This window comes from Salvelinus alpinus, chromosome 1 (assembly GCF_045679555.1).
Source record: "Salvelinus alpinus chromosome 1, SLU_Salpinus.1, whole genome shotgun sequence".
In the NCBI taxonomy this organism is placed as follows: Eukaryota; Metazoa; Chordata; class Actinopteri; order Salmoniformes; family Salmonidae; genus Salvelinus; species Salvelinus alpinus.
The window spans coordinates 51,818,862-51,890,950 of record NC_092086.1 but is presented as its reverse complement, the minus strand read 5'-3'; the positions used below and the strand labels follow the sequence as shown (position 1 = coordinate 51,890,950).

The 72,089-nt window shown below is 41.3% G+C and overlaps 3 protein-coding genes across 3 annotated transcripts in view; 1 reads left to right on the top strand and 2 right to left on the bottom strand.

The window, feature by feature from the left end:
* hoxb10a (homeobox B10a) overlaps positions 1–1,762 on the bottom strand; it is a 4,442-nt gene extending 2,680 nt beyond the window's left edge. Inside the window, exon 1 of the mRNA XM_071408587.1 lies at positions 871–1,762. Coding sequence (XP_071264688.1) covers positions 871–1,672 — 802 coding nt within the window. The 5' untranslated portion in view covers positions 1,673–1,762. The remainder of the gene's footprint in view (positions 1–870) is intronic.
* Positions 1,763–19,255: 17,493 nt separating this feature from the next.
* Positions 19,256–21,144, bottom strand: LOC139579752 (homeobox protein Hox-B13a). The gene is made up of 2 exons (XM_071408576.1): positions 20,421–21,144; positions 19,256–19,945 (listed from the first exon to the last, which is right to left on the bottom strand). Exons 1-2 carry the CDS (start codon positions 21,085–21,087, stop codon positions 19,698–19,700), a joined length of 915 nt encoding a protein of 304 aa, XP_071264677.1. The 5' UTR covers positions 21,088–21,144; the 3' UTR covers positions 19,256–19,697.
* An 18,543-nt stretch (positions 21,145–39,687) lies between these two features.
* Positions 39,688–46,171, top strand: LOC139562709 (homeobox protein XHOX-3-like). Its single transcript, XM_071380695.1, has 3 exons — positions 39,688–39,877; positions 44,579–44,817; positions 45,255–46,171. Exons 1-3 carry the CDS (start codon positions 39,688–39,690, stop codon positions 45,732–45,734), a joined length of 909 nt encoding a protein of 302 aa, XP_071236796.1. The 3' UTR covers positions 45,735–46,171.
* The last annotated feature ends 25,918 nt before the right edge of the window (positions 46,172–72,089 follow it).

Here is a 72,089-nt window from a genome sequence, read left to right as displayed (position 1 = left end):
ATAGGCTATTGTTTGGCTAAATGATGCTAGCCTACTCCATAAATCATTATATGACAAAGCTCTATTCTGAGTAGGATGTAGAAATCAGAAGATTTCACACAAAAATGAACAAATTCATTGAAAATCTTAAGTAGAAATGGGTTGTTGTTGACCCATTAATCTGTTTCACTAGGCCTATAATGACAATTCATTTTTAATATGCCAAATGCCGTTGGACAACTTATTTCGACATTTACTATTGACAAACATGGTATAGTTGTAAAGAAAAGTATTATTTTGAACAAAATTACGTAATTTTTGGCAAATATTGTCATGCGTGATGACTTTACAACCTGAGTTGAAATATGTAAATATTTGGGTCATTGGTTAACGTCCGTGTTATATGACCCCCTTTTTAAATTGGATATTTTATGGCATCTCTCAGTGCTCATTTTACGAAACTATATACATGTTAGCTATAGCATCTAGCATTGCAACAGGCAAATAGAAGCTAGCATTAGCTTTAGCCTATATGTTATTGTGAGACTGAGTCAGTCGGTTATAGCCTACCCTCACATAAACCTGGGCCCACAGTCAATTGTAGGCTACACCTAGCTAACTGTCCCTAAACACAAAGGAGACTTCCGCTGTTTTGATGTTCAAAGGAGCGCACAGTAAAATTTAGTGCAATTTAGCCTGGCAGGGTAGTTCCGTGCAATAAATTCATTTTGAGCAATGGCTCCCTTTGTCCTCTCCCCTCTCTTCCCTTTAACAGCCTTAGTAAAAAAAATCACCTTGTCTCGATTGACCGGATCATGTTTTCCTGTGGCTATTGCCATGGTCGCGTTCTATCTTTTCAGAGCTTTTTTACTTTTCATTCCATTTACCCACCTTGCGACTCCTGTCTGGGACCTTTATCGCCCTTGGGTAAGTCTGATGGGGGCTTGTCTCGCCGTAAACCTATGACTAAGTCTTCCGTGTTGGTCTGACTGCTGGCCAGGGTGATGCTGCTGCTATCGCTTCTCTGGGCTGGACACTCACTGCTGCCCAGCGCTAAGTCACCAATAACGCGCTTGATGTCCGTGTCTGGATATGGCAGCACCGGGAAGCTCAAGTGGTACAAATGGCTCGAGACTGAGTGGGGAGCGCGCGGTGGATTGGTCGTGGGCAAGCCGTGCACGTTGTTGTTGTACTCCTGGACTTTGAACCCGGAGTATGACTGCTCCGGGCGGAAGTAGCCCTGAATTGGACCAGAACCGCCCGTCATGGAGCCCATCTCTGACATTAGTCTGGTAAAGGCAGACACGTCCGGTGACGGTTTTGAGTGGTTGTCCGGTTCCAGGAGCAAATAGGAGGAGTCGTCTTTTCTGTTTGACGCGCTGTAAGGGCACGCACTGACCTGCGGCACCCGGACCGGGCTCAAGTGTGGCTCGTCCCAGTTCAGTATTCCCTGGTGGTATTGGTATCGAGGCTGAGCCATAGCTTCTTGCGGCTGCAACGGCTGGTGCTGGTTCATTGTCCCGGGTATGGCCGTGTTTGGCACGGAACCCCAGTTATGTTGGACTCTGCAGTCCGGGTCAGAGCGGGCGGCGTGCTGGTGTGGGTGGGCGACAGAGGGGGGCTCCTTTGGACGGCAGTCCACGAAAGAGTTAACCAAGGACGCCGTGAAAACGAATCTCTCAGAGCATGACATTGCTAGGACATATTTTCGCGAAAAGAGTCTGGCGAGCAGCTTCCTGCAAGGGACCCAATAGCGTCTGGGGTTCACGGGCAGGCTCCTCCCCTTGCGGTGCTGGTTAATTCAAGCGCCTAAATCTGCTATTGCCAGAACTTCCTGTTTAATTGATTTCTGTAATAGGTTGCAGATTTCTTATCCATTCTCATATAGCCATAGCTTATCTTTAATTAAATGAAATGCATATCACCAATGTGTCAATGGAAGTAGCAGAGTTGTTTTCAAAATGGCTTTCAAAATGGCAGAGATTGACATGTTGTTCACTGCTAGATGGAATATCTGCATTAAATTATATTTTGGACACAGTGTGTAATTCACTCACTCGGTTTAATAATATATTTACGCCTGGCTTGCATCTATTCCAAGCTGTATGAGCATATTCATATCCGTTCCTAACGTGTATGATTTTATAGGATTAAAGCTTTCAAACCTGTTGTCAAAATTAAGCAGCGTTTCGCTTCGGCTACAATCCTTTGTTAAAATGGCAAATTTATCAGTCAGATTTATGCCTATAAATTCGACGAAATGTGCAGCAATGTCATATACATCGCAAGAGTTATTAGCTCAAATGCACGCCTAGCAATAGCCTATCACTTACATCATTATGCACAGACATTATGACCACATATCTTATTTTAAATGGATGATTACTTCATACTTTGTACAATCACACACTTATTTCTTTTTTAGTACAGGTTATATACAGTACCTTAGCCATGGCTCCTTATAACCTAATGAGTCATTGCTGTTGATTATTTATATTCTGTAAACTTTGTTTATTGTTTGTACATAAACCCCCCAGCTTTACAGACAATCTTGAATTTTTCCAACAATGGATAAAATATATAAGGATTCATCTTGTAAATGTATTTTTAACGCTGTATTGTTTAGTAATAATACAATAATGATAACAATAGTAACAACTAAAGCCGATAGCTATAACAGCAATAGTTATAACGTTCTTACCTTCTTAGCGACACATCGCAAATCTACAGTTGTTGTCATTTTTAAAGAAATGTAAAGTACCCGTCACACACATTCCTAAAAAGTGGTGAAATTGCTTTATTAATTTATGTAAAGGACTATTTCAGTCACACCTATAGACACTACAATATGGCATTAAAACAATAATTTAATGCAGGACTGTCTTTCATATTTGGTTAGAGGATAGGCCTATTCTGGGCACACGAACGAGCTGACGTAAAAACTAATTGTAGAATTTTCGATATAGCCTACCTAGTATTGCATGTTTGAAATTACAAGAAATTAAATGTCATGGCCCATAATCAGGGTTACAACTAAGCCTCAAGTTGTAATAGTCTTGTATTTTTTTAAGCAGCAACATTTGACTGCATTAGGCAATATGGCCAAAAAAAACAGCTGGCATAGCAGGTATGTTTAAAAAAAAATCTAAATCAAATCAAACATTATTTGTCACATGCACCGAATACAACAAGTGCAGACCTTACCGTGAAATGCTTACTTACAAGCCCTTAACCAACAGTGCAGTTCAAGAAGAGTTGAAGAAAATATTTACCAAATAAACTCAAGTAAAACATAAAATAAAAATTATAATAAAAAGTATCACAATAACATAACAATAAAGAGGCTATATACAGGGGGTACCGGTACCGAGTCAGTGTGCCGGGGTACAGATTAGTTGACGTAATTTGTACATGTAGGTAGGAGTGAGGTGACTATGCATAGATAATAAACAGCGAGTAGCAGCAGTGTACAAAACAAATGGAGGGTTTCATTTCGAAACACGTGCGTAAATTCTGAATTTAGAAACAAATGAAAACACCTGTGTGTCTCAACGATAGAATTATATGTGCTCTTTGGTGCCAAGTATGCGCAAAATATGTATCTTAAATAGGCAGGCCCAGTGTTCATTCAACAAGGACCAATCAATGGAGAAGTCTACAGCATTGATGTGAAAGGTTTGATGAAAAAAAAAAGTTAGGGGACAATGTGCATGTGGAAAATTGACAGAGAATACAGATACTGCTGAATGCAAGTAAAGGTTATAGTTAAAAACGAGGTTTACTAAAACAAAGGGAAATTTGAACGTCTTGGAAATCTCCCCGAGTCCACATCCTTTGTGGCCTCCAGATGTCACTGTACAGTTGAATCATTCGAAGGGCTCATGACACGTTGAATGCACACGTTGAATAGTGGGCACAGATATAATATTGTGAATTTGTAGGGCATAGAGGTTTATACACCTTTCTTGATGCATTGCATTTACAGGCTAACTAATACCATATGTTGGCTTTGGACAGACAACAAAGACTGCGTGCAACTAATACATAAATATGTAGCCTACTTCTTACATTTCACTAAATTATAGACTAGCCAACTGATCAAAACTAAAAGGTCCGTATGCTATAACCATATTTCGTACATATGAAACACATAGCTAAGAAACATAACTAGCCTACATTCCAATCGAGTAACAAATCGTTTTCTTTCTCGCAAACCAATAGGCCCTTGCAACTGTCCATCCGATAGAAATGATAGATTCGTTGCAGGTAATCGTTTTGCTAAAAAGCACATTGGTCAACAAAAGCACTATTGCAAACTGATAGCCTAATATTTCACGATAAAGTCTATTAGCCTATACATGTTAAGGTCAGACTTCGACAGAAGAATACATAAGCACCGTGTCTGAGGAAAATATAGCCTATATTAGAAGAAAAACAACGTTAAAACTGAGAAAGATGTAGAAGGTTCTATAAAACGTTTGCATGTGCGCAGAAGGACAATTGCTACTGCTACGGCGTTAGTATTGCATAGGCCTGCACATGTGTCATTAACATAGGTCTATCTATACAACTTTTAAAGCATCACCTATATTTAAATTGTTTATATTCTATATAATTTACCTATTCTACAGTAGGCCTACGCTACGTCATTCAATGTAGCTTTAACTTGGACTGCACACGTAGCCTCGTGGGATGAACTGTTCCCATATTTTTCTGTAAAGCCTGCCCCATGGGATGGTAAATAATAACAACAATAAGCTATGGGAAGACGTATTAGCCTACAGTAAAACTACACTCAAAAAAGTAACCAAAGCTTACCAGACTTCGAGGATATTGACGTATGACAAACATCCTTGGATTAAAGCTATATGCCTCTTGATCCAAAACCAAACGAATTTGTATCTTCCTTTGCAAAAACTAATCCAATCGTTTCCGGCGGGCCTTTGGCCTCGTTTGTATTCCAGACACTGCAGTTTTGACGTTGACAACCCCAGTCTCATGCGGCTGTTTACTTTTTGTCTCGCGGGCTGCACTAAAGCAATTAAACATTTGTGGGGGAACTTGGAATGATGGCCATGTCCTAGGAGCCCAGATAGAAGACTCTCTTATAGCAAAGTACAATTTTCGACCCAACTTTTTTTTGTGCAACCAAGGAACGACAATTTACATATTCCGAACATCCCTTTTTCATAATCACAAAGAATTGCTCTCCAAATGGTGAGACTAACGACCGCCAAACTCGTATAACTGTATCCATGACTACGGAGCCCCCAGATTGCTATAAAGTTTTACAACTGATAAAGGCTCTAAATACTATGCTGCTGCTCTGGAAGGTAATGGAATCGATCTTATGCAGATATTCCCTCTCAAACCTGGAATGCTGTGCTTTTTTTTAAAGACAAACCCACGGGGCTGTCCATGCATGCATGAGTCGTTATCTATATAAAACAAGACTGTTTTTTATGAAAATAGAATTGTGAGTGCATTACTTGCTGAGAATAGTAAAATACTGCATTAGTAGAATTAAACCATATTATAACGAGCTGATTTGCATATCTTATAATCAGCACAATGCAAAAGTCTAACCTTGAGGTTGGAAGGTCGAGCACGTGCACTAAAGAGTTGAGTGCACGGGCCACATTACTGGAAATCGCTATTCATAGGCTATGTGCAACACACTGCTTCCTCAAAGGAAAACGAGTCAATATTTTCCAGCATGGGGCCTTTGCCAAATTACCAACACATGTATTTGTATACCTGTTTGTCTGGTATAGACGAAATCAGTAGCCTATTCGTAGGTCAAGGGTTGAAACAATTCATGTAGCATAGTAGTCTAGGCCCGTGGCCAGACTATGGCAAATAATGACAATAAGAGTTAAAAACATTTTCCAGTGTGCTTACCCACCTCACATTTTTTTTTGCGAATTCAGAATCTCCTCTGTTTATCTTCGTTTCGACTACTCACGCAATAGATACAAAAAAAATGGCTATTAGAACTGAACGTTTACCTTCAATTCTGTAAAAAATCTTCAGCGGTGCACACTTTTGAAAGACTATCTAGAAATCGATCTAGCATCCTCCGTGCAAAAGACAAGAGAAATAACCCACTAGGCAAAAACTGGTAGAATCAACGTTGTTTCACGTCATTAAAAAAAAAAAAAAAATTGTGATGACGTTGAATCAACGTGGAAAACTGATTGGATTTGCAAAAAAATCATCAATGTAAGGAAATGTCATATTTCTTTCACCCAACTTTTAACCAAAATTTAATGACGTGGTGACATGTTTTGTTGATTTCACGTTGAATTCAAGTTAGTTGACAACGAAACCTAATGTAAATGAAAATTACACGTTAAACTGACGTCTGTGCCAGTGGGAACGACAGTAAGTGGTTAACTTTGGGACATACGGACATGGACAAACCCACATGCAAGTTCTGCTATCAATTATACGTTTCCTGTGCCGTAAACCAGAAATGGAATGGCACATTTGAACTTTAACAAGTCTTATCTGGCAGACGACCATTTTGGCATCTAACGCATGAATGGAAGTGCAGAGTAGTCGTTCAATATGAAATCCTCATTTTATATTAAAAAAACTAAACTAGTAGGGGGAAACTAAACAGCACGGAATAGATTGCCTTGTGCGTAATGCAGGCTGTTTCACACATTATGAACATTATATTATATACCATAGTGCTATGTATTTCATCATTTTCAAAAATAACTTTTAAAAAAGTATCAACATTTGGCAAGGACCGAGATACTTCAATATCCTGCGTCTAGTCACCACTAGGTTTTAGAGCATGAAGCAGGCGTGTAGATACCTTTACATTTCACCTATCTCTACTACCAGATACCCATTAGTATTGTTATCACTTGTATTGTTGTGATAAATATTACAATTTGAAAACAACAATAATAGCATTGTTGTTGTTGTTAGTAGTATTGCTGGCTGTTTTTTTAAGGTTCATCTTTATTGTTGTTATCGTCATTATTCTTTTCTATTATTATCATAATTACTATTGTCATAACTCGAAAACGAGGAGAGTCGAGAAAAAGAAGACGGGTAAATTGACAGTTATTTTGTTTTTGTTATTTATTTATTATTAAGTTGCTTGCTTCTTGGTAATGGGGTGTTATAAGACTGATTTTGTTTCTTTTAATCGCATGTTTATAAGTAGATTTCAGAACAGCATGCTTTAAATCATTTGTATCGCATGATGAGTTATCCTTTCAAAAGTCAATGGATTAATTCTAGAACATTTGCATTGAAGACATCCGTTAGCACCATCAAAATGAGACGCTCTCGATCTAAAAGTCTTGTATTTCAAAATCGCTCTGTATTTTAGATTTTGTTGAAACCATCTTATTTATCCCACGAATATATGGACAAAGAGCAAAGAGCTATGCCTTTGAATTAATAGTTTGAGTTGAAATACTGTTTACCAAGCAAACTGAATGAGACGTGACAGTTGGAGAAAACGTCTGCCTTCGGTGTGCAGTACTATCCTATGACCAGAAGGTGACACTGTTGCCTAACTTTGACTCCTGTATTTATTTTTTATTTAACCTTCATCTTATCAGGGAGTCAAACTGAGACCAAGGTCTCTTTTACAAATGAGTCCTGAATGACATAAATGACAGAAAATACACAAATCAATATAAATACAAAAATGCAAGCAGAAAAACACGGTCATAAAAAACAAACACATTCAACAGTAATATGGTCCTCAATCAGTTTTCTGAATTGCCAGAGGCACCAGAACATCACCTGTAAGAAAATGTTGAAGACTGTTCCACAAATAAGGTGCAAGACAACTAAAAGCTGATTTATGTATGCAAAGGTCTGCAGTGGAGAGTACTGGTGTCTCCCCCAAAACAATAAGGCAGTGAGAATCTACTCTTTTCATTGCATCATTGTCTTTTCATTGCGACATTACTGATACATTTGTCACCATTTAAAGTTAATTGAAACAATTAAAAAAAAGCTGTTACCCTGCCTCTGTTTTAGTTTTAAAAAACTTAGGGATGTGCCTGGAGAAATGTAACCACTATCAAATTCATAGACAGAGCTATGGATGCAAGGACTGACCATCCATAATATCAAAATGATTGTTGTAACCATGTTTTAAAGCTATACAGTGTTTATTTACATTGTTTACAAACGTTGGAGTAAAACAAGCTCATATTTTGGGTTCTGGTGGGATACAACTGTTGAACAAAGCTCATGAGGCATTTAAGTTATATTCTTCAAGAATCAATGGGTATATATCCTCAATTTCCTCAAACCTCAAAAAGTCCAAAAATGGACGTAGCAACTAAGGATACTAGCTTTAATCACAAATGCCCAGATATAGACATTTACGTTTCACTGCAGCATCTGTCTATAATGGGACCAATGATGGACACAGTGCACAGACTGTCCATGGAGAATAACAACCAAACATTGTTTTACACAAGAAGAAATGTGAAAAGCAGACTCATCACAGAATGTGTTTGTCTACTCCATCCAGGGCCGACTCTAGCCTTTTGGGGGCCCTAACCCAATTCTACACCTTTTGCCATGACTTATGCCATGAGTGAGAGTGACTAACAAAATCAATGGGGCCCCCTGGAGGTAAGGGCCCTTGGGCACGTGCCCTGCATGTCCAGTTGGTACTCAGCTATGATTACTACAACTTCAGATAACTGGCTAGACTAACTTATCAATCTAAAATGTGTAAGCTGAAAGCTAATTGAGTGACTGTCAGTGACTGACAAAAGAGAAAAACTGCTGATGCACAACCAAATTGACTAGCTTACACACTTTTGGCCCAAACACTGATGATTTGGATGGTCTGCTTGCAATTAGCATATTAATCCCATTAATATGGTCAAAATCTGGCTTAACAATGACAACCTGTACAGAGTCCCTCTTCCAACATGTTGATATATCAGACCACAATAGACATGGTTTTATCAAGAGCACTTTCAATGTCATCCAAAAAATCTTCCTCTTTCCATCATTGTTCCATTCTCTATACCAGTCCACGGCCGTTAGATGTATTGTTCTGCTGTGCCCCTCTGCAGTGGGAGAGAAAGATGCAATGATGGGTCCGCTATGAACCCTTATTCACGATCCCTCTGGAATCCGGGATACGGAGACGTTGATTGGTTATTACTTCAGCCTGAAAAAGCCTGTGATGAAATAAACATGCCGATAAGAGCATATTCATAAAGTATTTTCCTTGGTTTCCACATTGCCTACTTGTCATGCATGCAGTATGGACATGGACATGCTTTTCATTTTAACAAAGGCCCAATATCAATTAAACTGCTTTCTGAATGGATACTGTGTTTTAGTCATGTTTAACCTGTTGTGCAGTGTTGTCTCACACGTAAACATCAATGAAAAATGATTGAAGAACTACACACTGTATAGTCTACTGTACGTGGCCTACAGTAGGCCCTACCAGCACCTGTGTTAAGCAATCAAACATCGATATGTAAAGATGGTCGATAGGCAACCCGTGATCTCATGATGGATGAATTAAAAACTACTAGGACTGACTAACATTGATATTTAAAACGAAGCCACTAAGCCAGTTGATTAATTCAAAATCATGCAAAACGCATGTAGGCCTACTTCTCAAAATGGAACCAAAACTGCACAATGCGAATAAGTATTTTCCAATAGCTCCTGAGTTTTATTTTTTATTCATATATATTTGGTGACAGCCAATCTAGATCATTGGACAAGGGTGAAGTATTTTATAGATATGTATTTCAGTGACTGTATTGCCTCCGACAGACAATTAAGATGGGGAACACACGCTCAATGTCGCGGGTGCCTATCAGAGCGAGAACAATTCAATAAAGAGCCTTCCTGTAAAACGAGCAGCCTATGTCGTCACTGGGAAGGACCGGCGGGTTTTTCGGAATCGTAAAACACGAGGCCGTTCTCTAATCAGAAGCTCTCGCTTCAAGATCGCGTTTGACCTTGAGTGACCGTGAAAGAGGACAAAACCAAGACATTCGCTTCTGTCTGTGTAAAGTATCGTTTCTATAACTCTCTTTATTCTATTTGATGTCAAATCCCGATCTAAAGATTTGTATATTTGGTTTGTGAGTGCGGTCTCTGCACAATCCCCCTTGAAGGAGAATTCTTCCACCGACCTCATGGGTAGCCTACTAGTGGACGTTTAATGCAACTAGCTGGTTGCATGTCACTCAAAACGACGCAAGATGGCAGAAGAGAGCCGACCTACTTGAAGACAAGGACGTTGCACAAACGTGCCTGTCTCTTTGACTATGCATACGAATTCATATCAAATGTACCAATCATATTTTAACACAACTATATTCTACAAGTTTACAGTGCAGCCTAGAAGTGAATAAACAATTTTAAATACTTAGGCTACCCCAACAAGAAGTCCAAATTATGCCTTCCTGCTTTACTAAGTCATGGGAAATAGGCTATTAACCAAATATGAATACAATTTGAACACATTATTTACTTTTTCATGTCAATCATCAAGCATCACATTGTACAACATCATGAGTAGGCTAACTCATAGCAAGGCTAGTAAAAATCTGTCGTTCTGCCCCTGAACAAGGCAGTTAACCCACTGTTCCTAGGCCGTCATTGAAAATACGAATTTGTTCTTAACTGACTTGCCTAGTTAAATAAAGGTAAAATAAAAAATAAATAAAAATGATTCATGAAGATTAATCGGTACGTGCGTGAAGCTAATGATAACTTGTTGAATGTCAGAAAATATAGGCCTAAACTCTGTGTCTGGGAGCACGAAATATACTCATATGATTTGAGTATTCAATTGCAAAATCATATTTCAAAAAAGGACAATTAAACATCCATAAAATAAGAACGCTTCTGTTGTATACTTTTTCGATAGTATTATTGCTGGAAAGTACTTTTTACAAGGTGAACATGGTAGAGAGAAATTCAGCTCGAGGTAGGTCGACTCAAGAACATCTCAGACCACACATATATACGTTTTTACCATTCTCATCTGATCCTCTTGTATTGTTCCGAATAGATTACGTAGGACCAGATAAAAATCCAACATTTTAATCAAGATTTGAAAAGATAAGGCATAGATGAATAGCAAAAATCTAAATCGGAATTGTATACAATGCATATTATTGTCTTGGTTAAAAAGTAATAGGATCTATTGTCTTTGAACGGCTATCAAGGCCTCTAGAGATACTTCATGCGACAAAAAGAGCAAATATTTTTTATAACACAAAATTACAACTCAGTATTGACATGTTTTCTAACGAAATCTAAGGTATTGACATGACACAGCATATGCCTATGCATAAGAATAAATTGCTAATTTCGACGGATACACAGGGACCCGCATTGCAGTATTTAGGCAGTAGCTCTTTCAGTAGCCTAGATTTCATTATAAGAAGTGTGTGCGTAGTAGTTATTCATAATTCGTCATTTTATTGCTCACTGTAGCCTATCGTTTTCTACATTCAGGCTAAATGTATAAACAGTTCAACAACTTTCAATTGTAATCGATTGGTCATATTGAAGCATGCATTTGCGAGACTCTCTCTCTAGAACTAATAGGTTTAAATTAGTATTTCTTTACGCACTTATCGAAATAAATAAATTGGTAGCATATGACGTTTAGAATTTATATCACAGAACCACTAAACGTTTTGAATATTGTCAGAGGACAAACACAGCAGGTCTGATTCATATATCCAAATGGGTATGCAATAGACTTGTATCAAACATGTAACACAATTCGGATTACAAAGATTGCATTCGTTTATCCATATCCGTTTACTTTGTTCACCAGATGTTACTTAGGCTATATGTACCAATACAGGTTACAACATTATATATAACGTTGTCTATATATTTTAAACCGGCACAATTCTGAAGTCCCACAACAATTTGCATCCCAATTTAGGCAAATTTAAGGACTTTTAAACCGGGAAGCTATTGCCTACCGAAAACAAATGTGATCAATTGTGGCTGTAGAGAGTTAATTAACCGAATTACAGGTTATTGACGATTTTGTGTTATTGTTTTGGAAAAACGTTAAAATATACAATGGCCTGCAAAAAACACGATAAATAAATCAGGCTATTTTGTGAACTGCGGTTTCGCTGACACCTGGCATCAACACTTGTCCATTATAGGCTACGCCTACACCACTACCCCCGAGAGCAATGTCTGGCGTGAGGTGTTGACAAACCACCCACGTCATGATACAAAATGCCCTTTTTACTGGCCCTCAAAATATGGAATCGGCGACCAGAAAATGCGAGTGAGGTCAATTGGGCCTCGGCTTCTAACACGCTGCTGATTCGTGTAGGGCACCTCTGCTCTCTGGCGCGGCCCAACACATCTGGACCACATCCACGCGGTGCCAGCGGGTTAGTGCACTGGGCTGCTAAAAACATCCACGCCTTTCATTACGATTCTAGCTACACAACTCATCCAGATGTACTGAGTCCGATTTTAATGCTTGTGCAAGGCATGGAGCAAGGTTAAAGCGATAGTTTACTCAAATTACAAAATGACACATTGGTTTCCTTACCCTGTAAGCAGTCAATGGATACGTAATAACAACAATCCATGCTTCGGTGTAGTTTCCCTGCCACTGTTTCCACATGCTAATGTCTTTTAATTTGTTTCATGGGACCGATATTAGCATATCTCGCGCATCATGTCCAAATCATCCAAAGTATCTTAAATTATTTGTGAAGATCAACAAAGTCACATTTAGATGTTTTGAACAAAATCAGTCCCATGAATTGAATGGGATTTGTGTCACAAATGCTAAAACATTCGCACGTAGAAAGGGAAACTAAACCAAAGCATGGCTTGCTGTCATATGTAAGGAAACCAATATGTAATTTTGTAATTGTGCTGAACTATTCCTTTAAGGAGATCTCCACGCAACAGGTCAAGGTGAAAGATGAAGGTTGTTGCTTACCTAATTAAACATGGTGGATATAGCAATGTTTGTGTTATTCGGTCCGATACTGAGGAATTGGGACATTTTTACAATTATTTTTGTAATTGTAGGCCATGAGTTAACCTGTAAAGCCATATATGATTATTGACAATATATTCAGCATAATGTTATTGAAATGAATTATTGGTGGGCTAAATAAATCCAAATGTAGCTAACAGTTCTAATATAACTAGACTCTACAACTGGAGGTCAGTGCGTAAATGATTTCAATGACAGGGAAAATAATGGAACCAATAGTTAGCCCAGCACAATGAAGAACATTGCCTCACTTTTTTCCAAAACCAACTCCAATTTATAAGGTCAACATAATTGTAGTGCCCCGTAAAATTTCACAGATGAGTTGTGTGTTGCATGCCAATACATTTGGTCATTTTACAGCGTAGTCTTAAAGTTATGTTGATCTCGGTTTAAGTAGGCGGGCTTTTCCTCTCAATCAGAACGATGCTATGATGTGGTTTCATTGTGCGCGGATGGGCTGGTGATCATTAGCGCGCTCAAGAGTTCCAACTCGTGTTCCTGTTTGTCAACACCAACACCTCTCCCGCTTCTCCCAGTTCCCCTGGCGACATAAGAAAAGAAAGCACAAACCTAACCGGATTCAAGATATACACTGAGTAGCCTAGCGCATGGCCAAAAGGCAGGCCAAGTCCATGCTGTCACCCTTTAGTATAATTTCCTCTCATATTATTTTCAGTATAGTCTTTATTCATCTTAAATATTGTTCATTTCTATCCCTGTAAGTAGCCTAGCCTTGTCTTCCAGAGCCCCATTTATTCAGCCATATCCGGTAGCTGAAAATACAATAGTCTAGGCCTGGTTGAATGCGTCTATCCAAAAGTCCCTTTGCTGGCGTATGGGCCTATCAATAACTTTTGGCATGACACTATACAAGGAAGGTAAATAACGGCATACGAATACATACCAAACATGATGAGAGCCTTATCAATTAATCTTAATGACTCTCCTTTCTCAATGTAATGTCAGTAAGTATCCAGCTATTGGCTATAAGTTTAGTAGCTTAATGGTAATATGTACATTCGAAAAGTTTGTAGACATAAATATTGGATACCTAACTGTGCAATGTTGTGGAGGGCGTATGTGACATAAAACAAATATATAAAACAGTTTTAAAGCAGGGTTCTTGGTAGCGTTTATATTGGACACCTAACCGTGACAAAAAAAAAATATATATATATATATAAAAATTAAAATACATTTTCAAGATTCAGACATACAATACACATTAGAATAGCCTACAGTTTTTAGGTTTTTATTTTTAAATAGTTATTACAGAGCTAGCATGCCTAATAATAATAATAATAGTATGTTGGATACATATAGGGTAAACAGATAAAAGTTGTTGAAAACGATAGGCCTATGTGACTTTTGAGCATCTACACAGTGCAAGGCCAACAATTTGTTTTGCTCAACAACAACAAAAGACATTTCAGTTATTTCCTCCGAGTTTTCAATCCTAAAATGTGGTGTAGCCATATTATAGTGAGCCGTTCAAAATAACAAATTTGACCACTTGTATGGGCAGTAAGCTTTAGCACGTGCACCGCCAGAAAATATTTACAGTTGAGCTCATGACCTATTGGAATAGTGTTGGCACCAGCTGATGTGGTTGTAAGAAACATCATTTGTTTCTACAATCTATATGCTCTTTATAAAAGCACACATTTTGGGAAATTCTAGCTCAGCTACAGTTTAGCTAGGCTATTAGTGTTGTGCCTTTTTAAATGTGTCTTTAGGTGCGGATTTTCATCCATGATCTTTTCCCACAATATCTTCTTACATGTGTCTACTGTTCATCTTTGTAAATATTGTATATAGATATCGTCTATGTTTTCATGTGATTTTGACCTTGTCCCCATATATACTATATGGGAAAGCAGGTCTTATTCTCATTTCATTAATCCATTTAGGCCTATGTGTCACCTTGCAGCTCAGGGAGCTCAGACTGAGCTGACTACTAATTCTAGGTGCATCGTTGGAGGCCTGGTGTGTATAGTAATTTCCTCTTCCTCCTGCATGCAGCGAATACGTTTTGAGCCTCAGGTCTATTGACCACCTCTGTCCAGACAAGGGCCAGACTACTTATTGTTTACAAGATGTCTCAAGTTCAACTGCAAAGTCCACCGTGTAACAAAAGACTGTCCGCAATGCAGACTAGGGGGAGGGGGAGTCTGCAAAGGGAAAGAGTGTAATAAACGGTGGAATGGGGACGGGGGACTGGACGTGAACTTGAGAGAGAAGAGTTTGGCATTCTTGAAATGAAGCATGCTCTTGGAACCGGCCAGTTGAAGAGATATTGACATGGAAGATATCGCGGGATAGATCTTGGACTCTCCTGCTTGTCTTCAAGCAAGCCACCAAAAGCACTGTCAAAATATTCCTATTTTAACATCGACAGATTGACATATTAATTATAAATCTGCCTTGTTTAAAGAAAAAAAATACATATTTTAAAGCACACTCAGGAGTTTCAATGATTAGCCTGAGTGTCCCAATGTCTCAAATCTAGAACATGCCTAAAGTTACCATGTCCAAAACATTTTATAGAATTAAGCCTATTCAATAGGTTAACAATTATTAAACTGCTTTACCCCATTTAATTTTGTGTAACTTTCCTATTACAGTAGGTCATGTTTTAATTTTCTGAGAAAATACTCAAATTGAAAATAGGCCTACTAAAATATATATTTTAAATTTGCTTCCATATACCCGTCAAGTTTCACAGACATAAACATTGTCCCTGTCAAATATATCGAATAAAGTAAAGTAGGCCAAACTATGATATTAAAGCATAAATGTATAGCCAATATGTGGCATAGCCTGTCCTATCAATAAATTCGTTTTGAGCGTCACACTTTGAAATGGCACTTTATTTCTTCAGAGTTGGAATGCTGTGTGATGACGATAAGATCTGTTGCCTACTTCAAAAAGCCACGACATGCTATGCTTTGTGGTTATGTTACAAGTTACACCTCCGTGAATCTTGAGCAAAGCTATAGGCTATACTCCTAACCCTGATATTGTATTGGTAGTTGGGTATCAAGCACACTCAAGTCCCTGAGCGTTTGAGTTATGAGAATATCTTAAATTGACTAAAGAAAAAATGTCGATCACAGTGAAGACAACTTTCAACAAAAGCCAAAATATTGCTTCAGTACTGCGGCACTATAGGCTACAGCGTCAATCTTCCGTCACTCCAGAGTCGGATAGGCCCAGATGCACGTAAAAGGCCTTGAAGTGGCTATATAGGCCATACGAAATGGGAAATGGCTATATTTCCTTTACATTGATAAAATATCGACCAATTACAATTTACTATTCAAGAGTAAAACAATTAATTATAGGGTCTGATATTTCAACTAAGGGAAAATTGCAGCTTTATTGTATTGCTGGTGGAAAGCTACTTCCGTGCCTGACGCTCATATTGTGCGTTTTCTAAAGGAGGAGAAGGAACTACCATTAAACCACAACGTAAACACAAAGCAGACGCGCCGTTTGTTAGAATGCTTTTGTCAAGTTCAATGTTAACCAGCGGTGGAAGGAAGGGTATTCCGAATGTATTGCCTAGCACAGTTAGGTGCAAGGCACGTCTAGCCTACGCTGTGTTGGTCTGAAAAGCAGCACTGCACATGTCGTGTAATCTGGACTGAGAAATGACTAGTCCGTTCAAAATCTCCATGAATTGGCTATTATAGGCCATGTTTATAATCATTTAGTCTAATGCACAAACTTAATCAATAAGATATACTGGGGGGGAAATACATCATTCAATTGTATTTAAAACAATGAAACTGAAATAACAACATGACAAATTAGGTTTCAAATGGCAGGCAGGGCTATTTACTGAGGCTTACCTGAATAGAAATGCTACGGGGCATAAAAAGCTGCACACTCCAGCCCATGTGTTTCTTTGCCAGCAAAAAGTGATACAAGCGCCTTAGGCTGTGTTGAAATAGGCCTATGAGGTCTAATAGCTGTTTTTATCGTCTTATTTTGGTATCGTATGTCAAATTATGTCTGGTCTGAGAGTAGCACCAGGATAATATCATAAAATATATGGGTTTGGGTTGGAATACTAAAAAACTCCAAAAGTCTCTCGCAATGCGCAAAGCTGGAGAAAAAGTGTACAGTGTTGAACGGGCTTTGATATCGTTCCTCTCAAATTCTGTCAGAATCCATACCAAGCACAAACCTCCCCAATCAAGGTTGGCGCATTAGATTAGTGTTTCAGCTCGTCTTTGTAGTTGTTGCATTTATCAATGGTAAAGGGAAATAACCTGTATTATTATACATGACTATGCTGGCTGTCTGAGCGTTGCCTAGGCTACAAATGGCACACATTATGGTACGCCTATGTCTTAATCAATGCGTCGGGTAGTGTATGTTTTAATCTGAAATGTCGCTCCGCATAACGTTTCCATTGGCAACATTCCCCAAAAGTGTCTATATTTCACCAACGAGCGAAATACATGCCTATGTGGTGTGTCGACTGCCTTTAAAACAGAGCACAGCAAAAAGGAAGCAACAGGACGATGCAAAGGTGATGATGCAAAGCCTTTGAATAACGACGCACCTTCTACACCCTGACTAATCTAGACCGGCGTTAAGTGCAGTATGCAGCCGGGGCGCGCCTTAGCTCTGCTCACTATCCAACAATTAAACTGTTCGGAACCGGACAGATGCGTAAATCACGTCTCAGAAGACTGTTAAACAGATTATAGTGCGTAAATCTGCTTATCCAAACGAGCGAACATTCGGATAATAATATTTCATACAGTTACGCAGGAGGATAGCCACTATGAGATCCTCTGAACACGAAGGGAAGCATGTGTGGGGGCACCAAGGCTAGAAGCTACTTTGAGGGCCTTTTCCATAACAAGAGTGACACAAAATAATGTTTATGTTGTGAGATTTACTGTATATCCGAGATATGGACACCTGGAGATAATCAGATGTGGCATAACGGTGGCTATAGGCTATTCATAGGGACATAGAAACACCCCGTTCCCCGTATACATATTCATGATTAGCGTTATTGCTGATCTGGTGAGCACGTGACCCTCAAGGTCAAGGTCAAGGACGGATTAAGGAATTCTGCAGTTGCCTCGTGCTCTTTTTTCTTCTTGAACATAAACATTCCTCGTATCCACCTAGAACAGGATATATAGACTAACAGCCAATATTGAATATGCAACTCATTTCTTGACGCTTGAAGTGAATTTCATTTGTTTTAGTTTGCATATAAAGGCCGACATCTGAAGTCAGTTTAATCTTTGTAGCCGTATTTGACTGATTTCGTATTGAATAGGCTAGTAATTATGTTAATTTAGGTCTACCAATTAACAAAATCCTGGCTAAACCATTCATATATATTTTGAAGTAGCCCATTGGCCTAGGCCTGCGTAAACGTCCAAGGGTTCCAAGAGTATTAATGAAGCAGTAATAAGAGCATCAATAGCTGATACAAGTAAGGCTAAGTATTAACATACAACACGTTATATAGCTAGCCATTTCAAATATGGCTGTGTTTGCAGGCCTTCAACTTTCAAAGTGTATTTAAGCAATAAGGCCACAGGAGGTGTGGTATATGGCCAATATACCACGGCTAAAGGCTGTTCTTATTCACGACACATTGCGGAGTGTCTGGACACAGCCCTTAGATGTGGTATATTGACCATATACTTTGAACCCCAGAGGTGCCTTATTGCTATTATAAACTGGTTACCAAAGTAATTAGAACAGTAAAGATAAATGTTTTGTCATACTGTCTGGTACACCACGGCTGTCAGCCAATCAGCATTCAGGGCTCGAACCACCCAGTTTATAATAAATTATATATTTGGCACAATTGGCACAGTAGCTTTTACCCATCACCAAAATCATTAGCCCCAGAAAGACTGTTATTTGGCACGAAAAGCATGATATTATTTGAAAAGGGTATGGATACTTTAAAATTAATATTTTTTCAAGTTTTGATGCAGCTTTCATGATGGAGCATAATATGTGAAATTAATCACCAACTTAATGCGTAAAACTCATATTTCAAATATATGATAAACGGTTTGAATGTAACTTTACTGGAATTTCTGAACTCCGTTTCTTGGTCTTAGACCATCCCTATTTCAATGTGTACATTTACCAATCATTATTCTAGTTCATCTTTAACTATCCCTATATAAACAGGGTTTGCAAACATAATCACATACATAACACATATATTCCACGGAGTAACATTTAATGTATACAACATACTGGGATTAAAACAATTTATTAAGCATTACGCTATATTTTTAAAAGTACTGTTTTACAAGCGTTATAAACAGTACAGATTGGGAATATGATTGCATAATACGTTTCCTATTCTACTGCAGTAACAACATTGACATACCTAGCATATAGCCTATATATACCCCCATGTATAGCACGAGTTAAACAGTTAAGCAGATTTAAGTGTTACATTAAAGCAGGCAAGTGCTGTATTTACAGGCCTCTAAAACATTGTCTTTAGAGGGCTTGGTTCTTGTTTTATTTCTTCTTTTCAAAAGACGAATTGGCGATGCAATTGCGCAAGCAAAATAGCACACCAAATCCCAATCCAAAAAGGTACCACATCGACGTTTTCTTTCCTTCATTTTTTGTTCATACAGCAAAAACAATGTCCCTCGTCCAAATCGTCTAGGTCAAGCCTGACTGGCTACGGCGTACTGGTCTTGACTTTGGCCACGAACTTCTTCTCTTTAACTCTCCTGTTTTGAAACCAGATCGTAATCTGCCTTTCCGACAAGTTGGTTCCTGCTGAAATCTTTCTCCTCTTATCTTTCGTGATGAATTTGTTGGCGGCATACTCTTTCTCCAGTTCCTTTAGCTGCACCTTGGTGTACGGAATCCTTTTCTTTCTACCGCGACGAAAGGAGTTGCCATCGTGTTGGTGGGCCACTACATCTGCAATGGACAACAAAGAGAAACTGGAGTCTGAAAAATTTGCATTTAATTCTATAATTCAGTCTTTCTCATTGCAAGGGATAACCCATGCTGCGTTTTTGAGAAACGGACGTGTATAACTGCCTACATATTGATGAATTAACACTACAATGAGGTATTCAGAAACTCAGAAAACCAGGAAGACTACAACGACCAAAATGGTCGCTCATATGAACGTGCGTGCCTATACCGAGACACATATTACAATTCAATACTCAGGCCAAACATGCGATATAATAAGGGATTGAAAATTATAATGCATTCGATGGCTTGCGATTAATGCACAGAATGAAAGGTAATTATATTGCGTAATCATGCATGAGAAAAAAACTTGAATTAATTTGCCTCAAATAGGCTATCCAACCCATGTCACAATGTGTCCCATTACAGTCATCTAATAATGTACTAAGACAGTGTGCAGAGCATATGTTTTTACCTGCCAACGCAGATTTCCAAAGGTGTCCGGCTTGACTCTGGTCCTTTGAGCAGTACATCTGGCCGCCCCATCCATTCGTCAGTGCCCACGGCTGATAGCTGTCCATTGGAAGCAGCGTGTCGTGACGGGGCTCTCCTGCCCCGAGAGTCTGCACCACCGACACGTCCAGGTAGCTCGCCATGGACTGGTAGGGGCTTGGGTACCCGTGGTAGAACGCAAATTCTTTAGCCCGGCTCGGGTATTCTTCAGATGTCACCGGGGTGTCCATGTATTTTTCCGCAGAGTAGCTGAGCGCGCTGGGCTGGGTGCAGGACTTGAGCGAACCCCGCCCCATTCTGCAGGGATAATAGCCGTTGCCAAAGTACCCATAGGGTAAGGGACCTGTGGAGGAGCCTTGAGGGACCGCGGGGCATGGTGTGCACTGTTTGCCTGGTTCCCCGGAGCTTGAGCCCGATACATCCACCGCGGAGTAGCCGGAGCTGTGCACCAGGCTAGAGGGGTGACCCCCCAGAGCGGAGTGGGCCATCAGATTCCTGCACTGGTTGGCCGCGAAATTGCCGCTACCAACCAGACCCTCCATGTTCTTGTTCAGCTCATCCAAGTTGTTGTCATACACAAACATAACCGTGTCCGCCCAGCGAGGATTCAGGACCAAGGAGGTGGTCATATCACGCTCAACATTCGGACGGAGAGTTCTGTTTCAAAGACCCAAGTCCAGAGTAGGACACCAGGTTACATCCACAGCTGGATTGACGCAACGGACCAAGACATGGAATGGCGCGTCTCCATTGGATGAAAAGCTTACCACGTGATAAGTACAACAAACCCTTGTTGGGGATGTCAGTCAAATATATTATTTCTATTGCTTTGGAGAAATGGCAGGAGATAATCTTCAGCGTATTGTTTTGTAATTTTCTATTCCCCAATTGTTGTGTTTTCTGCGGTTTCCATAAACACACTGTCTGGAATAAATAATACAATTCAACCTCTGACTACAATTCTGAAGCACAGCATTTCAATAAAAACGGTGTACAAATCCTTTCTACATGCATTTCGTACTGGATTTGTAGGGTGAAAAAAGCTTCCCAAAGCTCAATGCGCCTAGCTCTCCAAAGGCCAATGGAAGCAGACCAACTAGCATGTAGCCCCTAAGATAACCATGCAAAGGACTACCACGTCAAACAATGATGGCATGAGGACTATTTTACCCATGACATCTATTGACATCTATTGACATCTATTGACATCTATTGAATGCGCAGAAAATCTGGGAATGGATCACTTTGGCAATCACTCCAACAAAAGTCTAGTAATAATGTAACCTACTTTGAAAAATGCTGTTTGCTTGTTTTGTTAAATGATTGCATAAAAATCATATTGGCTTCACATGGGGAAATGATCATTCAAAATGAACACTGTTAAAACATTTTTTTTTTTTTTTACTTTAACACAAAATGACTATTAATGTAGATTTTACCACAAAACCCAACAGATTAGGTTACACTGTTTGCCTTTTTGGTTCGGCTTTAATTAGATCATGTAAAATGCTGAAAATTTCCCATTGGTTATGGACATATTTAAAGACGTATAATCGTCCTTGCCAAATGCATGAAGACAGTTTATCGTTGTCATAAAAGTATTCTTTAAGCATAACATGAGATTGCATACCTGGCACATTTTTGGGGGGGGATTTATAAATTAACTGCTTTGGACGTTTAATAGTAAATTATGTGAGCTTTTAGAATATAATGCTCAATGTTCATGGCTAAAAACATATTACTGAAGGAATCGTAAATATAATTTATTAACGGGATTGGAGGTCTTAAGATTTCTAAAATACGGGTGAAGTTCAAATAGATTTAGTGGGGTTTTGAGGCACTTCAGAGTAATATTCTTTGTGTAATCATTATTTCTGTGGTTATGACTGTAGTTATGAATTTTAGTATTTTATGCTCAAATGCTCAAATAGGCCTATTGCCATTATTCCAGATATAGCTAAACGTGTCTAAAGTATGTTGGCGCTTCGGAGTGGCGCAGCGCTCTAAGGCTCTGCATCTCAGTGCTAGAGACGTCAATACAGACCCTGGTTCGATTCCAGAATGTATCACAACTGGCGTGATTGGGAGTCCAATTGGGCGGTGCCCAATTAGGGTTTGGCCGGGGTAGGCCGTCATTGTAAATAAGAATTTGTTCTTAACTGACTTGCCTAGTTAAATAAAGGTACAATATAAATAAATACATGTTATACCTCAAACCGCTTTCATTCTGCCATGAAGTGGGTATTGGTTCGGAAAATCTGTGTATGCTATGCCCCTACGTAAAATGATACACATAGTATCACAGTTGTAGAGGACGACATGAAAAACACAATTGATAAATACATTGTTACAGGTTTCTCGTATAGCTTTTTCAAATCTCTCTCGTGTTCACGAATGTGTTGAGCGAGATAGGATTTGGGGCGGCAGGTAGCATAGTGGTTGCTGGTTCGAATCCCCGAGCTGACAAGGTAAAAATCTATCGTTCTGCCCCTATAATGTTCACTGGCCGTCATTGTAAATGAGAATTAACTGACTGAATAAAATGAGTGGGCAAATACTCATGTGCGTAAAAATTGTGTTTTATCTGAAAAGTAGCCTATATGCTGCAAATAAAAATCCTTTACCTCTCCGACTCTGCTATTTTGAAGGTAGGCTTGATGTTATCTAGTGTTATGAAAACACATGTCAATCTTCTTCTGGAATTGCTATCAGGTAACGAAATGTACATTTTAGCTCAAAGGCGCAATTATGCATCTTATGGTTGATTTGCGTCAGCGAGAGACGCAAAAGGGCCAGCGATATGGACAATGTTTCAAACAATATAACTATAATGAAAACGTTTCAAGCAATAAAAATAGGTTAAACTAGTGGCTGATTCTTCTCATTAGTCAGGATTTGTACATTGTGTTTAAATGGGATAGGCAGAAAGACTCGCTCTCCATCTTTAGCCTCTACCAGATTATCCCCTCACTCTTTCCAACCCTCACCACACACACACGCGCGCGCGCACACAACCCCCAGACAGTAGTCTTTACATAGGGATCAGAATAGGCCCTCAAGGTCAAGGCCAAGTTTAAAGTGAGTCTGGCCCTCCCTGAAGGCTCTGTTTAGGCCGCCACCGACCAGACCAGACCCGCCCCTGCCTGAGTAAATGCTCAAGTTCAAGGCTGCCTCTGTCTGTGTGTCATCATCACAAACACACAAGGCACACAAATACCATATACCGTTTGTAACCAGCACCTTCCTTTCATTTCAATCAAAGATAGTCCTACAGACCACAGGGCAAGTGACTAGGCTAGCCTATATACGCTCAATTAATACATGATTTATAGAATCATTTATTAAGAATTCAATCTACAGTTTCCAAACGTATATTGAGATTAGTCTTGAATAATTGTGCAATAGTGCAGTATGTTATGCTGTATTTGGCGCGTTTGTCTGCTATGTCATGTCTCATGCGTACCGCGTCGATGCCACGCGCCTTGGCTCCTGGAGGTGCAAAGCCTCCGCCTAATGGCACATGTTGTACTTGCGCACAGAGCTACTGTACGCAGGAAATGCCTTAATAACCCTTATTGTCAAACTTCCTGCCCAGTTGTCGAGGCTCATAATGACTTCACAAAGGGTTCGGTGCATTTCACGGTTGTCTCGCTCTCCACGAAAATAAAAGGCATTTTCCTATACCCAAATCCAGGAATAAGGAATGGTAAGTTTCAAAACGGATTTGTAACCTAAGTAATATTAACTGTGCGTAATTGTGCAACTAACAAGGGGAGTGACTCGGAGGGAAGACAATAGAAAGAGTGGTGTACACGTGCAAATAAACTCAGGTTAAATATTTCCTAGGGGGGTAAATAAAATGTACTACCAATGCTTTGAAAACGGTAATATATTCAATTTCAAACGACTTGTCCATAAAACATATTCAAACCCAAAATCTATACAATAACTAGCGTTATTTGGTATGAGTTACTTGCGAATACAGTAGGCTATACAGTTTGGAAATAATAAATTAGACTATTAGGCTATATCGTGGAATAAGTATGATATCATGCAGTTACTAACACTTTTGAGGAGAACGTGTCGTGCGTAATTATAATGCATCACCAAACACGAATAGGCCTCAACAACATTTTTTTGCACAAAAATAGGTGCATGTAGAATAGGCAAAAAAATCGGACTTGTGCGTGTGGATTCGAAATGTAGATACTAAACATGCCAATAACTATTAGGGTAAAACCCTGTGCGTTTTGAAATGTGTAACATTTTTTTTATTTTTTTTTACCAAAACCATATCTTGGAATTTAAGTGCTCTCTGCAATTTAAGAGTTCTGTATTCAATATTTGAGAATGATAAGGTCTTAAAAGTGTGATGAAACTAGTAGCCAACAGCCCAACACAATATGGTTGTGTGCTATTTATTTGTTATGGCAATTCATTATTTACATCCAAGAACTGTCTGATTAGCTATGCTACAAATGTTTAAAAACAACAAATAATTCAAATTATTCAGCATACTAACCCTTTGCAAATGTCATGTCATTTCCCATTGCACCCCTGAGCATTTGGCAGATATGGCGTGTTGCCATGGCCTCCCATTTAGCCCCTTGTGTGTTTCTACGCCTGCCCCATTTGGCTTGATTCTGAAATATGTCCAACCCTCTGTATTAAGAAGACATGTAGGCTATAACTTTTCTTCCTGATGGAAATGCTGGATCCCGAAATGTTGATTTAATTTATGTGAACAATGGACATAAATATGGCATCAACATTCTGAAAACAAGACCCTAACAACGAACCATTGGGTGAATTATCGACGAATACTTTCCATATAGTAACAGTTTCTTTAAATATGAACCAGATGTCAAAGCAGCCTTTTACAGTATTTGCAATCTCTAAAGAACCACCATTTGGTGCAGAGGACAGGTTGGGCGTTTCACCTCAAGTCACTACCGCAGGCCTGAGTCTGAACAGTTTTATGAGAGGGGCCACTCTTTCGCCATGAGGTCTAAGTCCTCAATGAGACTTTCGGGATACATTCAATTACCTAATAGTAGGCTATTTATGTTTTCTAACGTGGATTCGTGGAGCACAATACATACTAATCAAAGTAACCTATTCCATTGTTATAAAGTTGTTCTAGGTCTACATTTTGTCAACTGAATATTTGCAAAAATGCAAATGCAAGCAACATGCTTTAACTTACAGCAGACGTGGTTGCAGTATTGTAATAGCCTAAGGTTGTTGGACACTAGGCATTTTCACGTTATTTTCTATTTTCCGTGTAAATATATCTTCACCATACTGATCTACCGCGCACGGAAGATTAAACGTTTGCCTAAATTGAACGTCATATAATATTATGCACCATTTTAAAGTATGGTAGAGCCTGTCTATTCAGTTGAAACCCTAAATAAAAAGATATTGACGACTGAGAAAACATCGACATAGCTCTATAGACTGGCCTATAGTTTAATTATTTTGATCATTTTTCTGCCCATGAAACATTGTCCATATATGAACCTTGCATGCTGAGTCGCCATTATAGAGGAGTGAGTATAATAGGGAGGCAAAAATACATTTTCCTGTATAGTAAATTAGTCGAAAATCTATATTTTTTAAAGCAGATTTTGGTTGAGCTTTTAAATGACATTTTCAAAGAGCTGGTTTGACAGCCTGACATGCGTGAAAAAATAAATGTTTTTATTTGTTTGTACTAAAAAGCGTGAGCTACAGCCGTGTAACTTCCATTTTCACGCTTCACAGCCATTAACATCAATACTTAAGGCTTAAATTCTAATCTAGAGTTTTACGCAAGGGAAAAAAAGCATGTTTAATCCTATTTGATCTGCAGCATAATTCATTTCACTGCTCTATCGAAACTACTATCACATTTGACGCTTGCTATTAATGAGAATCAACACCATTCAGCCATTTTGCTATAATTTCCGACAGAATGTTAAGCAGCATGTGGTTACTATATAACAGTTGTCAAAAGGTCAAATTGACAGACCAGATCAAGGTCATTTCAATGAACATGAAGTCAGGCTATTTTTCAGGCTCAGAATAATGCAATATTATAACTGCAGTGTGGTAATTAATGTAGCTAGATGAGGTTGTTAATTAAACCACCAAAGGTATCAACCAAGTATCAGCAGCAGCAGCAGCCCCAGCATCACCCCTATAGTCAAAGTGTAGCTAGAATAAATAGTGTGAAAAGTTTGAGGAAACGAAACCATGTTTCAGCACTGAAGTAAAAAGCTTATTGGTGCTGCTTACTAATGGCCTTTATAACTAGTATCCCTACATAATCATCCTCAACAACAACAAATCACCATCATCCTAATCATTATAGCCACAATGGTAACACAAAATACAAAAATCTAAACGACTTAATTACTGTTACGGAGCTTGTTAAACTGGGTGAGTAAACAGTGGCAGTATTTAAAATGAAATCAAGTTGTGAAATATACGATATTGAAGTAGCCTGATGGCTATTTATTCCAAATGTCCTTTATGTCCGCCAGCACCAAAGAAAAGAGTGTTGGGTGTTACAATACTTTAGTAAGATAGAGAGGCTATTATGTGGTTATATAAATGTCTCTAACTGCTTCCAAATGCACCGCCATTAAATGGTTGGAATAATGGTAAACGAGTGCATGCTTTCTTGAGCTTTAGCCTAGATACAAAGTCGGGAAGAATCTTCAGATTCCTTAACAAATTGTTTTACCATTTGGAACTATTTGAAGAACTTTCAAATATATTCCAAATGATGTTCCCTGTCTCAGATACATACTCAACAATGATGAAAACGACGAGGGTAGTGTGACGCATCACACACAGGCAGCCTGTCATTGTATTCACATAAAGATGTTATGAAAATGACCATGCTCCTTCGAAGGGAATCATAACGGATCGTTAGCACCAACCCTATAACTCTGACTATCATAAAGCCACAATAGAGATCATTTCAATGTCCAGTTGTCACTGTTCTGTGGCGTGTTATTGCAGTGTGGTGTCAGTTCATTTCATTTCAACCAGTTCACATCAACATGGGTATTGTTGAATACCAATTTAAGTCCTTCTTTGCTATTTATAATGGAACTGTTATAACAAGTGGATATAGTTGACATATGACTGGTAACATAAGATGTACGGTAGTAAGTGTGTAATTTGAATGGCATTCTGTAAGAACAAACTAGCAGATGAAAAACTGTCCACTAAAGAAGATTGACTCATTCTAACTGGAATAATTGTCCTACTAACTGGAATAATTGTCCTACAAGACAATACACAGTATGACTTCTTTCAGAAAAGCTTTGATCGTACAGGAAGGAGCATAACTGCGTAGAACAGGACACTACACTAAAAGCACATGTTTAGAATTAAGATAAGGCATAGACCCCTCATTATGAGTGGATGTCCTTTACTCTGTCAGGGAATCCTAACCCAACAAACATGCATGTGTAACTAGCAGTGATGTCTGCGGGAGAGTTGGGAGGAAATTTTAGTTACACATCTAAAGTTAGGACTCAGACTTTAGATAGTGTGTGTGTGTGTGTGTGTGTGTGTGTGTGTGTGTGTGTGTGTGTGTGTGTGTGTGTGTGTGTGTGTGTGTGTGTGTGTGTGTGTGTGTGTGTGTGTGTGGCATTATCTAAAACCATGTGGGCCCATGAAGCACAACCCACAAAACACATACCTGGCAATCTGGCGACTTTCAGGAGGCTGGGGTTCATTTCAACAATGTACTGTACAGTATTATCTGGCTAAGTTACACCCGAGACTTTAGTTCTCAGCACAACATTTCATTCAATAGTTGAATAATTACAAAAGTCAATTCTCTTCACCACAAAACCAGGCTGCCATTTGATTCATAACTTGGGTCCCACAGACTGTTATGGAGACGTGCCATAATGTTGACACGGTTTGTTCTCTTAATATACCCTACACTGAATATACCCTACACTACTCTACTGTACACCATTCACTGTTTTTTCCGGGATGCCTGCATATTGGCCTTGTTGGGCACCTTCCTTGCCATGGTTTAGGGCAGGGGTACTCAACTCTGACCCTACGAGGTCCGGAGCCTGCAGGTTTTCTGCTATACCTGAAAAGTAATTGCACACACCTGGTGTCCCAGGTCTAAATCAATCCCTGATTAGAGCGGAACAATGGAAAAAATGCAGTGGAACTGGCTTCAAGGTCCAGAGTCGAGTTGGAGGGGTTTAGGGACTTAATGACATATATACACTCAGTGGCCAGGTTATTAGGTACACCCATCTAGTACCAGGTCGGACCCCCCTTTGGATCCAGAACATCCTGAATTCTTTGTGGAGTGGACTCTACAAGGTGTGGCGTTAAGACATTGCTCAGTTGGTATCAAAGGACCTAACGTTGTGTCGGGAAAATATTGCCCACATCCTTACACCACCAACACCATCCTGTACCGTTGATACCAGGCAGGATGGAACCATGGACTCATACTGCTTACGCCAAATCCTGACTCTGCCATCAGCATGACGCAACAGCAACCGAAATTTGTCCGTTTGGGGTCCACCTGTTAGCTCGCACGGTTCTTGCCATTCTCCTTCAACCTCTCTCATCAACGAGCTGTTTTCACCCACAGGACTTCCACTGACTGGATGTTTTTTGCTTGTCGCACCATTCTCGGTAATCCTTAGACACCGTTGTGCATGAAAAGCCCAGGAGGCCGGCTGTTTCTGAGAACCTGGAACTGGCGCGCCTGGCACTGTCAATCATACCACGCTCAAAGTCACTTAGGTCACTCATGTTGCCCATTCTAACGTTCAATCGAACAGTAACTGAATGCCTCGATGACTGTTTGCCTGCTTTATATAGTAAGCCACAGCCACGTGACTCACTGTCTGTAGGAGGGAACAATGTTTTTGAATGGGGCGGTGCACCTAATAAACTATGTTGAGGATATAAGACATGGTTCACAAGCATAGTGATCCGTCCATTAGCCCCTTAGTTGTCTTGTCACCAACATGCAGATTTTGCAAAGGACTTAGCACCTAAGCGAAGGGCATAGCATCAGACTGGTTAGAGTACTTATAGGAACAGTTACTGTACCTCTATAGGCAAATACAATAGGTACTCCATCAGAGGCTGGCAGTGGGGTTCACTGATTTGGGTCAGATTTATTAGAGCCCTACACTGTCAGAAAAAAAAGTAACGAATTGTACTTAAAGGGGTACAAATGTGGTACCCTGTAAGGTACGTCCTTTGTATCATTAGTTATAGGTACATAATTGTACCCTTGCAGTTTGTACTTTAAAAGAGCCAAAAGGTACACATTTGCCTTTTTAGGGTAGTACCACAGTGAAAAAGCTGTTTGATCCTTTTAAGTGGCAAAAATGTACCTATTGTGATGATGTCTCATCAAATTGGTCATAGTGGTAGGATGAAAACATGCCAACAGGATATGTATGCGGTCAAAATTACCATCTGCTTCTGTAGTTATTGACAAAGTTGATGGAATTACTGTTAGCCCACATATACTGTCAACTATTGATCTAACATAATACAATCCCAAATTATGAGACACCATCATGGCAACTAGTAACTAGGCAGGCAAGTTGAGCCATGACTGAAATAAAACATATTTAAGTAAATCATTTAAGACAGAAGGCAACTTAGGCTACCTCCTCAGAAAAATACAAAAAGCAATAAAAACAATTCTGTATCATGCATATCCCTCATTTGAAAGATCTTTATCTAAAATGTTTGCCAAATATGGACCATTACAGATAGAAACCTACCTAATTAGATAGTGAATATCATAAAGCAGATCAAGTGAGACTGAAAATATTACTTCATCGAGTAAATCGTTAAAAAAGAAATCGATATTGCATACAGAAAAGTAGAGTTGAGCCGGTCTAGAGTATTAGAGAATAAATCCCCCCACAAAAACATTTGCTAAATAAGACACAATCGCATGTAGACTATCACTTTAGCCTATTTAAATCATTTATAGTTTTTTTATTTTGAGAGGAGGAAAATGTAAAAAGAAACCATCTGAACTGAAAGTCGAACAGTACACATTCTCAACAATAAACCTACTAGTATTCTGCAATCTATCGAAGTTATATATAATAGGCCTCCATGCACCTGACCTGCCTTTTGTAGACCTACATATAGGCCTACACATGTACATTCTCAAGGACGATGATGGAAACGGACACAAAAACGAATAGCGGCCCATGGAATGTTATAACTTGTCATCTATAACATAACGGCCAAATAAATTAAAACAATGAATACTTCTCCCTGTGCCGTTATATTCCAGGACTCTAAGGACTCTACAGAGCTAATTTCTCTTAACATTAACTAAAACTTGGGTGGCTGTTTTAAATTAGGATAGGCTGGATAAGTTGTTATTTAGGAAATCAATCATGACTGAGATGCACGTTTCAATGATTCAGTTTCCCATGTCTAATAGATTCACCATCGACACAACCCAAGGTTAAGCTTGTACTGTAAAAGTTCAGAATAATCAACTCAATTTTGTTTTGAGTAACGGACAGAAATATATCTGTATAATGACCACTACCATTGCGACCGAGCTGCAAGAGACACCAGCGGCCATGTCATATAATTATGACTGGCGTTTAGATTTCAGTCCAGATAATAAACTTAGAGGAATAAAAGCGTTTATGGCGGAGAATTCCCACACAGTTCCAGGCAGTGCCTTGCGTTCTGTTTCAGCTTGAGCACAGTAAATACCCGGGCTCGAATCATTACACACTTTCATCTTCGTTTTATAATGGCAGTCTGTGCAGTCGTTCAACCAACCTGAGTTAATGGATGCGGAGACGAGAGCCAAGGCAAGTAACAAGAGCCTTACCTGAAAACGGCATAGGCCTACATGAGAGCCATTACGCACAGTTTATGCACCGGCCATTCTGTCGACTCTGAGCTCAAGACATTTATCGTAGACGTAGCCTACATGTTCTCGTTATCAGTCGTATGACTCAAATTCACTTGCTAGGACATCTTGACAATGTGTTACGAAAAGTGCCTAAAACAAAACTGTACTATAACCAAATATCCATGGTCATGACACAGAAAATACGTTTTGGGTTAATATAATAATGGTGTTCTGACGCAACATCTTGGAGAGGGAAAAGCAATAGTTTTTCCTATTAATGAAGAGAATGCATTTCCAAGAAGGCCTACTTTTAATAGTTGTGTGAACTCCAACAATGTCCATCAATTCCATCAATGTCCATCAATGTTCCAGTCGCCCTGTTTTAATAAGAATTATGTATACTCTACTTTTAATAATACAATATTATGCTTCTGCTTTGTCTAACAGCAGTGGGGCTATATTCTTTGATTGCGCTGGGTTGGTTTGACAATGATATGGTGGTAGGCAAAAACAAAAATAAGCAAACATTCAAATCCGAAGCGGTTGTCACACTGTAGGTTAATGTACAGTATATATAACAGGAAACATTTCGGGAACAATGTATTCGATAAATTAAAAACGAGGTGAACGTTTAAGATGACAAGTACACTATCCATAAGAAACCTCATAGGCAACACGCACGGTTCTTTTGTCCCCTCACAAGAAACAAATGTTTGGGTCAAATTATAGGCCTAAGCTTACTAATGAATATTGAAATGACTATCATTAGGCATGTATTGTAATAACCTGCACACATGATCGTGTTAATAGAGGCTGTGCGCGTGCACTCCTTATGATGTGTGCACCACGCATTTTTTTCACCACTAGCCTATCCGCACCTCATCTGCACTGTAGGTAAGCGTCAAACCCATTTGGGGGGGGGGGGGGGGGGCACACCTGTTATTGAATATTTTGACAAGTACACACTCATTAATTGATTTTTCCACATTCATTTCAAGTTCACAATATTACATAAGGCAGAGGGAAATACACCTTTGCGCAAATGCATTAACGTCGATAAAATATGTACGTCCACTTGGAAGCAAAGCGCAATGTCTGTCATTGACTGAAAAATGTACAAATTGAGAATTGCAGTATAGGCTACCTTATCTATATGTTTAAATTGTTTTTCATAACTGAATAAATACGCACGACCCTTGCAGGAGGAATACAGTGTGACGTTCAATTATTATTTATTTTTAAAGAAAAAGAAAAAAAAGTAGTACAAACTGAGTAATGTAAGCAGGTCATTATAGTGCATCTAACTTCAGGCCTAAAAATGTGAATGAATTAAAATGTTTGTCCCTATGAGCAGCACCTTCATTAGTAACAGTGAAATTGGGTTGACATATCAACTCTTGATGACACATACGCTAAAACGACCCGTCAGAGATGAAGCAAAAATAAATAAATAAAAACAACAGATGACACAGTGGCAGACAAACGGAACCACCGAAGCCTATATTATTATTTTTTTAACCTTTATTAAACTAGGCAAGTCAGTTAAGAACAAATTCTTATTTCCAATTACGGCCTACCAAAAGGCAAAATGCCTCCTGCGGGGACGGGGGCTGGGATTAAAATGAAAAATATATATAAATATAGGACAAAACACACATCACGACAAGAGAGACAACACAACACTACATTAAAGAGAGACCTAAAGACAACATCATAGCAAGGCAGCAACACATGACAATACAGCATGGTAGCAACACAACATGGTAGCAGCGCAAAACATGGTGCAAACATTATTGGGCACAGACAACAGCACAAAGGGCAAGAAGGTAGAGAAAAGTGTAGGTCCCTCTTGTACTGTACACAGACAACATCTGCTTCGGGCTTGACAAAGAGGGCAAGGGCCTTTGCCAAACGTCGTTAAATTAACAAACTCCAGTTTCAGTCAAGGGAGAAGGATTGGCATCGACTCTCACCGATCTCTACAGGGGTGGTTGGTTTATTTAGGTCTCAACAATGAATAAGTCATAAGTCATAATGAAACGCACAGGACAGCTTCAAATGGCATAGTGGTTCGTTCTCTGGTCCAATATGACAAACCGAATGTTAACGACACTGCAATATGTAAGAAACATGACATCATCAATACACACCATCATGGGGTTGCTCAACATGCACGAACGTTTATTTAATTTTCATATTCTTGGGTGGTGACATGGCTGGTTGATCCATCATCACTTTAATAAATTAGACTTGAAAAACATAGGCTGACTCAAATGTTCTTAAACGTTAAATGAACACAATAGGCCTAGCCCTTGTGCTAATAGCCATTTTTTTTTCCCAAGACAGAAAAATAGCAAATTCTAGCATAACTCAATTGATTGGCGAACTGAAAGAATATACGTTGAATCATAACCGCTTGTTCCATAATATCACGACATTTCGTGAAATAGGCCAACATACAATATTTAGGCCTACGTTGAGGACAGCAAGGGATGCGGCTACAAATAGTTGAATCAAATTATATTGTAAATTGGCCTAATTATGAAATGAATGCTATTGGAATAAGTTTGGTAGGGGAAATCTATAATCTAAATCTTCCATTAAATGGTGCAACAACAAATCAGCTATAGGTTACCTATGCCATATGATGAATTCCATACAACTTGACAGACAGTCATTTGTCCCTGATATATAGGCTAATATTAATTTCTCCAACAAATGCCGATTATTTCAAAATGTAGGATATGTTTTGATTGTTAAAACTAACGAAAACTGTGGCATAAGCCATCATGGTTGGAAAATATTCGGGGGAAGGAGAACTGGAATTAATAAAATCTGAACAAATGAAAACTAGATATTTAATATAGCCTTATCATTCATTGGCGGCAATTCATTTGTGCTTTTGATCCTCTGACCTGAAACTAATATTGACAACAAAGGTCTGCGTTTTATTAATTGAATGATAATTCCTTCAACGAATATCGGCCAGGACCTCATTTCCCAGTTGGTTTGTACCTTAAGCATTATGATGATCGTACCAGATGCATCTTTATTTATGGGTCAACTTTTTAAGTTCCCCAAACAAGCACGTCGAGAGAACGTTCGATAAGTGCGTCGTTCGACCATGTAGTAAAATGGAAAGAAAAGCAGCAGTGCTCTCGGATCAGCTTTCTCCATTCAAATGATTCCACAATACTGACAACGGATCAGATCCCAGAGAGATAATACAACCTATTGCTGCATTAGGCTATTGAAGCTTACCAAATAATAATGCACTAAATCCCAGATCGGGCACATCATTGCCCACACGTTGTCACACAGTATGAAACACTTGGCAAAAATTACAGACAGTATTGTAGTCGCAAAATAGAACTTAATTGATTGAACATGAACTTGATTTCAATATGATTGAAATAGGCTATAAGCCCCTGGTATCATAATGCAGTCAACTTGTGGTTTTTCATTTTTAGAACCATTTTATCCTTCACTTGTTTGTAACAATTACAAATAGTATGGCAACTTTGTATTTGTAGTCAACTTGGTTCTGAAATTATCTGCAGTCACATACTTTTTTTTATGGCGCGGAAGAGCACTTTGGCTGATTGATACCAGTGGTCAGGATCACTCGTAGATGTGAGAATATTTTTAAGAGCCACGTTACTAACGAAGAGTCTGAGAAACACATCGGCTCCTAAAGATATAAGGTTCCAACGATGATCGGAACGCTACGAAGACTGGGAAACGAGGATCAGCTATCATTGTTTTAACTGGGAACGGGAAGTTAATATTTCAAGCAAGTTTATCAGTCCTCCCTATTAATTAGCTTACTACTCCATCCTCTATAGATTTCTATCTATATACTCCTCCATCTAAATGTTCCTCTTCAACTCGGTGACGCAAACACAAGTGGTACTCTGCACCCTCGTTCAATGACAGCCTTCCGAAAGTGGGCAGTTAGTGGTCTGATCATAAGGGGGCGCTCAGTGCCTAAACCCACAAACGCTATTCTGCCCCCAAAACATGGGAGGGTATACACTATGGGAAGCTCAGAGGGTAGGCCTATATTTTGTCAATATAGCCTAATAGCAGAATGCATTCATGTGACCTATTGAATTGGATTTAGAGATAGGTAATTGGAATCAGAGATAGGTAATTTAAGCATAAACTGTTTTGTTTTTAATTTTTTAGTCTCTCTGTATAATACTCGATAGACGTGTGTGGTTAACGTCTATATTGGGGTAGAGAAGAGGATCCAGATGTCCAGAACATCGATGTTTCCCACATCGAATCACATCGAAGTTCTACATGCATTTGGAAAGTCTTTTGTAGACCAATTTTGATTGAATAGCGGCCAAATATGACTCTGGTTATTCGATCAGTCTGAATGTCCAGGATGATTGTCAGTTAATTATATACAGTACCAATCAAAAGTTTGGACACACCTACTCATTGAAGGGATTTTCTTATATATATATATATATATTTTAAACAATTTTCTACATTGTCGAATAATAGTGAAGACATCAAAACTATGAAATAACACATATGGAATCATGTAGTAACCAAAAAACGGACAAAAAAATAAATATATATTTTATATTTGATTCTTCAAAGTAGCCACCCTTTGCCTTGATGACAGCTTTGCACACTCTTGGCATTTGCTCAACCAGCTTCACCTGGAATGCTTTTCCAACAGTCTTGAGGAGTTCCCACATATGCTGAGCACTAGTTGGCTGCTTTTCCTTCACTCTGTGGTCCAGCTCATCTCAAACCATCTCAATTGGGTTGAGGTCAGGTGATTGTGGGGGCCAGGTCATCTGATGCAGCACTCCATCACTCCACTTCTTGGTCAAACAGCCCTTACACAGCCTGGAGGTGTGTTGGGTCATTGTCCTGTTGAAAAACAAATGATAATTCCACTAAGCGCAAACCAGATGGGATGGTGTATCGCTGCAGAATGCTGTGGTAGCCATGCTGGTTAAGTGTGCCTTGAATTCTAAATAAATCACAGACAGTGTCACAAGCAAGCACCCCCACACCATCACACCTCCTCCATGCTTCATGGTGGAAACCACACATGCGGACATCATCTGTTCACTTACTCTGCGTCTCACAAAGACATGGTGATTGGAACCAAAAATCTCCAATTTGAACTCATCAGACCAAAGGACACATTTTCACCGGTCTAATATCCATTGCTCGTGTTTCTTGGCCCAAGCAAGTCTCTTTTTCTTTTTGGTGTCCTTTAGTAGTGGTTTCTTTGCAGCAATTCGACCACGGCCTGATTCACGCAGTCTCCTCTGAACAGTTGACGTTGAGAAGGGTCTGTTCCTTGAACTCTGTGAAGCATTTATTTGGGCTGCAATTTCTGAGGCTGGTAACTCTAATGAATTTATCAAATCAAAATCAAATCATATTTTATTAGTCACATGCACTGAATACAACGTAAACCTTACAGTGAATTGCTTACTTACGAGCCCCTAACCAACAATGCAGTTTCAAAAAAATACAGATAAGAATAAGAGATAAAAGTAACAAGTAATTAAAGAGCAGCAGTGAAATAACAATAGCGAGACTATATACAGGGGAGTACCAATACAGAGTCAATGTGCAGGGGCACCGGTTATTTGAGGTAATATGTACATGCAGGTTGAGTTATTAAAGTCCCTATGCATAGATGACAACAGAGAGTAGTAGTGGTGTAAGGAGGGGGTGGGGTGGGGTGAGGGGAGGGTTAGGGCACTGCAAGTAGTCTAGGTAGCCATTTGACTAGATGTTCAGGAGTCTTATGGCTTGGGGGTAGAAGCTGTTTAGAAGGCTCTTGGACCTAGACTTGGAGCTCCAGTACCGCTTGCCGTGCGGTAACAGAGAGAACAGTCTATGACTAGGGTGGCTAGGATCTTTGACAATTTTTAGGGCCTTCCTCTGACACCGCCTGATATAGAGGTCCTGGATGGCAGGAATCTTGGCCCCAGTGATGTACTGGACCGTTCACACTACCCTCTGTAGTGCCTTGTGGTCAGAGGCCGAGAAGTTGCCATACCAGGCAGTGATGCAACCAGTCAGGATGCTCTCGATGGTGCAGCTGTAGAACCTTTTGAGGATCTGAGGACCCATGCCAAATCTTTTCAGTCTCCCGAGGGGGAATAGGTTTTGTTGTGCCCTCTTCACAACTGTCTTGGTGTGCTTGGACCATGATAGTTTGAAGGTGATGTGAACATCAAGGAACTTGAAGCTCTCAACCTGTTCCACTGCAGCCCCGTTGATGAGAATGGGAGCGTGCTCGGTCCTCTTTTTCCCATAGTACACAATCATCTCCTTTGTCTTGATCACATTGAAGGAGAGGTTGTTGTCCTGGCACCACACAGCGAGTTCTCTGACCTCCTCCCTATAGGCTGTCTCGTTGTTGTCGGTGATCAGGCCTACCACTGTTGTGTCATCGGCGAATTTAATGATGGTGTTGGAGTCGTGCCTGGCCGTGCAGTTATGAGTGAACAGGGAGTACAGGAGGGGACTAAGCACGCACCCCTGAGGGGCCCCTATGTTGAGGATCAGCGTAGCATATATGTTGTTACCTACCCTTACTGGGGGCGGCCCGTCAGGAAGTCCAGGATCCAGTTGCAGAGGGAGGTGTTTAGTCCCAGGGACCTTAGCTTATTGATGAGCTTTGAGGGCACTATGATGTTGAACACTGAGCTGTAGTCAATGAATAACATTCTCACATAGGTGTTCCTTTTGTCCAGGTGGGAAAGGGCAGTGTGGAGTGCATTGGGGATTTCATCATCTGTGGATCTGTTGGGGCAGTATGCAAATTGGAGTGGGTATAGGGTTTCTGGGATGATGGTGTTGATGTGAGCCATGACCAGTGTTTCTGACTTCATGGCTACAGACGTGACTGCTACAGGTCGGTAGTCATTTAGGCAGGTTACCTTAGTGTTCTTGGGCACAGGGACTATGGTGGTCTGCTTAAAACATGCTGGTATTACAGACTCGGGCAGGGAGAGGTTGAAAATATCAGTGAAGATACTTGTCAGTTGGTCAGCGCATGCTCGCAATACACGTCCTGGTAATCAGTCTGGCCCTGCGGTCTTGTGAATGTTGACCGGTTTAAAGGTCTTACTCACATTGGCTGTTGAGAACGTGTTCACACAGTCTTCCGGAACAGCTGGTGCTCTCATGCATGTTTCAGTGTTATTTGCCTCGAAGCGAGCATAAAGGTAGTTTAGCTCGTCTGGTAGGCTCGTGTCACTGGGCAGGTCTCGGCTGTACTTCCCTTTGTAGTCTGTAATGGTTTGCAAGCCCTGTCACATCTGACGAGCGTCAGAGCCGGTGTAGTACGATTCGATCTTAGTCCTATATTGATGCTTTGCCTGTTTGATGGTTCGTCGGAGGGCATAGCAGGATTTCTTATAAGCTTCCGGGTTAGAGTCGCGCTCCTTGAAAGCGGCAGCTCTAGCCTGTAATCCATGGCTTCTGGTTGGGGTATGTACGTACAGTCACTGTGGGGACGACGTCATCAATGCACTTATTGATGAAGCCAATGATTTATGTGGTGTACTCCTCAATGCCATCAGAGGAATCCCGGAACATATTCCAGTCTATGCTAGCAAAACAGTCCTGTACCTTAGCATCTGCTTCGTCTGACCACTTTTATATGGATCTAGTTACTGTTGCTTCCTGCTTTAATTTTTGCTTGTAAGCAGGAATCAGGAGGATAGAACTTTGGTCAGATTTTAAAATGGAGGTCGAGGGAAAGCTTTGTATGCGTCTCTGTGTGTGGAGTATAGGTGGTCCAGAGTTCTTCTTCCTCTGGTTGCACATTTAACATGCTGATAGAAATTTGGTAAAAACAGATTTAAGTTTCCCTGCATTAAAGTCCCCGGCTACTAGGAGTGCTGCCTCCGGGTGAGCGTTTTCTTGTTTGCATATGGCGGAATATAGCTCATTCAATGCTGTCTTAGTGCCAGCTTCTGACTGTGGTGGTGTGTAAACAGCTTCAAAGAATACAGATGATAACTATTTCGGTAGGTAGTGTGGTCTACAGCTTATCATGAGATACTCTACCTCAGGCTGGCAATAGCTTGAGACTTCCTTAGATATCGTGCACCAGCTGCTGTTTACAAAAATACATAGACCGCCGCCCCTTGTCTTACCAGATGCCGCTGTTCCATCCTGCCGGTACATCGTATAACCAGCCAGCTGTGTGTTGATGTTGTCGTCGTTCAGCCACGACTCCGTGAAGCATAAGATGTTACAGTTTTTAATGTCCCGTTGGTAGTTTAATCTTCCGCTTACCTCCTCGATTTTATTGTCCAAAGATTGCACGTTTGCTAGCAGAATGAAGGGAAGTGGGGGTTTATTCGATCGCCTACAAATTCTCAGAAGGCAGCCCGACCTTCGCCACCTCTTTCTCCGCCTCCTCTTCACGCAGATCACGGGGATCGAGCCTGTTCCAGAGGAAGCAGTGTATCCTTCGTGTCGAGCTTGTCAGAGTCGTGAAAGGAAAAAGAGGATTCTGCTAGTCCATGGTGAGTAATCGCAGTCCTGATGTCTAGAAGTTATTTTCAGTCATAAAAGACGGTAGCGGCAACATTAAGTACAAAATAAGTACAAAAATAAGTTACAAACAACGCAAATAAAAAAACACAATCGGCTGGGGGCATGTAAAACGTCTGCCATCCTCTCCGGCACCATCTTATCCTCTGCAGCAGAGGTTAACTCTGGGTCTTCCTTTCCTGTGACGGTCCTCATGAGAGCCAGTTTCATCATTGATGGATTTTGCGACTGCACTTGAAGAAACTTGAAAAGTTCTTGACATTTTCCGTATTGACTGACCTTCAAGTCTTAACGTAATGATGGACTGTCGTTTCTCTTTGCTTATTTGGGCTCCCGAGTGGCGCAGCTTTCTAAGGCACTGCATCTCAGTGCTAGAGGTGTCACTACAGACACCCTGGTTCAAATCCAGGCTGTATCACAACCGGCTGTGTTTGGGAGTCCCAGGGTGGAGCACAATTGGCCCAGTGTCGTCTGGGTTTGGCCAGTGTAGGCCGTCATTGTAAATAAGAATTTGTTCTTAACTGATTTCCCTAGTTAGGGAGGTAAAAAAATATTAATAATGGAGTTGTTCTTGCCATAATATGGACTTGTTATTTTACCAAATAGAGCTATCTTCTGTATACCACCCCTACCTTGTCACAACACAACTAATTGATTGCCTCAAACGCATTAAGGAAAGAAATTCCACAAATTAACTTTTAACAAGGCACACCAGTTAACCTCTCTAGGGTACGTGAGACGGTAGCGTCCCACCTCTTCAACAGCCAGTGAAACTGCAGGGCGCCAAATTCTAAACAACAGAAATCCCATAATTACAATTCCTCAAACATACATGTATTTTACACCATTTTAAAGATACACTTGTTGTAAATCCAGCCACAGTGTTCGATTTCAAAAAGGCTTTACGACGAAAGCAAACCAAACGATTATGTTAGGTGAGTGCCTATTCACAGAATAACACAGCCATTTTTCCAGCCAAAGAGAGGAGTCACAAAAAGCAGAAATAGAGATAAAATTAATCACTAACCTTTGATGATCTTCATCAGATGACACTCATAGGACTTCATGTTACACAATACATGTATGTTTTGTTCGGTAAAGTTCATATTTATATCCAAAAATCTGAGTTTACATTGGCGCGTTACGTTCAGAAGTTCCAAAACATCCTTTGATTTTGCAGAGAGCCACATCAATTTACAGGAATAGTCATAATAAACATTGCTAAAAGATACAACTGTTATGCATGGAATTTTAGATGCACTTCTCCATAATGCAACCGCTGTGTCAGATTTCAAAAAAGCTTTACGGAAAAAGCAAACCATGCAATAATCTGAGTCGGCGCTCAGAGCCCAATCAGGACACAAATATATCCGCCATATTGTGCAGTCAACATAAGTCAGAAATAACATTATAAACATTCACTTACCTTTGATGATCTTCATCAGAATGCACTCCCAGGAATCCCAGTTCCACAATAAATGTTTGTTTTGTTCGATAATGTCTATAAATGTATGTCCAAATTTCTCCTTGTTGTTCTAGCGTTCAGTACACTTTCCAAACTCACGACGCGCGGGCAAGTCCAGCGGAAAGTACGGACGAAAAGTTAAAAAAGTTACATACAGTCCGTAAAAACATGACAAACGAAGTATTGAATCAATCTTTAGTATGTTTTTAACATAATTCTTCAATAATGTTCCAACCGGAGAATTCCTTGGTCTTCAGAAAAGCAAATGGAATGGGAGCTAACTCTCATGTGAACACGCATGGTCAGCTCGTGGCTGCTGGCAGACCTCTGACTCATTCCCCTCTCATTCACCCCCACTTCACAGTAGAAGCATCAGACAAGGTTCTAAAGACTGTTGACATCTAGTGGAAGCCTTAGGAAGTGCAACATTACCAATATCCCACTGTATCTTCAATAGGAGCTGAGTTGAAAATCGACCAACCTCAGATTTCCCACTTCCTGCTTGGATTTTTTCTCAGGTTTTTGCCTACCATATGAGTTCTGTTATACTCACAGAGATCATTCAAACCGTTTTAGAAAATTCAGAGTGTTTTCTATCCAAATCTACTAATAATATGCATATTCTAGCTTTATGGCTTTGTAGCAGGCCGTTTACTCTGGGCATGCTTTTCATCCGGACGTGAAAACACTGCCCCCTACCCCAAAGAAGTTAATTGAAATGCATTCCAGGTGACTACCTCATGAAGCTGGTTGAGAGAATGCCAAGAGTGTGCAAAGCTGTCATCAATGCACAGGGTGACTACTTTTAAGAAATGTGTTTAACACTTTTTTGGTTACTACATGATTCCATATGTGTTGTTACATAGTTTTAATGTCTTCACTATTATTCTACAATATAGAAAATAGTACAAATAAAGAAAAACCCATGAATGAGTAGGTGTGTCAAACCTTTTGACTGGTACTGTATATTTTTTAAGTAAAGAGAGAATGTGCAAACTTCACAGATGTTTAATCGCTGATATCAATAATTTCGAATAATAGGTCAAGTAACAGACAGGCCTATATAGCAATATATAGGCGTACCAACATGCTAACCCTGTATTCCAAGCGCCATTTGACCTGGTTTGACCCGGTTTCCCCCCAGACAGAATACAAGCAGTCAGTCAACGTGGAGCCACTCGGCCATTTGTGATCAAAGAGTCTATGTATAACAATACAAACATCAACTTGGGTGATATCAGTAGCCTAAGCCATCCTTCAGCGCCATGTTCGCCGATTAAACCACGTGCATGCTCTGTCTCTACGTCTGGAATAGGAGGATAGACAGGTGGACCACTGCGCACCCAGGTTGCCACCCTCTCCCCTCTCCCGCTGGTCCCCATTTCCATGACCACTCCGCTGGGGCTATGCAACGTTTATCAGGGCAAGGAAATGTTTATACGTTGGGGAGCGGGACAAAGAGATGCAGAGGCTCTTCCACCAGTCTTATAGCCTACCCGGAGGCCACACTTTGGTATTTTTTATTTTCTTTTAAATAAGCCTACCCTATTTGCCGAGCGAACCTGTGACAACTAACACTTCCTATTCAAATCAAATCGTATTTATATATTCCCAAATTAGACAAAAATTACGTTTCAATTTTAGATAGCCTATCTAGAATGAGGGCGATGCATCGATTCAGCCATCTCTGCAATTCACTTTTCACAGTGACAAATCGATGAGAATTAGGCGGCTATGCATCAGATTTTGTTTAGGTCTATGATAAACACATCTACTCAATAGAATATATAATCGATCCCCTCAGTGGAGTTAACACTCTTTAATCATCGATGGGATCAGGACTGGATTAAGCATTGTAACAGTGTTCTGATGGAACATAATCCAATGATCCCATTGATCAGTCAACTAGCACCCCATTTACAAGTGCGCACTAGGCGCAACTGTATTGAGACATTAGTAAGCACTTAAAGTAGAATATTTCCTCTGATTTTAAAGGTACCAACTCGTATTTCAACGGGGGTCTCTGATACATTTTGGAACCATATTTCATTTCAAATGTGTTAAATGCATGTAGCTACGTTAATATTTATGTTTGACTCTGTAGCCTATCAATAATATTTTTTTACAATGTTTTAAAGCATGTCTCTGTTTCAATAATCATGAACATCATCATCGCCAAATGTGTTTACATAGGCCTAATTATATCAGTGTATGAGTTGGTGTTTTAAATACTATTTATGCCAAACTATACGTCTAAACTGTATTAAATCGGTCTACAATATCTAAGAAAATGTAAAATGGCAAGTTTTGCACAAATTTACGAACATTAAGGGTTCTAATGATTGACTTCCAAAAATACAAACATCAAACGCCACAGAACAATGAGGGTTGGTCTATTTCGACATGGAAGCTTCTGTGACAGTAAGAAAAGGGAGGTCGATCTTAATTCTCCATAACAAAAGTACAAAGACTGTTCGGAGACCAAAGACAATTGAACACCTCCTTTCCCTCCTTGCGCCTAGGCGGCGCCTTGGCGGATAGACCGTGTCTCTCATTAGCAAAAGATGTCTCGACCAGGGAGATATAAAAGCCAGAAAGAAGGAGAGAAGGAGGGGGGTTCAAACGGGGCGACAAAAACAACTAATCCCATCTATGTAAACGAACTTGGCTCGAGTCTGCAGACAGAGCGTCAACAAGGCATGGAAAGAGACAGCAATTTTGGATGATACAGTGGCGCACGCATTGGGAATAATTTGAATTTTAGGCGAACATTTTTAAAGGAGTTAACTTGGTTTATTATACTTGAAGCTAGGACACAAATAAACTACAAGAAACTACATTATGCGTAAGTAGCCCTAAAGTATTCTCAAATATTTTAGTAGTCTGTATGTAGCCTTGGCTTCCACATGCTGCCGATAAAGTGCTCTCAGGCTATTAATTTTTAGGCCCGTGCTACTTTAGTAATGTACGCGTAATTACGCATGGACAATACATTGCCAAATAGTATACTAAGGGTGTTATATCTCGACTAGACTACAACGACCGTGACAGACTTCTGTTTGGTATTCCTTTCGAATAGTAGGCCTATCCTATTCTATTGAGAAGTTTGGATCCAACCAGTTTGCAACAGACATCCACTTTCATTTCTAAAATTAAATAAAAACTGTTCTTTTTCATTTAACTTTACTTTCAATGTTTGTATTTCCAGTTGCAGAGGGCAGAGAAACGCCGGTCGCCACAGTGGTTAAAACAAACAGTGGACATGGAGATGAGCCATGCCCGCGCAGCTCAGTCAATTTTATTGACCACAGTCGGCGACACCGAACTGCCTTTACCCGGGAACAACTGTCCCGCCTGGAGCAAGAATACCTCAAGGAGAGCTACGTTTCTCGACCGAGGAGATGCGAACTGGCAACAGCACTGAACCTTCCCGAGACCACAATCAAGGTAGCTTATCCTACTGTCGAAATGTCAAATTAGTTTTTACCTCTCATTCTTGATCATTTTGAGAGTTAAACCTACACTTGGCCCTGACCAACTTAGTCACTTTGATATGCATATAAACGACTTTACCTTTATCTAAACTATTTGAGAATCTTTTATGAATGACAAGGAATGCAAGGCATGACTTCATAAATGAGGGATTTGAGCAACAACGTCTGGCATTTCCTTTTTTAATAGGTAGGGAGTGTCCGTTCAGGCTCCCGAACTACCAGTTTAACAGTGATGGTCCAACCTTACCTGAATGTAACCTAAACAAAGCACATTTGTGATGTATTATAGTGTGGGTCTACTGTAATTTATCATTGAGAAATGTGAAGCAGCCCACGTTTAGTGGGCATCTCGGTTGGTCATTCCTTCCTTTCTCTCCTCCTCAACACCAGGTATGGTTCCAAAACAGGCGAATGAAGGACAAGAGGCAGCGTTACTCTCTCAGCTGGCCACACCCCCTGGACTCCAACCTGTGTGCCCTGATGGTGAGCCAGGCTGCAGCAGGCTTACCTTACCCCTTTCTCCCTCCCCTCCCTCCCCTCCCCCTGCACCTCTACTCTCACCACGGAGTGGGGGCAGGTGCCCCCTCTGTTCCCAGCCCCTTCGCTGCTCCCCTCAGGCCACTGGATCCCCTGCGCCTCTCTCATTCCCCCTACCCCAGGCCGGGTGGTCTACCCCCAACGGCCCTCTACCCCCATTCCAATGTGATGCACCATCCCGCCACTTGCCCCTGCCCCCTCTGCCTCCACTGGGGATCAGACCAACTGTTCAAAGCCAGAGGGCTGAGCGCTATTGGCCTGAATCGACCATGCAGTCCCAAAACTATGGCTGCCAGTCTGGACAGGAGGGAAGAGGTGCCTTTGCCCAGATGAAGTTTGCTGCAGTAGCTACCAGGAAATGACGATATGAAGTCAATGGTGGTAACGGTACATTGAGCACAATCACACACCTCATGATCAGATAAAACTGCCCTCCCTGGAGGAGTGCAATTTGATCCAGCTTTCCATGTTGTTGGAGCTCTAGATTTATCTGTGTCTGTCTGTAATAACACAGCTGGGGATGTTAATACTGTTTTATTTATTCATGTGAAATGCAACGTTCTTTCCAGATCGATGATCTTGAAACATTCCGGCCTTCACACATACGGTAGCTAATACTGGGGATGACCTTGAGGCAATAAGAAACGTTCCTTTTGTTGCAACTGCGTTTTCTTATGTGCAAGAACGAGAAGTTTCGTTCTAACTGCTGATTCACTAAAAGGCAGAGGAGTTCCATTAGTAGAATGTCCAATTAGACATTGAAGGTAAAACAATATATACAAACAATTGAGACATTTTCCAGTCATAGAAATTCACATATTTCACTGTTTGCTCTGATAATCAAGTATGAATCTCAACACATGAGAAATGGATTTGCAGAAACTACTGTTGCTCATGTGTTTGTCTGATGTTTGCACTATTCTATTATCTTGTCTAGAATTGAAGAGAATGCATACAGTGCCAGAATATTTGAAGGCGCAAAGTGTACATAAGATTTTCTTTCCCATCTTTCGGAATATGTGATGAAATATTTTAGTTAATACATATTTATGAGAAATCTCTGGTTCAACATTTTAAAGAACAAATTGTGATTGAGTACACTCGTTTGCATCAACAATGACATATATTACTCTGTCAAGCATACTTTTACAAAGTAAATTAAATAAATAAATAAACTCAACACTTCTCAAATCAATCTACATTTTCAATGTACTTTTGAAAGGTTCGATTGCACACATAGAACCTACATTATAATCATATGACTGTGTCTTATCTGATAACAGTTCCTTGGTCTAGGGCAGCAATACCTTTTAGTGTAAGGACAGAAGCTGGGAGACGAGAAGCAAGTACAGGGAGTGAACATTTAATAAACAACGGACATGAAACAGAACACGGGCAGCATCTGGGCAGGGTGAGGCGTGGGAGCCCGACGAGCTGGCTGAGGCGTGGGAGCCCGACGAGCAGGCTGAGGCGTGGGAGCCCGACGAGCTGGCTGAGGCGTGGGAGCCCGACGAGCAGGCTGAGGCGTGGGAGCCCGACGAGCCGGCTGAGGTATGACTTGGGGTGGGAGCCTACAGAGCCAACCGAGGCAAGGAAACCTCTCGAGCCAGCTAAGGCGTGGAAGCCTGACGAGCCAGCTGAGGCACCCCCGGTTCCTTTGGCAACAGCACCCGGACCTGACGTCACCAACCAAAACAAAACACAAAACTCCCTGATGCTTCCAATATGGGTGTCAGCATTCTGTAAAGACAGACGCTGTGAGACGAGAAGCAAGTACAAAGAGTGAACATTTAATAAACAAGGGACGTGAAACAGAACATGGACAGCATCTGGACAGGGGAAACAAAACTACATTAATGCTGACACAGGGATCAATCTGAAGAACAGACAGATATAGAGGGGGCAATCAACAAATTGAAGGAGTACGGGTGAGTCCAATGAAACGTTGATGCGAGTAACGATGGTGACAGGTGTGCGTATTGATGGGCAGCCTGGCGCCCTCGAGCGCCAGAGAGGGGGAGCGGGAGCAGGCGTGACAGTTAGACTTGTTTAGATTACTGTAAGTAGTTCTTTGTCTGATTCAGCAGTAATCCCAGACAGACTGTAGACACAGAGGCCATCAATTACATTATTGCTATTTATTGACGTTCAGGTGCCCTGTTATTATAGATTGTATTACACATACAGAGACTGCATGTTCTTACCAGGCTAAAAATAGAGAAATTATAGTACAGGCCAAAACATCAACAGATAGGAGATGGGAGGTCAACGATGGACAGATACAAAGAAAGGTCAGAGCGATGTACATAATGGTTAAAATGACAAATAGAAGCCCTCACTGATGTATGCCATAATCAAAGTAATATTATACTGTAGGTCCGGGAATAAAACAATATCAAAATATCCACCTCTCATTGAAGCTGAAAACAAATGAATAGCCTTCTGCTGGACACGGTTGCAGCTGTGTGCCATTATGTGAAACTGCAAAGCACAACAACCCTCCACATCTTGTAAATTGTTAGTAGAGTGGTCATAAAATGTTCTGGACAGAAATCCGCAAAACAATGTTTGTAATGAAGCTCTGTTAACGTTGTAGAACAGAAACATGGATGGAAGAGTTCGCCCTCCTCCGAGACAGACACAAAAACCAACCAATTAGAACACAGCTCTGATAATCAGACTGGAAGTCTGGTTTACCAAGTCGACCATCAGGACAACACACTCTGCTCCAACTCAACCTGTGCTGTTCTCAAGAAGAACAACAGAACACCATACTGCCTCTCTATACTGTAGTCCCAAACACTGAGTGTCCATACAACCGTTTCTTTGCAAGTCTGTCATCTCTTGAAAAGGTGATAAACTGGCCTACTGGAAAACAGAGGATAATCCTACTTCGCAAGTCTTAAAACTTGGCGAGGTCACCCGTCTCAAATGTAGATCAAACACTACTTTAATGATTTACCTACAGGAGCGGTCTAGAATATATTACAGTATGTGTAACAATGTTTTACTGCACGTCTTTTTTTGGAAACAAGAACTTTTACAGTGATATGGATACGGTTCACTGAAAAATCAATATGGCACTTAAAGAACAAAAACAAACCAATAACTGCAGCACTATAAGTGCTTGCTACTGTATGGTACATTTTGGGGTGTATTAAGGTAACCGAATGAAGTTCAATGGAAGTTTTTAACCCTATGTTCGTTTCAAATGAAATCAGTCTAGATTGATTGCTTTTATCTAAGCACTCATAATGACTGGGCAGATGATTTCTAAGTGCCAGGAGTGGCTTAGATAACCCTGTGGTCTCCACACCTGCACAGGTGCTTAACAAAGTATAGGGAGAGATTAGTCTGTCTGAATATAGCTTATGTTGGCGGGACACCAAGGGGAAGAGCAGCCATTTGTGAAGGCTCTTCTGTCTAGGGTTCATCTCTACAGCTCTATTGTGATCATGCGTTTGCCTGACTAAATATGACTGGCTACCGAGACTGTCGAGGACAGGTTATATAAAGCAATAGTATCAGCATTGGGAAAGGAACTCAAATAAAAAAGTTGTTGCAACCACAACATTCTATTAGAATGGTAAATCACGTGTCGTCATGAGTGGTCATCGTGCCCTTGGATGAAATGACTGAATACATTTGTAAGCAGTTTGTTGTTGCATAAATTACTTAGCAATTTACCTTCATTAAAATGGCTTGTGAGAGGCGCAACCTGTTGGAATGGTGTCAGCTTTTATAGGGACCAAAGGAGATGGAGGGACCAACCTGGGATCCAGGGACCAACCTGGATTACGGTCGTATCCAGGTCGGTCACAGTAGCAATGATGTACAAGGTCTCTCAATCACCAGTCTGTCCTCTGCAACGTAGCTGGCGTAAGATACAAGTAAAAACCTGTTGTCTGAATCACAATCCCCTACCACCGTCTTGACCAATGCTACTCCAGACCAGCACAATCCCCCAGGATTCAAAGCACAATCTCCAATTCAAAGAATGAATCTCAGAGTTCTGAGCTCAAAGAGCTTTTGTCTTTCATATGAACAGTGACTGCTGAATGAAGGAATGAAGCGATAGGGAACGGCCTCTGTAAATGCCATGGAAACCCTAGATGGGAACAGAGGGGAATCTCTTTTCCCTCTGGAAGTCTGCATGGGTAATAAGATCAGACAGACACCGGAAAGAAAGGCTCTCTAACTAGAGAACTATGGGCAAGCCAAGCAGCGAAAGCAGAGCGGACAGTAAAATCTCTGTTTCCCGCCCGGCGTTTCTGCCTGTGTCTGGGGAACGCCACGGTGTGATATTTACAACATCCTGCTGCTGGACATGCCAACGACATGCTAACGACATGCTAACGTAGACTCTGTCTCTTTCTCGTGTCTTAATGGTTTCAACAGCCACAATGCTCTGCAACCAGACTTCATTACCTTTATTTCCACATGCATCTTATCGTAAGAGATTGTTTAAGTTTTGGATTGGTTCACAGACCTTAAACAAGTTCTTGAAATGGCATCAAGTTAATAAGGTATACTTTGTAACCTCCCCCCCCCCAATGATGAATTAATAAGTACTTCCAAATATACCAGATATGCCATATTGTAAATATGACATTAATGACAACTATGTGACTTGACAGAGATATATTCACAAAAAGCTGCTGAGGTGCTGGATTGTGTTTAACAACTAACCATAACTATGCTCAATGTAATGTTTCCATATGGAGGCCTACCTTTTTAACCTTCAGCTACCAGACATCTTATTTTTTTTAAATGCTTTCCCTTGTGTTTCCCACTAACCCTCACAGCCAGCCAGCCAGCCAGCCAGCCAGCCAGCCAGCCAGCCAGTCAGTTCCACAAATGGTATATAAATACTGCGGTGGATAACCATCAGCGCTTCAGACAACAGGACAAGTTACAGCCTGAGCGTAAGCACCTGCTAGTTCGAGTTGAAATGATGTACCCACCTGAACATTTCAAAACAGCGCTCTGTAAAACATGAACGAGTAGTAACAGATATTGATTTAGATGTTTAGACATTTTTGTTAATTTGAGGAAAATGTCACAGAGAGTAAATTGCTGTGTCTCTCGGTGGAATTGGTCAGATTGAGGAGTAATGTCTCTTGATGATGCTTGATAGATGAACCAATGTTCCAACCACATTCTCATCTGGACAAAATCATCTTGGCGGGGAAAAAACAAGTGTGAGCATGCAATCCACAAGCATGCCTGTAGTCTTGGTTCCGCCAGGGCCAATAGGGCTAAGACAGAACAGTCCCGGGAGGGTGACACTCAGACAGTACAGAGGGCTCCTTATCTTTAGTCGCACTGCAGCGGTCACCCTACGACTCCAGCTACACAGACATCATAGTTTAACATCAGCATGTGGTAGAGCAGGGGGGGTCAAACTCAATTCCTGGAGGGCCATGTGTTTTGCAGGTTTTGGTTGTGTCCTTTCAATGTGTCAAATGAAGACACGAGGGGAGTTCCTAACTAGTCAATGACCTTAATTGATTAATCAAGTACAAGGTAGCGAAAGCCTGCAGACACTCGGCCCTCTATGAATTGAGTTTGACACCCCTGTGGTACAGCTCGCAGGCATCCATTCACTTCTCCAATGGGGGTTGTGTGGCTAAGAAGTGATGGCATTGTTTGTCTAGTGTCTAGACATGTCTGGCCCTATGTGTTGCCCATGTGTGTCGCTGTCCATGTTCCTCTCTACACTTCTAGATTAGTATATCTGGACTAATGATTGAGCATTTCTGGGGGCGCTCTGAAAGTTATGATTTCTGAGATTGTAAATATGCACCTCTGGGAATATTAATGTGCGTTTAATTACTTTTAAGTGACCAAACGTATGTGTTAGCATTTATGGGCTATTAAAATAGCCTATATAAGCCTATATAAGGCAAGGCGTTGGTCAACCTTTAATAGAAAACATGGTATTTGTACGTTTACAGTAATGGGATGTTGGAAGGAAATGTTGTTGGGCTTTTTATTAAAGAAACATGTTGTTTTACTGTTGTTAAATTGCAGTCTAAAGAATAATAAGTACTAACCTTTGAACCTGTATAATCTGACATCTTTCAAATAGCTGCTCAGGTAGTTATATGTGCCTGTCTGTGTACTGCATATATGCATAGTACTGCACACAGTTGACTCCTGATAAGTGCACTTCGGATAAGTGTACATTTGGAAAAGTTCTCACCTTGGCAGCCATGTTGCTTAAGTATTGCCGTGAGTCAGTCTTGACAACAGGTGGCACTGTGACGTCTTCAGGAGGGCGTTCCCTTGAGGAGCTGGTACACCTGGTCTACGATGCCCAGGTCCCTGAGCAGGCTGGCTCTCAGCTGCAGCCCCCTGAGACGAGGAGGCAATGCAATGTTATTGATCAGGTAACAGAAACATTGTTTTTTTGGGGGGTTGGTTGAGGTGACCATAGGACACAGCAGCAGGCAGAAGATAGTACTCACATCGGGATGGATGGGGCAGAAGGGCACTTTGTTGATTTTACCCTTCTCTCCTGCAGACTCCCCCAGCAGGCCCAGTCTCTGACACCTCCTCTGGCTCTGTTTCTCATGCGGCTCCTGCAACTGCTCTCTGCACAGAGAAACGTTCCTGAGTATACTTTGTGTAAACCTGTATACAAACACTGCTGTGTGCGCCACACATGGACACAAACATCCCTGCTATGTGTATAGTCTATCCAGTAAACCTGCATGCACACATTATGTATGGCACTGAGGTTGGAACGGATGTTGTATGCAGGTGTGGATGGGCACTTGTTAATGTGTGGGTGATGTGTGTGTGTGTCTACCTGGTGCACCTCTCTCTGGCCTTGGTGGCAGCAGTCTGTTGGGAGAGGGAGCTGCTGTGTTTGAGGTACTTGACTTACTCCTCCCCTCTCGGGCAGGGGAAGATCCTGCGGAAGCCTCCCAGGTAGCTCAGGGCTACGAGGACCAGCTGCTACTGGCTCTGCTCCTTGCTCCTGGAGCACAGAGGACATTGGAATGGGCTTGGTAAAATTACATTTTTACTTTGTGCTACATTTTCATTTTATGTTTGGATAATTACGTATGACTCAGCGCAGACTCTATTATGAGTCAGTGCAGACTGGACCATAAAACTCATAGCAGCAGACTCTATTATGACTAAGGCAGACTATTATGACTCAGAGCAGCAGACTATTATGACTCAAGAGCAGCTGACTCTATTATGACTCAGAGCAGCAGACTATTATGACGCAGAGCAGCAGACTTTTTTGACTCAAGAGCTGCAGACAATTATGACTCAAGAGCTGCAGACAATTATGACTCAAGAGCAGCTGACTCAAGAGCAGCAGACTATTATGACTCAGAGCAGCAGACTTATGACTCAAGAGCAGCAGACTTATGACTCAAGAGCAGCAGACTTATGACTCAAGAGCAGCAGACTTATGACTCAAGAGCAGCAGACTATTATGACTCAAGAGCAGCAGACTATTATGACTCAAGAGCAGCAGACTATTATGACTCAAGGGCAACAGACTATTATGACTCAGAGCAGCAGACTATTATGAATCAGAGCAGCTGACTTAAGAGCAGCAGACTATTATGACTCAGAGCAGCCAACTTTTATGACTCGAGCAGCAGACTATTATGACTCAAGAGCAGCAGAGTTAATAACAGCAGACTATTATGACTCAAAAGCAGCAGACTATTATGACTAAAGAGCAGCTTACTATGACTCAAGAGCAACAGACAATTATGACTCAAAACGACAAAACGGGCCTACATTGGCCACTTTCATCATGATTTTCAAAAAAATTGTTTGTGATACGAATGTAAAAGTTTCTATGTGAGAATTGCCAGAACAATCTGAGATATTTCCGGGCCTTCCTGGTGTGGAATCCCCCTATTATGACTCAGTGCTATGACTCCACAACATACAGTGGGGAGAACAAGTATTTGATACACTGCCGATTTTGCAGGTTTTCCTACTTACAAAGCATGTAGAGGTCTGCAATTTTTATCATAGGTACACTTCAACTGTGAGAGACGCAATCTAAAACAAAAATCCAGAAAATCACATTGTTTGATTTTTAAGTAATTAATTTGCATTTTATTGCATGACATAAGTATTTGATCACCTACCAACCAGTAAGAATTCCGGCTCTCACAGACCTGTTCGTTTTTCTTTAAGAAACCCTCCTGTTCTCCACTCAATACCTGTATTAACTGCACCTGTTTGAACTCATTAGCTGTATAAAAGACACCTGTCCACACACTCAATCAAACAGACTCCAACCTCTCCACAATGGCCAAGATCAGAGAGCTGTGTAAGGACATCAGGGATAAAATTGCAGACCTGCACAAGGCTGGGATGGGCTACAGGACAATAGGCAAGCAGCTTGGTGAGAAGGCAACAACTGTTGGCGCAATTATTAGAAAATGGAAGAAGTTCAAGATGACGGTCAATCACCCTTGGTCTGGGGCTCCATGCAAGATCTCACCTCGTGGGGCATCAATGATCATGAGGAAGGTGAGGGATCAGCCCAGAACTACACGGCAGGACCTGGTCAATGACCTGAAGAGAGCTGGGACCACAGTCTCAAAGAAAACCATTAGTAACACACTACGCCATCATGGATTAAAATCCTGCAGCGCACGCAAGGTCCCCCTGCTCAAGCCAGCGCATGTCCAGGCCCATCTGAAGTTTGCCAATGACCATCTGGATGATCCAGAGGAGGAATGGGAGAAGGTCATGTGGTCTGATGAGACAAAAATAGAGCTTTTTGGTCTAAACTCCACTCGCCGTGTTTGGAGGAAGAAGAAGGATGAGTACAACCCCAAGAACACCATCCCAACCGTGAAGCATGGAGGTGGAAACATCATTCTTTGGGGATGCTTTTCTGCAAAGGGGACAGGACAACTGCACCGTATTGAGGGGAGGATGGATGGGGCCATGTATCGCGAGATCTTGGCCAACAACCTCCTTCCCTCAGTAAGAGCATTGAAGATGGGTCGTGGCTGGGTCTTCCAGCATGACAACGACCCGAAACACACAGCCAGGGCAACTAAGGAGTGGCTCCGTAAGAAGCATCTCAAGGTCCTGGAGTGGCCTAGCCAGTCTCCAGACCTGAACCCAATAGAAAATCTTTGGAGGGAGCTGAAAGTCCGTATTGCCCAGCGACAGCCCCGAAACTTGAAGGATCTGGAGAAGGTCTGTATGGAGGAGTGGGCCAAAATCCCTGCTGCAGTGTGTGCAAACCTGGTCAAGAACTACAGGAAACGTATGATGTCTGTAATTGCAAACAAAGGTTTCTGTACCAAATATTAAGTTGTGCTTTCCTGATGTATCAAATACTTATGTCATGCAATAAAATGCAAATTAATTACTTAAAAATCATACAATATGATTTTCTGGATTTTTGTTTTAGATTCCGTCTCTCACAGTTGAAGTGTACCTATGATAAAAATTACAGACCTCTACATGCTTTGTAAGTAGGAAAACCTGCAAAATCGGCAGTGTATCAAATACTTGTTCTCCCCACTGTATATGTGCTGTGACTCTATCATGACTCAGTGAAGTGGCTACAATGACTGTGCTGTGACTCTATTGTGACTGAAGTTTTGCAGGGTCGTCACCACACCTCGTCTCCTTGGAGCGGACCTGCTGCAGCCAGTCTCTGATCCTGCGCCTCTTCCTCGGTGGCTTTGCGTCGGTCCCAGGCCCCCAGATTAATCAGCACCAGCGTGTCATACAGCCTGTCCTTCACCTCTCTGTCCAGCCTGGAGTCTGTGGTGAAGCTAATGGAGTGGTTGATCTCCACACACAAATACACAAGTACATCACACTGTACAAATACATGAGCAAGTGAGTGTGTGTGGTCTCACCTCTATCAGCCAGGGCTTGAGGCGGTGGTTGATGAGCACGTCGAAGCCCAGGATCTCGAAGTAGGCCCCGGTGGCATTGTTGGAGGTGGAGTGGTGCAGGAAGCAGACGTGGTAGCTGTGGCGGAGCACTGAGTGGGCTGAGACCAGAGCCTTGATCACCACATCCTCGATGTCGGCCCACAGCTTCCCCGTGTCACAGTGCATCGTCTCCAGGAGACGGGTCAGCGTCGACAACTTCCTGTGGGGAGGGGGAGAGAGACAGACAGAGGGGAGAGACAGAGAAAGACAGACAGCGAGCGAGACAGCAAGAGAAAGACCATTCAAAGAGTCAGACAGGAATGTCGCCACATACAGTATTGGTTGTGCACAATGTTGTCTGTGTGTGCACTGTAGACACACGTTCATTTTCACTTTATCCCCACTGTTAAGGTTCTAGAAGTTAGTTTTGTTTGGGTGGCTATAATAAGCTCGACATACCAAGGCAGTGATGAAATATGAGTGGCAGTATATCAGCCTCCTGAGTTGTGACACACGCTGCAAATAAGATTGGCTGCTTGGCCTGCTGACAAGCCTGGCTGTGGCTCCTGCATACTGATACAAGTATGGTACGGGGGACCTGGGCCGGAGATGGCCATAAGTCTCAGAGTGAGACATGACTGACAGCTCTGAGTCGTTGCTTTTAGACTGACATAAATGGATCTAGCAGCTTCATTCCGACACAGGTCGCGTAAGCATGCTCCCGGTTTTGTGACAGACATGCTTTTCTCAAGTGGATTGAGCTGTTATCCTAACGAGAGGGAAACATATATAATTTATACTAAAAGAATAGAAGTTGTGCTTGCCTTTCCCCTCCTGGAACCAAGCACTAGTACATGTCCAAGCTAGAGGAACACATTGGTGTCAAATACAGCATCAGAGAGAAAGCCCAGGAAGACCCGTGTCAATAGATCACCATTCGCTGCTGCCAGCGTTCTCGTCCCAGACAAAGTTCTCACTTTGTTTGTTAATGGCGTAGGTGGTCAGGTGCATGAAAGAGGCCAGTGTGTGAGATAGAGACTGTGTCGAAGAGGAACTAGAGAACAGGAGTACTTTCACAGTGCTTGCATGTTGGGCATTGTTGCTAAGTCTTTTATGACGGAGCTAGTAAAACGTTAGCTTGATGGGGCCATATCACTGGTAAAAAATAAATACGGTTTGAGAGGAGCAAGATTGAACACACCCATTGTAGGTCTGAGTTCAAGGACAGATGTCTATCTTATCTAAGTCCGTCTGCCTGCGTGTCTGTGTTTGATTGTGTTCCTGTTTGTCTCTGTCCCCTTGAACACGCTTACAACAGACGGACGATATACAACATATCAATACCGACAGAAAACAAATGTTACCATTTCTATGGTCCCTAACGAAACTACACAGTATGAACACGAAAGACAAATGACATTGAAATAAACATGAGATGCACACAATGTAAAACATGTTGCCGTCTCATTCCCCTTTCTGTGGGTGTGCCCATTGTGCCGTGCCACACCCCGTTGTTGCGGGTGGAGTTGTAGCGGCTGGTGCAGAAGCGGGCCAGCCGCTCCTTATACAGGAAGATACGGAAGGGGTCGAAGACGTCACCAGTACGTAGATGCACAGGTCAAACTTGAAGCCGTCAATGACCAATGGCTGTTTGTGGTGGCAGAGATGGACAAGAACAACAAATAAGAATGGCTAAGACAAAGTAGAATATCTGGAAATTATGACAAGACAGGTTGAGAAAATGGCTGTTCTGCCTTACCCTGACAACTCAGTTAATGGTTATGATGGATTATATTCAGTAACATTGAATACAATGGGAACAGGAGCCACATACATCTCAGCGGTTCCCAAAGTTTTCCGTTCCGGGGACCACCAAATCACAGTCAGAAGCTTTTGTGGACCACCATTCGTGGAGTTGCAGAATTTAAAATAAATACAATTTAGAGTCAATTTTATCAGTGAATGTAACAGTTTAAAGGCCAATTATTATTATTATTATAATGATAAACAATCTGCATTGTGAAACGTTATGTAAAATTGCTTATTATACCATTAATATTCCCTGCTGCATCTTCTTCTTCACATCTTGTAAATGCAGTACAACCCAATTTTTTTTTAAAAGGTCAACAGCCAAAGTTCATCCTGCTCCTATTCTACTTTCATAGATGATATAGATCAGGGGTTCCCAACCACTTTTCCCCAGGGTCCTCTTTTTCACATGTAAAAAAATTGAATTTAAAAATGATGTTTATTTAGATAGAGTATATTAAATAAAACACCAGCATGAATTTGTTTAATTTGAAGGACCTAGGAAAATGTTTGTTTGAAGCTCATTTCCTGAAAGACTCATTACATCTTTTGGTAGCCTATTTAATAACAATAATAATAATAATAATAATGGTAATAAAATAATAAAAATCGTCATCATTAAAAAATATATATAATAAGGAAAGTTAAGTCAAGACCCAATTTCCCCAAATGTTATTCTGCTACCAAATATGTTTTAATAGGATAATTTATATGAACCCTCAATATAATTATACTGATTCTCTTTTACAGAAAGTGATTTGATCAACTGATAGTGACACTGGGAGACGAGAAGCAAGCACAGGGAGTGAACATTTAAGAAATAACGAACAAGAAACAAAACAAAGCCAGCGTCAGGATAGGGGAAACAAAACTACAGCCCCGTCAATGAGAATGGGGGCGTGCTCGGTCCTCCTTTTACTGTAGTCCACAATCATCTCCTTTGTGTTGATCACGTAGAAGGAGATGTTGCTGTCCTGGCACCACACTTCCAGGTCTCTGACCTCCTCCCTATAGGCTGTCACATAGTTGTCGGTGTGTCGTCGGCAAACTTTATGATGGCGTTGGAGTCGTTTCTGGCCATGCAGTCATGAGTGAACAGGGAGTACAGGAGGGGACTGAGCACACACCTCTGAGGGGCCCCTGTGTTGAGGATCAGCGTGGCAGATGTGTTGTTACCTACCCTTACCATGGGTCGGTAGTCATTTAGGCAGGTTACCTTAGTATTCTTGGGCACAAAGACTATGGTGGTCAGCCTGAAACCTGTTGGTATTACAGACTCAGACAGGGAGAGGATGAAAATGTCAGTGAAGACACTTGCCAGTTGGTCAGCGCATGCTCGGAGTACACATCCTGGTAATCCATCTGGGTGGCCTGTCAGGAAGTCCAGGATCCAGTTGCAGAGGGAGGTGTTTAGTCCCAGGGTCCTTAGCTTATTGATGAGCATTGAGGGCACTATGGTGTTAAACTCTGAGCTGAAGTCAATGAATAGCATTCTCACATAGGTGTTCCTTTTGTCCAGATGTGAAAGGACAGTGTGGGGTGCAATAGAGATGGCATCATCTGTGGATCTGTTGGGGCGATATGCAAATTGGAGTGGGTCTAGGGTTTCTGGGATAATGGTGTTGATGTGAGCCATGACCAGCCTTTCAAAACACTTCATGGCAACAGACTCGAGTGCTACAGGTTGGTAGTCATTTAGGCAGGTTACCTTAGTATTCTTGGGCACAGGGACTATGGTGGTCTGCTTGAAACCTGTTGGTATTACAGACTCAGACAGGGAGAGGATGAAAATGTCAGTGAAGACACTTGCCAGTCGGTCAGCGCAAAGGTCTTGCTCACATCGGCTATGGAGAGCGTGATCACACAGTCATCCAGAACAGCTGATGCTCTCATGCATGTTTCAGTGTTACTTGCCTCGAAACGAGCATAGAAGTTATTTAGCTCGTCTGGTAGGCTCGTGTCACTGGGCAGCTCACGGCTGTGCTTCCCTTTGTAGTACGTAATAGTTTGCAAGCCCTGCGACATCTGATGAGTGTCAGAGCCGGTTGTAGTACGATTCGATCTTAGTCCTGTATTGACCCTTTGCCTGTTTGATGGTTCGTCGGAGGGCATAGCGGGATTTCTTAATAGCGTCTGGGTTAGAGTCCCGCTCCTTGAAAGCGGCAGTTGTACCCTTTAGCTCAGTACAGATGTTTCCTGTAATCCATGGCTTCTGGTTGAGGTATGTAGGTACAGTCACTGTGGGGACGACATCATCAATGCACTTATTGATGAAGCCAGTAACTGATGTGGTGTACTCTACAATGCCATCAGAAGGATCCCAGAACATATTCCAGTATGTGCTACCAAAACCGCCCTGTAGCATCTGACCACTTTTTTATTGACCGTGTCACTGGTGCTTCCTGCTTTAGTTTTTGCTTGTCAGCAGGAATCAGGAGGATAGAATTATGGTCAGATTTGCCAAATGGAGAGCGAGGGAGAGCTTTGTACGCGTCTCTGTGTGTGGAGTAAAGGTGGTCTAGAGTTTTTTTCCCTCTGGTTGTATATGTAACATGCTGGGAGAAATTATGTACAACGGATGTAAGTTTCCCTGCATTAAAGTCCCCGGCCACTAGGAGCGCCACCTCTGGGTGAGCATTTTCTTGTTTGATTATGGCCTCATACAGCTCATTGAGTGCGGTCTTAGTGCCAGCATCGGTTTGTGGTGGTAAATAGACTGCTACGAAAAATATAGATGAAAACTCTGTAGGTAAATAGTGTAGTCTACTGCTTATCATGAGATACTCTACCTCAGGCGAGCAAAACCTCGAGACTTCCTTAATATTAGATTACGTGCAACAACTGTTTTTTTTTAACAAATAGACACAAAGGCTGGTCATGGCTCACATCAACACCATCATCCCAGAAACCCTAGCGGTAGCGGAGCACCAAGAAACCCAAGCGGTAGCGGAGCACCAAGTCTAGGTCCAAGGTCCAAGAGGCTTCTTAACAGCTTCTACTCCCATAAGACTCCTGAACAGCTAATCAAATGGCTACCTGGACTATTTGCATTGCCCTCCCCCTCCCCTCACCCCCCATTTTTTACGCTACTGCAACTCTCCGTTTATTATCCATGCATAGTCACTTTACCTCTACCTACATGTACATATTACCTTGACAAACCTGTGCCCCCGCACATTGACTCTGTACCGGAACCCCCTGTATATAGCCTCGCTACTGTTATTTTATTGTTGCTCCTTAATTGTTTGTTATTTTTCAATTTTTGTTCTTTATTTATTTAAAATTGTATTTCTTTCTTTTTTTTCTTTTTTTTTTATTTTTTTTTTTACTTCTGTTTATTTTAATAAATACTTTCTTAACACTTATTTTTCTTAAAACTGCATGGTTGGTTAAGGGCTTGTAAGTAAGTGTAAGGTCTATACTTGTTGTATTCAGCGCATGTGACAAATACAATTTGATTTGAATATATACACTATAGTAATTACTTTAGTGTTTTTGTAGACTGTAGTATTTACTGTAGTGATGGTGGACATTACTGTAGCATTTACAATATTGTTTTTGTTTTATTATATTTGACAGAAGTGGGGGCTTTTCTATAACCTGTAGTTAGGACTTCAGAGCTTCTGCTCTTTTCTATAACCTGTAAGGACCACAATAAAATGGTCTATACATGTATATTTCTCACTTATGGGTGGCACAAATTGGGATATGGGGAAGGGAAGTGGGCAGGGTATACGCAAATTAAATACTGTAATATTACTATAGTTAAACTGTAGTGTTTTTGTGGACTGTAGTGTTTTTGCGGATGGTAGTACATTATACTGTAGTATTTAGTATAGTGTTCTACAGTACATTACAAAATGCTATAGTAAGTACTAGACATGATAGAGAGATACTAGTGTGTAGCATAGTATTCTACAGTTTACTACATAATTCTAAGTACTGTAGTATTCTATCATAAACTGTAGCATTTTTTTATGGAGGGGAGAGGGTAAATCCTATAAAGTCATATGCAAGGAAAACATATGCATTTAAAATTAAACTTGAAGAAAGACATTGTTAGCTAGTTGTAATGTGTAGGGCCCAAAGGTTTTTCCTGGTCAGGTCCGGATGTTAGGAAAAACTTCGGACCCAAAACCTATGAACAAGGGTTTTAGGGGACATCTTCAAACATGGTAGGCTATGTAGCGTAAATCTTAAGAAATTAATTATGGTGATACCTGGTAGCATTTCAATGCCATGCCGAGGTCCAGAGAGACTGTGATGTCAGTCCAGAAGACTGACCAGTCCTCCCCCTCTAGTGCCTCCTTCAGGCCAAACCTGCGCGCTGCACTGGCACCACAAAAGAGAAACAGAGTGCCTTCAGAAAGTATTTACACCCCTTGAATTTTTCCACATTTTATTGTATTACAGCATGAATTTCAAATTTAGAAGATTTAGATTTTGTGTCACTGATGTACATACAAATCCCATGATGTCAAAGAGGAATGATGTTTTTAGAAATGTTTACAAATGAATAAAAAATAAAGTCAATAAGTCAATAAGTATTGAACCCTTTTGTTATGGCATGCCTAAATAAGTTTAGTAGTAAAAATGTGCTTAACAAGTCACATAAGTTGCATGGACTGACTCTGTGCAATAATAGTGTTTATCATGATTTTTAAATGACTAACCCATCTCTGTACCTCAAACATACAATTATCTGTAGGGTCCCGCAGTGAATTTCAAACAGATTCAAGCACAAAGACCAGGGAGGTTTTCCAATGCCTCACAAAGAAGGGCTCCTATTGGTAAACAGGTAAAAACAAAAGCAGACATTGAATATCCCTTTGAGCATGGTGAAGTTATGAATTACACTTTGGATGGTGTATAAATACACTCAGTCACTTCAAAGATACAGGCGCCCTTCCTAACTCAGTTGCCGGAAAGGAAGGAAACTGCTCAGGGATTTCATCATGAGGCCAATTGTGATTTTAAAACAGTTACAGAGTTTAATGGCTGTGATAGGAGATTATTGAGAATGGATCAACAACATTGAAGATACTCCACAATACTATCATAAATGACAGTGTGAAAAGAAGGAAGCCTTTACAGAATAAAACATATTCAAAACATGCATCCTGTTTGCAATAAGGCACTAAAGTAATTCTGCCAAAAATGTGGCAAAGAAAGGAACTTTTTGTCCTGAATACAAAGCGTTATGTTTGGAGCAAATCCTACACAACACATCACTGACTACCACTCTTCATAAATTCAAGCACGGTGGTGGCTACATTATGTTATCGTCAAGGACTAGGGCAGCGTTTCCCAAACTCGGTCCTGGGGACCCCAAGGGGTGCACATTTTGGTTTTTGCCCTAGCACTACACAGCTGATTCAAATAATCAACTAATCATCAAGCTTTTATTGTTTGAAACAGCTGTGTAGTGCAAAGCAAAAAAATAAACGTCCACCACTTGGGGTCCCCAGGACCGAGTTTGGGAAACGCTGGATAGGGGAGTTTTTTAGGATAAAAAGAAATGGAATAGAGCAAAGCACAAGCAAAATCTGAGAGGAAAACTTGGTTCAGTCTGCTTTCCAACAAACACTGGGAGACAAATTCACCTTTCAGCAGGACAATTACCTAAAGCACAAGGCCAAAAATGCACAGGAGATGCTTACATTTTTACCAAGACGACATTGAATGTTCCTAAGTGGTCTAGTTACAGTTTTGACTTAAATCGGCTTGAAAATCTATGGCAAGACTTTAAAATGGCTGTCTAGCAATGATCAACAACCAACTTGACAGAGCTTGAAGAATTAAAAAAAAGAATAATAGAGAAATATTGTACAATCCAGGTTTCCAAAGCTCTTAGAGAATTACTCAGAAAGACTCACAGCTGTAATCACTGCTAAAGGTGATTCTAACATGTATTGACTCAGTTGGTTCAATACTTATCTAAACAAGATACACTATCCAGTGGATTCGAAAAGTATTCAGACCTCTTCATTTTCCTCACATGTTGTTATGTTACAGCCTTATTCTAAAATGGATTAAATCATTTTTTCCACTCATTAATCACAATACCCCATAATGACAAAGTGAAAACAGATTTGTAGACATTTTTGCAAATGTATAAAAAAAAAAAAACACAAATAGAAATATTTACATAACTATATGAGACTCGAAATTGAGCTCAGGTGCATCCTGTTTCCATGGATCATCCTTGAGATATTTCTACAACTTGATTGGAGTCAAGCTATGGTAAATTAAATTGATTGGACATGATTTGGAAAGGCACAAACCTGTCTATATAAGGTCCCACAGTTAACAGCGCATGTCAGAGCAAAAATCAAGCCATGAGGTCAAAGGAATTGTCCGTAGAGCTCCAAGACAGGATTGTGTCGAGGCACAGATCTGGGGAAGGGTACCAAATAATGTCTGCGGCATTGAAGGTCCCCAAGAATACAGTGGCCTCCATCATTCTTAAATTAAAGAAATTTGGAACCACCAAGACCACCGCCGGGACAAACTGAGTAATCGGGGTAGAAGGGCCTTGGTCAGGGAGGTGACCAAGAACCCAATGGTCACTCTGACAGAGCTCCAGAGTTGCTCTGTGGAGAAGGAAGAACCTTCCAGAAGGACAACCATCTCTGCAGCACTCCACCAATCAGGCCTTTATGGTAGAGTAGCCAGACGGAAGCCACTCCTCAGTAAAAGGCACACAGCAGCCCACTTGGAGTTTGCCTAAAACCACCTAAAGGACTCTCAGACCATGAGAAAAGATTATCTTGTCTGATGAAACTAAGATTGAACTCTTTGGCCTGAATGCCAAGCGTCACGTCTGGAGGAAACGTGGCACCATCCCTAAGGTGAAGCACGGTGGTGGCACCATCATGCTGTGGGGATATTTTTCAGCGGCAGGGACTGAGAGACTAGTCAGGATTGAGGGAAAGATGAACGGAGCAAAGTACACAGGGATCCTTGATGAAAACCTGCTCCAGAGCGCTCAGGACCTCAGACTGGGGCGAAGGTTCACCTTCCAACAGGACAACGACCCTAAGCACACAGCCAAGACAACGCAGGAGTGGCTTCGGGACAAGTCTCTGAATGTCCTTGAGTGGCCCAGCCAGAGCTCGGACTTGAACCGATCAAACATCTCAGGAGAGACCTAAACAGAGCTTACATTGTTCTTACATTGTTAGCCCATAAAATGTTATGTGTTACTACATACAGACGGGAAGAACTATTGGATTTCAGAGGGGCGATAACTCACCAGCACTACCAGCCTTACGACCAGTAAATACAACTTTCCCGAAGCGGATCCTTTGTTCACACCACCCAGGGCAATTGAACTGATTCCAGAGGCCGACCCAAAACAACGGCCGGAGGAGAAGAGGAATTCGGAGCGGTCTTCTGGTCAGACTTAGGAGGCGCGCACACCACCCACCGCATCCGAGTATATTACTCGCTAATGTTCAGTCCCTGGATAACGAAGTTGACAGGATCAGGGCAATGGTTTCATTCCAGAGAGACATCAGGGATTGTAACATACTCTGTTTCACGGAAACATGGCTCACTCGGGATATACTGTCGGAGTCGGTCCAGCCATCTGGATTCTCAGTTCATCGCGCCGACAGGAATAAATATCTCTCCGGGAAGAAAGGCGGGGGTGTATGTTTCATGATTAATGACTCATGGTGTAATTGTAATAACATACAGGAACTCAAGTCCTTTTGCTCACCCGACCTAGAATACCTCACAATCAAATGCCGACCCTATTATCTTCCAAGAGAACTCTCTTTGGTTATTGTCACAGCCGTGTCTATTCCCCTCAAGCCGATACCACGACTGCCCTCAAGGAACTTCACTGGACTTTATGCAAACTGCAAACCATATATCCTGAGGCTGAATTTATTGTAGCTGTGGATTTTAACAAAGCAAATCTGGGGAAAAGGCTACCTAAATTCTATCAGCACATAGACTGTAATACTCTCGCTGGACAAACCCTCAACCATTGTTATTCCAACTTCCGGGATGCATACAAGGCCCTCCACCGCCCTCCTTTTGGCAAATATGACCACGACTCCATTTTGCTCCTCCCTTCCTATAGGCAGAAACTCAACCAGGAAGTAGCCGTGCTAAGGACTATTCAACGCTGGTCTGACCAATTGGAATCCACGCTTCAAGATTGTTTTGATCATGCGGACTGGGATATGCTCCGGGTCGCTTCAGAGAAAAATATCGATGTAAATAGCGAGACGGTTACTGAGTTTATCAAGAAGTGTAGAGGAGATGTTGTACCCATTGTGACTATTAAAACCTACCCTAACCAGAAACCGTGGATAGATGGCAGCATTCGCGCAAAACTGAAAGAGTGAACCACCGCATTTAATCATGGCAAGGTGACTGGGAATATGGCAGAATACAAACAGAGTAGTCATTCCGTCCGCAAGGCAATCAAACAGACACAACGTCATTATTGAGACAAAGTGGAGTCGCAATTCAACGGCTCAGACACGAGACATATGTGGCAGGGTCTACAGACAATCACAGACTACATAAGGAAACCAGCCACGTCGCGGACATTGACGTCTTGCTTCCGGACAAGCTAAACACATTCTTTGCCCACTTTGAAGATAACGCAGTGTCACCGACGCAGCCAGATACCAAGGACTGTGGGCTCTCCATCTTTGTGGCCGATGTGAGTAAGACATTTAAACATGTTAACCCTCGCAAGGCTGCCACCCCAGACGGCATCCCTAGCCGCGTCCTCAGAGCATGCGCAGACCAGCTGGCTGGTGTGTTAACGGACATAATCAATCTCCCCTATCCCAGTCAGCTGTCCCCACATGCTTCAAGATGGCCACCATTGTTCCTGTACCCAAGAATGCAAAAGGTAACTAAACTAAATGACAATCGCCCCATAGCACTACTTCTGCCATCATGAAGTGCTTTGAGAGACTAGTCAAGGATCATATCACCTCCACCTGTCACCCTAGAACCCCTTCAATTTGCTTACCGCCCCCATAGGTCCACAGACGACGCAATCACCATCACACTGCACACTGCCCTATCCCATCTGGACAAGAGGAATACCTACAGTGGGGCAAAAAAGTATTTAGTCAGCCACCAATTGTGCAAGTTCTCCCACTTAAAAAGATAAGAGAGGCCTGTAATTTTCATCATAGGTACACTTCAACTATGACAGACAAAATGAGAAAAGAAAATCCAGAAAATCACATTGTAGAATTTTTAATGAATTTATTTGCAAATTATGGTGGAAAATAAGTATTTGGTCAATAACAAAAGTTCATCTCAATACTTTGTTATATACCCTTTGTTGGCAATGACAGAGGTCAAACGTTTTCTGTAAGTCTTCACAAGGTTTTCACACACTTTTGCTGGTATTTTGGCCCATTCCTCCATGCAGATCTCCTCTAGAGCAGTGATGTTTTGGGGCTGTTGCTGGGCAACACGGACTTACAACTCCCTCCAAAGATTTTCTATGGGGTTGAGATCTGGAGACTGGCTAGGCCACTCCAGGACCTTGAAATGCTTCTTACGAAGCCACTCCTTAGTTGCCCGGGCGGTGTGTTTGGGATCATTGTCATGCTGAAAGACCCAGCCATGTTTCATCTTCAATGCCCTTGCTGATGGAAGGAGGTTTTCACTCAAAATCTCACGATACATGGCCCCATTCATTCTTTCCTTTACACGGATCAGTCGTCCTGGTCCCTTTGCAGAAAAACAGCCCCAAAGCATGATGTTTCCACCCCCATGCTTCACAGTAGGTATGGTGTTCTTTGGATGTAACTCAGCATTCTTTGTCCTCCAAACACGACGAGTTGAGTTTTTACCAAAAAGTAATATTTTGGTTTCATCTGACCATATGACATTCTCCCAATCTTCTTCTGGATCATCCAAATGCTCTCTAGCAAACTTCAGACGGGCCTGGACATGTACTGGCTTAAGCAGGGGGACACGTCTGGCACTGCAGGATTTGAGTCCCTGGCGGCGTAGCGTGTTACTGATGGTAGGCTTTGTTACTTTGGTCCCAGCTCTCTGCAGGTCATTCACTAGGTCCCCCCGTGTGGTTCTGGGATTTTTGCTCACTGTTCTTGTGATCATTTTGACCCCACGGGGTGAGATCTTGCGTGGAGCCCCAGATCGAGGGAGATTATCAGTGGTCTTGTATGTCTTCCATTTCCTAATAATTTCTCCCACAGTTGATTTCTTCAAACCAAGCTGCTTACCTATTGCAGATTCAGTCTTCCCAGCCTGGTGCAGGTCTACAATTTTGTTTCTGGTGTCCTTTGACAGCTCTTTGGTCTGGGCCATAGTGGAGTTTGGAGTGTGACTGTTTGAGGTTGTGGACAGGTGTCTTTTATACTGATAACAAGTTCAAACAGGTGCCATTAATACAGGTAACGAGTGGAGGACAGAGGAGCCTCTTAAAGAAGAAATTACAGGTCTGTGAGAGCCAGAAATCTTGCAAATACTTATTTTCCACCATAATTTGCAAATAAGTTCATTAAAAATCCTACAATGTGATTTTCTGGATTTTTCCCCCTCATTTTGTCTGTCATAGTTGAAGTGTACCTATGATGAAAATTACAGGCCTCTCTCATCTTTTTAAGTGGGAGAACTTGCATTTAAACTCCATTCCTTTACTTAGATTTGTGTGTATTAGGTATTTGTTGTGAAAATGTTAGATATTACTTGTTAGATATTGCTGCACTGTCGGAACTAGAAGCACAAGCATTTCGCTACACCCGCAATAACATCTGTTAGACACGTGTATGTGACCAATAAAATTTGATTTGATTTGATCTGTTACCATGACAAACTGTCCATATGCTGTCCATAACGATTTCAGAAACGAACAGATTTCAAACACAGATTACCCTCAGCTCCAACTAAATTAGAAACATCATATTTTCTTGGCGTTCAGAATATTTTAGCATGAAGATACTGAAAATGTCATCATTTCTGGAAATAATCATTTAAATCTGACACTCAACTAGAGAAAGGATCTAAGGATCTGTATTTGCCATTGGCAGGAAGTGAAGGAAATGTGTGGTTTGGTTTATGATGTGTATGATTGGACACTGTGAGTTTGTTCTTGGTTGCGAATCGCAAGTGTTACTTTGGTGTTGTGTTGAATTGTGTGACGTAGTGTAGTTCTGGGTTTGTGGATAACATAATCAAAGGTTGCGGTAATTGATAGGACTTGTGTAGTTGTGTGGGTTTTGTGATTATGTAGATCTGTGGCTGTGTACTTGACTATATGATTGTATTTAGTTCTCTGGTTGCGGATCGGATATGGTCGCAACGCTTACTGCTTAGTTCTGTGGTTGTGTACATGGTTGCTCATGTTCTCCCTCTCTTTGTGTGTGTGTTTGCATGTGCGTGCATGTTGTGCATTTTACACACATATAGTATGTTGTTTGAACCCAGATACACAGTGTGGGAAATCCCTAAGTGAAGGGAAAGGAGGCAGAGCACAGCTGCCCTCTCATCACATGCACTGAATGTAGAGCAGTCTGAATGCCGTCTGGCTCTGCCAACAAAGCATGCCACAATTTTATGGGCTTGTATATACGTGTGGTTCACCCATGATCCTAAAGCCGGTCTCTTAACATCTCTTCCACAGCCCAGACAGTCCTTTCCCTTTTCTCTCTCTCTGTCTGTCTCTCTCTCTCTCTCTCCCACAGAAAGTCCTACAGCGCTTACTAAACACACAATGTCATAATGTTGGAGGCTGAGCTTCTCTGCAACTCAAAGATATTGCTTTTGACATTTAAGTTAGGCCAATATGAATAGTTGGCTAGGCCGAGACCGTTTTGGAAGAGTCTGTAAATACTTGGTGTGTCAGGATAATTCCTTTACTTTCAATCTGACAAGACAGAACCATTCGGTCTTTCCAATTTCTAACGGTGTGTATTATTGAAACTGTACGATGGGTCAAATAGTCAGAGGGATATATCTGTCATTACACTGGTGTACCAACATTTGACTGAAAGTACTAAACAAATGTGACACTTAATTCTACTGCCGATCAGGATAACAATATTACACTAGATCAGCATTTGATAAATATTGCGATACAGAATATGAGAAAAAAATTGCTTGTCAATCACTTTTGCTTCTTACTAAAAATGTGATGCTCAAGGCCACGAGTGTTGAGAGCCAAATAGGTCTAGGTTAATGAGCTCAATTGATGATATTTTAATGACGCTCGATCAATGGCAATACATCAAGGAGACAATGGCGTTGATTGATCAGCTCTTTAGGGATTAAGCACGATTCATTATCATTAGTAATTACTGTATTCAGTCATTCAATGTGTACATCTCTTTGCTAACCATCAGGTTTGATCGTTAGGAGGACGGGGATAGAGGTACTCACCGCTCTCAAACTTGCAGTTGGTCAGGTTGATCCACAGTCATCTGAAAGAGAAGAAACAGACAGACCGAGGGGCAGATAGGTGCATTCTGACGAAACACAGACCATCCCTGACTAAACACTGACCATCCCTGACTAAACACTGACCATCCCTGACGAAAAACTGACCATCCCTGACGAAACACTGACCATCCCTGACGAAACACTGACCATCCCTGACGAAACACTGACAATCCCTGATTAAACACTGACCGTCTCTGATTAAACACTGACCGTCTCTGACTAAACACTGACCATCTCTGACTAAACACTGACCATCTCTGACTAAACACTGACCATCTCTGACTAAACACTGACCATCTCTGACTAAACACTGACCGTCTCTGACTAAACACTGACCATCTCTGACTAAACACTGACCATCTCTGACTAAACACTGACCATCTCTGACTAAACACTGACCATCTCTGACTAAACACTGACCATCTCTGACTAAACACTGACCATCTCTGACTAAACAGTGCACAGCTAACGCCAAGTTTAACTGAATTTCCATTCACAATATTGAAATGTTTTCTCCAAACATCCAGATTTGAGTGGGATGTACTGCATTGACTATAAATCCTTGTAATAATAAGGTATGGTTCCATCAAACATATGGTTTCATTCGGACGGCTTTCTACATTGATTGTAAATTGTGCTTCAAGTCAAACACATTGCTAGCCAAGCTTTTACAATAAGATCCAGCTATACTGAGCTGCTCAGTGTCAGCAGCATGTCATTTCTGTAAAGGCCTGAGTTCCCCAGTGCCTACTAACAGGAAGCACAGTGCACCAAAGGCCCCTCCTTCCATTTCTCCCCCTCTCCCTTCCCCTGGTTACTGAGCCAAGATCCTAGACATACACATCATTGGCCAATACAGGAGTCTGATTCATACTAGTGTTACTACCACCACCTACTGGCTACTGGTCTACGGAGCACCATGCTTACCCACACTGCCCGAGCTCACACCTCATAGCAAGAAGTGCTAGCTAGAGGCTGCTAAACCGCAAAGCCACATCCATGTTTTCAACGGGCCCAAAAGTCAACCTCATATGCATATACATAAACAACAACATAAATAAACAAATAAACAAACAAATACAGAAATGACAACGTAAATAAATAAAGAAATGAACTGAACCAACCGCTCTCTTTTAATAAGAGTCAAAATAAAATGGTTGGGTGTATCGCATTGTGACTGGTCCTCATAAAAATCATGCACCCTGACAATAATTAAGAGCAGGGCAATTTGACTTCCCGCCGTTGGAAAAGACAGACTCTTAAAAGGTACTGGTCTTGTAAACAGCATCTGAGAGCTCATTTTAAGGACCTGTATAGTTCACATGGCGCTTATTACTAGTTTCTGAACTGTTAAGCCTTCTCCTCTCCCAGTAAAAAAAAAAAAAAAAGGGTGTGTGCCAAACTGTGCAGTAAAGAAATCCGCCATAAACTGTCCTTCGCTCTGCTCTCTCAGAGTCCTTCATCGGCTCCTGAATGTCATACGGTATGCAAGATATTTTAACGAGGAGATCAACTGGGTGGTGTGCCGTGGTGGGTACAAGGTTGACAACCAGGGTCTGGGTAAAAAAAAACACATTGCCTGCTTATACATGATATAATTTTAACTACCAATTCTGTTTCTATCATTATCATCAATGTACATAGAAATACAAAACGTTTATAACAGTATTTGGTATGCAGTAATAACATAAACCAATAAATGGGATGGTCATTGCATCCTGGTCGTTGCTTTTAGAAGCCCAGCTCACTCTGGGGTCTCTCTATTTGCCACCACCACCAACTGACACCCCTACTCACCCACCCATACCACCCAGCAGCACCCAACAATCCTATTTGGATCTCTGATCCTCAATGTCGGGCAGCAGACATTAAAAAGATCCCCTTGTTTACCCCTTGTTTGTGGGGTTGTGGCCCCATAGCCGCAGCTTTCGTTGCCTGTGCGGTTTGTGGGCGTGCCGAGGGACCTTGGGAGGCCTCTGGAGGGGAAAGAGTGGGACGAGGGGCCTGGTTTTATGGACAGGTACTGTAACCGGAGAGCTGTGCTCCTGGCTGCTGCAGCGTCGCCCACTGTCTTTACAGACAGACAGCTGCTCATAACCCGCCCGACGCTGCCTCCAGGCCCCACCCCCCTGTGCCACCTCCCTTCCAACCCCCTAATACATTCCTCCCAGCATCCCCCTCAGACAAGGCTCAGGCTGCCCCTTGGGATCCAAATGGGCTGCCAGCACTGCCACATTTATGACATAAGTAATGTGTGTGTGTGTGTGTGTGTGTGTGTGTGTGTGTGTGTGTGTGTGTGTGTGTGTGTGTGTGTGTGTGTGCGTGCGTTCATGCGTGTGTGACCACGTGCGTCCAATCACAAAAGGATTAGGAAGAAAATGGAGCCTTGAGGTACCTCTTCTTCCTGATGCGTGCCACTCGTGGAGGGACATTTGGAGTGTTGGGCTCTTGTCCCCAACACTTTTTTGGTTCCTACATGATTCCATGTGTTATTTCATAGTTTTGATGTCCTCACTATTATTCTACAATGTAGAAAATA

Excerpts from the sequence above, each read along its gene's own strand:
- LOC139579752 (XM_071408576.1), bottom strand. The coding sequence starts at position 21,087 with ATGACCACCTCCTTGGTCCTGAATCCTCGCTGGGCGGACACGGTTATG. Across the intron at positions 19,946-20,420 it reads TTGGAAATCTGCGTTGGCAG|ATGTAGTGGCCCACCAACAC; the intron begins GTAAAAACATAT and ends TGTCCATTGCAG.
- LOC139562709 (XM_071380695.1), top strand. The coding sequence starts at position 39,688 with ATGAAGGGAAGTGGGGGTTTATTCGATCGCCTACAAATTCTCAGAAGG. Across the intron at positions 39,878-44,578 it reads GAGGATTCTGCTAGTCCATG|TTGCAGAGGGCAGAGAAACG; the intron begins GTGAGTAATCGC and ends TTGTATTTCCAG. Across the intron at positions 44,818-45,254 it reads TTCCCGAGACCACAATCAAG|GTATGGTTCCAAAACAGGCG; the intron begins GTAGCTTATCCT and ends CCTCAACACCAG.